The 72,089-nt window shown below is 41.0% G+C and overlaps 1 protein-coding gene across 2 annotated transcripts; it reads right to left on the reverse strand.

The window, feature by feature from the left end:
* Positions 1-25,827: 25,827 nt before the first annotated feature.
* On the reverse strand, positions 25,828-46,015 carry LOC144372455 (VPS10 domain-containing receptor SorCS1-like). Of its 2 annotated transcripts, XM_078035822.1 has the most exons (6): positions 45,942-46,015; positions 45,600-45,676; positions 43,342-43,459; positions 41,741-41,871; positions 38,311-38,424; positions 25,828-26,023 (listed from the first exon to the last, which is right to left on the reverse strand). In XM_078035822.1, exons 2-6 carry the CDS (start codon positions 45,620-45,622, stop codon positions 25,843-25,845), a joined length of 567 nt encoding a protein of 188 aa, XP_077891948.1. In that variant the 5' UTR covers positions 45,623-45,676; positions 45,942-46,015; the 3' UTR covers positions 25,828-25,842. The 2 variants fall into 2 exon arrangements, with proteins under 2 accessions (XP_077891948.1, XP_077891947.1); XM_078035821.1 differs by lacking the exon at positions 45,942-46,015 and having other exon boundaries at positions 45,600-45,760.
* Between the last annotated feature and the right edge of the window lie 26,074 nt (positions 46,016-72,089).

Raw genomic sequence — 72,089 nt, forward strand, 5'->3', positions numbered from 1 at the left:
ATGATTACTTTTACTATTTCTATGAGAAATGCCATTGGGATTTTGATCAGAATTGCATTAAATCTGTATAGTGCATTTGGAAGTATGCTCATTTTGATAATATTAATTCTGCCTATCCAAGAGCAAGGTAGATCTTTCCATCTTCTAAGGTATTCTTTGATTTCTTTGTTTAGGGTTCTGTAGTTTTCATTTTACAGATGTTTCACCTCTTTCATTAAGTTGATTACCAAGTATCTTTTTTTTTTGAGGTTACTGTAAATGGGGTAGTTTTCCTCATTTCCTTCTCAGAGGATTCATCACTGATACACAGAAATGCCTTTGATTTCTGGGTGTTGATTTTATAACCTGCCTCTTTTTTGAATTTGTTTATTAGTTCTAGAAGTACTCTGGTGGAGCGTTTTGGGTCTTCTAGGTATAGAATTATACTGTCAGCAAATAGTGCTAATTTAAGTTCATCTTTTCCTACATGTATCTCTTTAATTTATTTTGTCTAATTGCTCTGGCGAGTATTTCAAGGACTACATTGAATAGAAATGGTAAAAGAGGGCATTCCCAACTTGTTTCAGTTTTAAAAGGGAATGCCTTTAATTTTTCTCCATTTAGAATGGTGTTGGTTTCAGGCTTAATATAGATAGTCTTTAGGACGTTGACATATGTTCCTCTTATCCCTAGTTTATCTAGTGTTTTGAACATCAAGGAGTGCTATATTTTGACAAATGCTTTTTCATAAGATTCATATCTTTGAGTCTGTTGATGTGATGAATTACATTTATTGATTTCCATATGTTGAACCAACCTTGCATACCTGGGACTAATCCCACTTGATCATGGTACAGGATCTTTTTGATGTTTTTGTATTTGATTTGCCAGAATTTTATAGAGAATTTTGCATCTGTATTCATTAGAGATATTGATCTAAAATTTTCTTTCTTTGTTGTGTCTTTGCCTGGTTTTGGAAACAGGGTAATATTGGTCTAATAGAATGAATTTGGAAGTGGTGCCTCTCCCATTCCAAAAGGGAGAAATTGGTACATAGAAAGAAGAGATGGGACCAAATCAAGACTAAAACCCAGGTGTTCCTTCTTAACTCTCTGCTTTGTGGCTGCCATGAGGTGAGCAGCTGCCTTTCAAACTGTCCTTGTATCCTACTGTTCTGCTTCACCTCTGGCCCAGGGCCATGGAGCTGGCTGCCTATGAACTGACACCTCTGAGACATGAAATGTTCTGCATCACCTTAGCCCCAGAGCAATGCAGTCAGCCAAACATGGACTGAGATCTCTGGAAAATGCAACGCTAGGCAACAGGAAGAACACTGCACACCTTCAATGTGGTATAGAGAGAAGGATGTGTATGTGCTTTGGTCAGGATGAGAGGGAACTCCTCCCAAACAAAATATACATATTTTACCTGAAATAATACCAGAGTCAGGCACCATTACTGGCTCAAGGATCCTGTGGGACAGTTCCAGGGACCACTGTAATGGTTCTCTAAATTGATAGTATGGTGGAAAGTATAGAGGAGAAATTGACTAGAGCTATTTGGGGGCAACTGATGGTGGTTTGACTCTGGATGGCTACAGTCATGTCCAGTAGAACTGTGGAGATATTTTTGGAGCCAAGTAGAAGGACTTCCTAAGTAACCCAAAGGAAAGCAGCCTCAGAATGACCCTCTGGAGAGTGAGGATAACTGTATGCTGGGTGTGGGAGAAGAAGCAGCACAGAGTCGGGAGAAGCCTGAGCTCAGACCAATTGGGGGTGGGGGTCTCTTCACACTGGAGCTCAGGGCTCAGGAACAGCTCGAAGAAGGCAAGATCCACCAGGAGGAGGAGGAGGGGGAGGAGGAGAAGGAGGAGGAGGGGGAGGAGGAGAAGCTGGAGAAGGAGGAGGAGGGGGAGGAGGAGAAGCTAGAGGAGGAGGAGGAGGAGGAGGAGTACGACACTCAGGGAGACCTCAGTGCCCTAGAGCCCAGTTCTTGGCCCACAGAGAGAAACAGTATTCCAGAGAGGGCCCAGGTGTCTCCCAAGAACTTGACATATGGGAGCCCTGTCACCTGCAGCTCCCACTGCCCTGCTCAAGGAGTGCTTGTCCTGCTTAAAGCTGAGGGCTGCTTAACACTGGACAAGTGGGCCCAGGAGCTTGTAGGTGAACTGGATCCGCCCACCTCTCCAGCCTCCCAAGCATCCATCCAGGGAGAGCAGGGCCTAAAGCCAACCTGTGTTCTATCCCAGAGTTGGCCCTCACTAACTGCTGCTTCCAGGAGGCCAAATAAAAGAAAACAGCTTATGCCAGTGGCCCTGCCATCACTGATTGCCTGGCATCAGGATGGGCTGCCCCCACCTGCAAAGTGGCCACTTTTATGTACAAAAGGCACCCTGAGGAGGATTCAGAGTGCCAAAAGTAACAAAGTGGAGCCTGAGGCAGAAGTCTTACAGGGCAGAAGAGAGGATCTGGAGTACTGCACCACCACTGTCCATTCATCCTCCCCACCTGCAGGCCCTTCCTGGAATGAAGGCCCCCTCCCCCCACCCACTGACCCCTTTCCCATAGCAACCATCCTTGCTAGCAGGCAGTTGGAATTCCAGCCTGCTGGGCCCCTGAACCTACCCATTCCTCCACCTTCCCCCTCATGTAATAAAGATGAGGGAAAAATCCCAACTTCCATTCCTCTGCCTCTTCCCACTAAACCTCCTTCTCCCTTCAGCCCCAGTCCCCAAGTTGGAGTTACCCCTAATGTGTTTCACCCAACCACACAACTGTCATAACCATGGGGGCATTGGGAAGAGAGGCTCTTTGCTGTCCAGGAGGGTTCCCAGATGCAGGTTGAGGGGTGGATGGTGGGACAATAGAATGGGACATATTGGGGTTGGGTTGGGAGAACTGAAGGGTTGGGGGGCCGGGGAGGACTGGTCCCTTTGCTGGCTGCCTATGCTGCCTACGGCCATGGACACTGCATTGTGGGCCAGAGCTGTCACTGGACACAAAAGATTTGAAAATGACCACAATGGAAGGGGCGGTAGTGTCCATGGCCTTGTCTTCAGGCAGCACAGCGGGATTCTGGGAAAGGTGAGCCGATGACATGGCAATGAGGGTTGGAGGGGCGGAGTGTTGGCCCTGGGTATTGGGTGGGGGGCCACTCATGTCATGTTTCAACTGAGATGTTCTGAAAATTGCCCAGGTTCAGGCTCACACGCAAGTGCTATATCTCTGGGGTACCTGGAAGAAATAATCTCACTGCAGTTACAATTTCAAGCAATTCAGATTCCAAGATGGCTCAGATTCCCCTCGTGGATTTTCTTCTTACTTTATCTCTACTTTGCCCTCTGACTCATTTCCTTTCCCCCCTCTGCTAAAATGTAACTCCTGTGTTTCTTCTGGATAAGAAATGTGGGATCACATTTTAAAAGGACACAAATTTAAGCTATGTCATAAGCCAACAACAGTAATAACATACAAGTTACATGTAAGTACAGGACGGCGCTGTCAGACCCCAGACTATTGTCCATCTGCACGGTCACTCAGAAAATGCCCACGTTCTGATAGACGTGTTTGATCCCATCTTCCATGGAGCTGAGATTGACGTAAGACACTGCAATGCCATCACCAAAGTCCACTTGACTTCCGCTGGACATCACCCTGCAAAAGAGCCCAGAGTCAGTCAGCAGGAAGGGAGCCAGAGCTTGGCTGCACTTTCTAGGGGCCTGGGGCTTGTTTTGGTCTTGACTCCTCCAACAGCTGGGAACATCTGTCTGTTTTGATAGAATCCCTCTGACACTCCCTGGCAGACAGGAATTTGCTAAGATGGATACTCTCCAAATGTGAAGGGCACCAACTACCAGAAATTTCAAGGCTTTGGACATTAACAGTGTTTAATTATCAGGTTCAATTTGATATTCAATTACTCAAGAAGGCTTTGTTAACAGTCTTATAATCCACATCAATAAAATTGCACCCAGGTGGCTTCAAAAATTCAGCCTACCTGTTGTGGTCACCAGGTACCTTCTGCGTCTCCTGAGTCATCCACTTTGTTTCTGGTTCCGTAACCATGTTGGAGGAAGGGTAGAGGACACCTAGCCTGACATCAGATAGGACACTGCATTCTCTGAAAATTCAGTATTTTGTATTAGAAAATGGTCTCATTTTAGTCTTCACAGAATCTGAGTCTGAATAAAAGAACAGGGACAGTTCAAATGCCTTGACAGATGAAGATTCTGAAGTCTACAAAGGTTTCATCATTCACTCAGGTTAACACAGCTAGTAACTGGTGGACCAGGATTATGACCTGGTCCTCTGGATTTTGGTTCATCCATTTCAACATACCACTGTGAGTAAAGCATTGAAGCCCCTGAGGCTTGAATTCCACTGTGTTATTAACAAGCTAGATGACTTCATACATGGGGTCTATCATTCAGCCTGCTTTGGTCTCAGTTACCAAATCTTATGAAATGGACACAATACTACCATACCATCTTAACTCAAAAGATTCTTAAAAATATGTAGATATTTAGTAATCCATAAAATGTTACACAAAAATAAATGACTATAAAAACAACACAGCTGTAAAAGACCTATAATACTTCTGTAAAGCTGGAGTGGGATTATATGAATCTAAATTTCCCATGAGCAGACAGAAGATAAAGTCTCTATTCCAAAACCTCAGACCTCTTTAGTTTCTCAAGAAGCAAAATTACTTAGACCAAATTGGCAAAACAACAAAAACTAAAATCTTCTTTCACACAGTCCATCTTTATCAAACTATGTTTCATTCTTTTTGATAGTCTTTCCCATTTTCAGATAAAAAGAAAAAGAAAAAAATACCTTTAAATTAGAAATGTCTTTTTGATTAAGTAAGGTTTATATGGTATCATATTTTTTGAAAAGGCCAAATTTAAAAGCTGATGGTTAAAGGATTATTTCACAGCCAAAGGAAAAGCAGTTTAAATCCTATGAATCTGTGTGACCTACTCCTCTGATCTATGCCTAGTTGAGCACTGTCAAGAGGCACACAGCAGCTAACGCTCATTGAGAACCTAGTACAACTCTCAGGAAACACACAGGCCAAAGTCCTCCCCTGGGGTGGAAAAAGAAACCCGACTCAAAACTATAAAGCAAACATCCACAAGCTCAGGCATTGTGGAATTACTTGAATTCCCTTCATTAATAAATATAAATGTCAACTCTTCTTGCTAACTTGTCCTTCACTTGGGCAACCAGAGTGGACTGATGAATCCATCTTTCTGTTTCTGGTGAGTTTCCATTTCCAGGTCTTCTGGGTTTTTGACAGAGTGATTGGGAAGCCAACCCTACGTGTGTGCCGGGGGTGGGGGGGGAAGGACCACTTTTTTGAAACCAGGTTCTGGGGTAAATATCAGAGTAGACGGGGTTCTCCAGGGCATGTGACAAGCAGTGGAGTGGGAGAGGGAGAGAGATAAGCTTTGTGGGGACAAAGAAGGCATCAGAGAGAGGCCATCGCTTACAAGAGGACGGAGGGGAGATTCCCACCCATAGCCAACTCTGCTTCATTCTCCCCTGAGAGAGAGACAAAGGGATAGTGAAGGAGAGAGAAGCCACCCACAGAACCGGAAAGAGTAAAATGTCAGCCAACATCATTTCAGTCTACATTGCTATGAATTTCCTGTTTGGTATTCATTGTTTTCCTTTAGCTGGCCTTGACTTAGACATATTGTTAGTTACATAAAACCCCTCCACGTTCTATCTGTCTGGATTTCATGTGGTCCTTTGGCTTGATAACATTCTGACATCTCGATTTATGATAAAGTTCTCTGTACATACAGTTGGTGAAAGAAGGGAGTTACTCAATGTTTACATGAATGCAGCAATCAGCATCTCTAATGGAAAATGTTTTAAATATGCCATCCAAGACCACAGCAGAATCAGGTTTTTAGAAGATCCATTTACCTATCTAGATGTATGTACATGTATCTAGATAGACATATATCTAACCTTAATATACATATATATCACCTAAACACACATACATTTTGCAAGGAAGTAAATATTAACCAAATTCACAATACAAACATGGCCTGGGATTTCACGAGCTTCCACACATCATTAGTGAGATAAATGCATTTTAAATAATCACACTAGTAACAAAAAGGCATGGAGGAGTGTCCCGGGGCATGGTGAGCTCATACAGTAAGGAGAGCTGGGAGGCTCATGGACCGGGAACCTCAAGGAAGTCTTCCCAGAGAAAATGATAACTGAGCTGAGAAAACCTGAAGGAAGAAAATAAATTAACCAAATGAAAAACTGAGTGAGAGAGTGGGAGGTGAGGGAGGTGGTGAGAAAGAGAGAAACCGATGTGGAAGGCTCTGTGGCAAGGGGCGATGGTACAGTGGAAACAGGTGAAGGAGACTAAAGAAAGAGATGACAAGAATGTCTTGTAAAATGAGGCTGGAGAGGAGACAGAGGCCTTTGGGATTTGAGGGTCCAGTTTCTGAATTTGACCTTTCTTCTAAGAGCAATGGACAGCCATGAAAGTGTGCCAAGCAGGAGTTTGGGGTAAGATGCATGGTGATATATGATCTTGCCAGCTACCATGTGGAGGATGGAACGAAACGGGTCCATGTATGCTGGGAAGCTAATAAGCAGGTAATTTGGGGTAGATGATGGCAGACTGAAAAGAAAAGCTGCCTCATGAAGTTACATGCATCTCTGAAAACTAACTCAAATAGTTTATTGGTGTCGTAATCAGTTATTCCGAGCATTTAACAGCAGCATCTCTTATAGATTTTTTTTTGAATGCTGATGCCCAACTACTCCCAAGAACCATGTTTCATGGTTTCTGGGGAGGATGCTCAGTCTAGTTGCAGATCTAGAAGGTCCCCCATTGGCATGGGGCTGTACTCAGGGTTGAGGCCCTCTGGTTCAGACTGTTGAATGGCAGGCCTTCTTGTGATTGGATTCATCCAAAGATGAATATGGTATAGCACAAAATGATGCTATTCTTATTAGATTTTAACGTGATGATAAAGTTTCTTCAGGATGCTCTAGGATTTGAAGTGCTAAAGGTGCATTAATAAAGCCAGGAATGGAAGGGCTAAACTCCCTGTTGGTGGAATACAGCACAATCACTCACAGAAGTTCCGGGATATGTGCAGTCAAGATCAGCTGCCTTCTCTAGGAAAATGAGTCGCTGGCTGATACCACACTCATTTGCAAAATCCTAAGGGCTGGAATGTATTCTGCTAGTGTCTGGATTCTGATAATCATTTTTTAATGCAGTTTGATTATTGTGCCTTTATAATGTGTTTGTTTATCAAAATGGCATTTTTTAATATATTATCTCATTTAGCTGTTAAGATACCCGGGAGATTGAAAGGACAGATGGAATTTCTCTTTGATACAGTAGGAAACTGGGATGGAGACATGTTAAATAAGATTCCTAGAGTCACACAGCTATTAAGAGCATTCTGGAGGGGTTTTAGACTTTCCATTTAGCACAGTTCTCACTGAGTTTCTTCAGGTGAGAGTTCCTAATAATACCTTTCAGGGTGAGAGCAAGGTGATAACAAAGATGAGGCTTCACTTTTCTTCTCTTGTTTGACTCTGTTTACTGCTTTGACTGTTTTCCCCTCGGTCAACATTTTGACTTAGACACTTCTAACTAAAGAAGGGTTGGCATGAATTCCATACTCTTCCCTTCTCTCTGGCCCCAGTGAAGCAGTATCATGCTCAATCCATAGAGAAGATAGGGAATATAAGACTCAGTTTCTATAATCCATGGTTGGGGAAGCTTTATGTATAATTGAGAGTTACTTGAATTTAATGAATGAAAGCCATTGTTTCTGCACCTGAACCCAGGCCAGCAAACCCCTGGACTATCACAGAAAGTTCTTTACATCCACAGCCCTTTAGTCACCTGCCGTAAAATAGATGCAGAACTGAGAAGACTGGCTCAAATAAGTGCCAGGCAAAAGCAGAAAAGCCACAAGAAATCCAGATGGGGATTCTCCAAGGGCATCACTGACTTCTGTAATAGAAAAACAAATGTCTCAATCAGCTACAATAAAGCCCAGATTAACAGAAGCAGTGAAAGGTGTGTGAACCTATCAGATTCTGTGACATAGACTCAGAGAAGAACGGGAAAATAAATGCCACAGTAACTCCACACGGAGGACTCAGTCCAGAAGCAAGACTCAGAGTCACAAGGAAGTGTCAGAGACTCGCTGCATGAAACCAAGCTCATTGTCAGAGCATGACAGTGGGCCTAACTCAGGCTTCGGTAACATTTTGTCTCTGAAGGAGCTTAAAGATCATTCAACAAAAACTGCATTGTAGAGACCGAGTTAGTACATCCCATTTCATTAAAAATAAACAAAAAATGTCACAGTGTATATACCATAAGTCTAAGTGGGTGGGTATAAGAACAGAGCAGGGTGTTAACAAATGTAACCATGCTGATTACTCTGGCTTGGGTGGCATAAAGTGAGGGGCTGGAAGACAACAGGAGCTCTGAAAGACAGGGGAGAAATGTGGGGAAATGGTGATCCCATTAGATTTAAAAGGGGGATAGAAGCATTGCAAATCACAATATTATCTCCACTATTACTGTAAGTATTGAAATATTGATTAAATATATGGGACCTAAGCAGAATGTGACACCGATATTATATATGAAGATTAAATATAGTCAACATTAGTTTGGGTGTCTGTTGTTATTTAAGTACTCTTGTGACCACAAATTGGGCCAAAATAAGATGGTCAAATGAGACAGACATCATTACCCGAGGTATATGTGTATGATTGCATGAATGATGTGACTCTACTTAGTGTACCGCCAGACAAGTGAACAATTGGGCTCCATTGTGTACGATGAATTGAAGAGCATTCTGCTGTCATGGATAACTGATTAGAACAAATAAAAAATTTAAAAAAGGGGAAAAAAAGACCAAAATAAAAATCCTTATGCAGCATTGAGCATCCTAAAGAGAAATCATAGACCTCAGCCCTTTAGCCTACGGCAATCTTTAGGCAGGGGGCAAGTCACTCAGCATTACCTAGCCTACTACTCCAGGTAGGCAGACCCAGGTTAGCAAGATCTTGACAAGTGGGAAAGGAGAAAACTGTGGAGCAACATGCCCTGTGTAAAAGGTCCTTGCTTAGCATCTGGATGGCCATCTTAAGTGACAGCTGCTGTTTTAAGAAAAAATTCACTTTCCCAGCCAAGGGCATTTCTGAGAAAGGCTCACCACTCCCTCACAACAATCCCAAAACTTCACACACACACACACACACACACACACACACCCACACACACACACACACACACACACCATCAGGATCCACCTGGCTCTCTAATCCCTGAGACCGCCCCATAAATGTTCAGATCCCCAAGCCTGTTTTGCCTCTCTCTATGGAGAGATGTGCCTTTATTTGTTGGCTCTGACAAATAAAATCTCATGTTATCTCTGCCTGGTCTCCATCTTTCATTTCTCATTTACCTGTCTCCCCATTCCTTGCTTTCCTTTTACCTTGGACTTCAAATAAAATGTTTCATCAGCCAGTTGAAGGAGCACTGGATAGAAGTTTTATCTACATTCCACTTATTCAGTACGATTGAACTCATGTGACTCACACACAAAGTGGGGGTGCAAATTAGATTACTCTAGAACATACCTTGGTGGTCACTAGGAAGCAGAGAAAGGTTTCTTGAAAGTTTATTGTATAAGAAATAATAGAAACTCTTTCTGTGTATTATCTTATTTAATCTTCAAACTTGAAAGACTCAGGCCTGTTTAAATTTTCTTAGAATCATTAGACTGGTCCTTTTTAACTCCAAGTCTCACACTCCTACTCATTCACAGGACACTCATCCTGCTCTGCTGTGCTCATGTCTAGTTGGATGCTAGAGTGGGTATTCATTCATACATGAAATCAGAGGGCTGACTGCTGAAGGCGTCCTCCAAAGGTCAAGAGCTGGAAATTCATCCCCAGTGTAAGAGTGCTGAGAGGTGGGGCCTTCTTGATAAAATATGAATGTGGGCCCCTCTGTCTCATCAGTACACATGTTCTCTTGCCAACCTACCTACCACCATGGGATGATGCATGAGATGACCCTTGCCAGATGTCAGTACCTCGACTATGAACTTGCCAGCTTCCAGTCCTGTAACAAGTAAATCTCTGTTCTTTATAAATTACTCATCTCAGTCTATTAGACCAGTACAAAACAGAGTAAGACACTAATTAAATCCCTTTAGGGGCATGCAAACATGTAAAAAATTTTTCTGAAAATACTGATGTAAGAGGTTCCCAGTGAAATATGCCAGGCTCTAAAAAATACCATGGAAGCTACAAAATTCTGATTGTGAGGACCCCTGGTGATGTGAGTGTTTGACAATGAATGAGAAATTATAATCGGGAAGTAAAATAACTGCCATTTGGGCCTTCCCAGGGGATGTTTTATAATGGTGATCTGGGAACTTCCTATGCAGAACAAACCACTCTATGACAAAAGGCAGTTACACCTGTCCTATCTTTTGTCTCCAAGCAAGTTCCTGGGCCTCTTGTATTCCTTTTAAGAGGTGCTACCAATGCTGAAAGCTGAGGCTGCCACACCAGAACAGCTGGAAGAGGGTCTCTCCAGCACCTCTGGCTTGAATCATGCCCTATGGGCTTTTCTTCAGTTTCAGACCTGAGCTCTGAACCACATGAAGAGGTGCAGAACAGAGGCAGCCTCCTCCCCTTGCCTGTCCAGAGATGGTTTTCTAAAGCACAGGTGTCTCCCCAGGTACACAGGTCTCCTGGGCCTCTTTGCAAGGAATGGTAACATGAACTTGTATGGTCTGACCTGGAGGAGGAATGGCCACCGCACTGAAGAGTATGATACATAATGTTTCAAGGCATAAGTCACTCCTGTCAAGGCCAGGGATACCAGAGAGACTACAGTATTGACCAACACATCATTGGACTTGACTTATGACAATTTCACCTTTTATTAATCAGATAACAACTAGCTCGATTTTTAAGCCTTTCTCTGAGGACTCTGATCCTTGGGATTTGCCTAACTAAACTTCCAAGTACTTCTAGATGTAACATTCAGATCAAGAACTTTCAATAGGAACCTCATAAAATGATTTACTCCTTCACTTCCAAATGGATATAACACCATATATTTGAAGGAACTACAGACTTTCAAATTTTGTTTTTATGTCTTCTGTACTTGGTGCCTGGCTTAGGGTAGAACAGCGTGCATAGAAGAGGCACACTTGGCTTGTGTAAGTAGAGAGATGACTATAAATTGGGGCCTCTCTACTCCATGTAGATATTTTTAAATGATTAAGTGTCACGACCCCCTTGCCCGCAAGGAAGACGCGACTCAGGAATCTTCTTTCAGCAGTTTATTCAGGCCCTTGATATTCTTCTAATGATTCTTCTACTACCCGGAATAATAATTGGATGCCCCTCCCAGCCTTAATAAAGCACCTCAAACCCCAATGCAAAGCTGCCACGTGTACCCTTCTCACAGGGTGCCAGAAAATGACACGCCAACTTTCTCTGATAAGGAGCTGGGAACACGCCAACTCTCTTTGATATGGAGTTGTCCTTCACAGACCACAACGGAGCCAGCGCCATCATGTAATGGCGACCACAGTCCGCAGGAACGGCTCACCACAGCTCCCCCTTTTTGTTTCACTAAGACAATACAGGCGAGAGTAGAGGTCCTATCCCACTGTGCAAAAGTGGCTGCATAGTATGGGCCAGCCCCAGGGGGCGCCTTCCCCAGACCTGACACCATATCAGCCGACGCCTTTTTTCGTGGGGCGGGGCGGAGACACGTCAAACCCGCATGCAATAGGACATGCTCCCCTTGAGGTCCCTCTTCTCAATGGATCACTCAAGTGCAGTGCCTTGCCTCGCATCCTGTATCGTGACGATGGTGAGTAAGAGGGAATAGCTGAGGTTGAACTGTGGCCATGCAGAGGTACAACTACAAACAAGTTGGCAGCACCCTGAAAGAAAGGCACGGACTTTAAAGTGATAGATAAAGACCAGTGTGGAAACCCTTCTGCGTGCAATGGCAACAAGACCCGCAGAGTGCAAGGGCTTTCCAGCACTAAGAGAAAGACAAAAGAAGGACATGTCGTACCCAGTGCAATGTTATAATAACTTGGGGTGCAACGACCATGTCAAAGGCACTAGTGTAGAAACCCATCTGCGTGCAATGGTAGCAAGACCGGCAGAGTGCAAGGGCTTTCTGACACTAAGAGAATAACGAGGAAAGACATGTCAATCCCAGTGCAATGTTATAATAACTTGGGGTGCAATGACCATGTCAAAAGTTTAGTGCTTAAGATGCGCAAGCCAGACCTGTGGCGAGTTGCCAGTTTCTAAAGCAGCAAGAGCTTGTATGATCATAGCCTTATCTTGAGCACTACGAGCCTTAAGGCGACAGAGAAACCACAAACAGAGGAACATACCAAAACAACACAGTGCACCAAAAATGCCTACTCCCACCCACTCTTTAAAAAAGGAAAAAGCAGAAGATATCCAATTGGTGAATTGACCCAGAGTCACGGGATCGACACGGGTACTATTCAAGACAGCTATCTGGGTTAGTTGAGACTGGATCATGTCTTCCGCTTCCATGGACCAATTTCCGGCCAGATATCCACCAATGATGTGGGAAGCATTCCTGGAATCATTAAATCTGACAGAGGTTATACATAAATGTGCACGTTGGTCAATGCAGCCTAAAAGTACTAGGTCAGCCAATTCTTCTTCCTGAGCTTGAAGAAAATCTATTCTCTGGTTGGTAGCTAAAATCCCTGACAAAATATGTTGATTAATCGCATTTTGCGATTCAAGTATAGTGGACGTTTGTTGAACAACTTGATTAATAGTGGCAGCAGTTTGTACTTGACTGGCCATGGCTACTCCGGCCGTAACTGCTGCAGCAGCAGATGCCGCCACGGCTGTCACTATAGCTGCTGTGATTCCAAAATCTCTGCGGACTCTAAGTAGCTCTACAATAGGAAATTTATCTGGATCCGCAGTGACTGGGATTGGGACAAAAGTTGGAATTTTCATAATTACTGCTACAGTCCAAGAACCATTCCAACACTCAGATAAGAAACAGGTAATAATAGAACAATCCAGCATCCCCGACGAGGTGTGATTAGCTAAAAGGAACAAGAACGGGGATTGTATACAGACCATTGCAGGAGGCAATGTGGCATAATGTAACAGAGAGTTGAACGAAACAGATGTAAGCCTATTACCTCGTTCACTCTCCTTAGTAGTGTCAGAAACATTAGTCAGCCAACTTTTGGCTCCTAGTAATTGAGCCAATGCGGAAATATCGGCTGAAGCCCCCTTCTCATTGGAAATGAGCCATTGAAACCAGGACCAACCTGTTCCTGTAGAGGAGTTGGCATTGTTGTTAAAGTTATAAACATATCTCTTCAGAGGGGGGGAAAAGGAGAAACCTTTAGCAACTTGATGTTTCTCCCAAGAATGATCCTGACAAGGCGTAAATGTCGGGGGAAAACCAAAATTAGGGGTACAGTAGGGAGAGGCCTTGAAATGAGTGGCATAGCAAGTACTATTAGAAGAAGGAGGCATTGGGATTAATACCTCGGAGATAATAGCTAAAGTAGTTATGTTTAAAACAGAGCTAGTTGCGGGGGTCCCTGAGCCTGATTGCTTCCCTGAAACTACTTGGCTCAATACAGCACTGAGAATACTCCCTGAGACTCGACTGGACCGCAATGGGTCCTCCCAGTTAGTCAAATTTTTGGTCTTAAGGCTAATACAATTAGTGTTCCCATGACTGAAACAAAAAACTCCTGTGAGATTAACTTGAGACTGATTAAAAATATTTTCCATGTCCCCTCTAGGAGAGGTACAAGGAGCAGACATCTCACATGAGGTATAAAAAAGAGTGGGGAGGACACTAGAATTACTATGAACTGGCATTGGCATTGGCCATGCCCGTGCCACTGCCCACCACTGCATTGGTGTCATCTGTACCGTTGGCACCAGCATCAGAGCCAGAGCACTCATCAGAATGAAGCTTCTCATCATGGGACTGTTGTGGCACCTCCTGCTGCTGGTTAGTAGATCTCGAGACTCTTCTTGTCAGGCGTTCAGGGATCCACAGCGGCTCCATGCGATCCTGGGGAAAAACACATACAGATCCTCGTGCCCATGTCAGCACGGGGTCAGGGCCGTTCCATTGGCCCGTAAGAACATCCTTCCACTTAACATAGCCAGTCACAGAGGGCTGAGGGGACACATGTCTATCGGCCGCAGAGCGGCCATGAATATCCAAATTCAAAAAATTAATGGTAAAAAGAGCTAAGGACAGGCGTTCTTTAGGAGTGTGGTCAACTCCTATTCCCCCTTTTTGTTTTTCTAAGGTTTCTTTTAAGGTGCGGTGGGCACGTTCAACAATGCCTTGCCCTTGAGGATTGTAAGGCAACCCATGAGCAAGTTGTACTCCCATAGTAGAACAAAAAGATGTAAACTGTCTGCCAGTATAAGCAGGTCCATTATCAGTCTTAAGGGATGCAGGTGCACCCCATGCTGCCCATGCCTCTAAGCAATGAGTAATAACATTACGTGCCTTTTCTCCCGATAAAGCAGAAGCATGAATAATTCCAGAGTATGTGTCAATAGAAACATGGACATATTTGAGGTTACCAAAGTCAGGCACGTGAGTTACGTCCATTTGCCAGACGACCAATGGCTTCAATCCTCGTGGGTTTACACCATAAGTAGGAGGATGAAGAAATGTGACACAATGGGGACATTGTAATACTATCTGACGAGCATCTGCTCTGGAGATGGAAAAACGTCTACGCAGCGTCATAGCATTGACATGAAAGTTGTGGTGAAACAATTTAGCTTCTTTTAAGGAGGAGGCCAAGCATACCAACTGGCTTCTAGTTGCCGAGTCAGCACAGGCATTACCCTGTGACAACGGGCCAGGAAGAGAGGTGTGAGCCCGAATGTGCATTGGATAGAAGGGGGCAGTACGGCTACGGATAAGCTGTTGAAGCTGATTAAAGTAAGCAGACACAGCATGGGTGTCACTAATAGCTCCTACAGCCTCCAGAATTTGGAGCGCCTGCACCACATAGATGGAGTCCGAAATGAGATTGAACGGAAAAGAACACTGTTTAAAAACTTCAATGACAATTTGTAGTTCTACCCATTGTGGATTTCCAGGAGCAAATTGATGCTGGACAGGGGGAGAGTCATTAATCACATAAGCTCCCATTTCAGACTTAGAGCCATCAGTAAAAATGTTAACAGCCCCCGGAATTGGAGTGGGCGAAGTTACTTTAGGGAAAATAATAGGATGCTCTTTAACAAAATGGAGTAATGGATGAGAAGGGTAATGATTATCAATATCCCCTTGAAACGAGCAACATAGAATGGCCCAGTTGTCCAGAGTAGCACACAAAACATTAAGTTGAACTTTAGAATAGGGTATGATAAGAGAAGAAGGTGCTTGTCCGAAAAATTGAATGCTCTGTTGAATCCCTCTAAGTGCTAACGCTGCAACAGCATCAGGATAGTATTCTAAAGATTTTCCTGGGGATACATGTGGGTGGATCCATAGTAAAGGCCCATCTTGCCACAGTACTCCAGTAGGCTGCCGCATAGTGGCAAGCACACATAACTGGAAAGGTTTATCACTCTGGAGCCTGCATAGAGTGGCATGTTGTATAGCTTCTTCTACTTTTATAAGGGCCGCTCTGGCCTCTTTAGTGAGGGTACGAGGGGAAGTAAGATCTGGATCACCCTTAAGAATAGCATACAAAGGCTGGAGCACGATATTAGGAATATGTAAATAACCTCTTATCCAATTAATATCTCCCATTAGTTTTTGAAAGTCATTTAGAGTTTGGAGATCTTGAGTTCTTATAGTAACTTTTTGTGGTTTTAACATGTCATATCCAATCGTCGCTCCCAAATACTGAATAGAATCCCCTGTTTGAACCTTCTCAGGTGCAATATGTAATCCATACTGAGCTAACAACTTCACCAAGTCTTTATAGGCCTCATAAACTGACTGTTGTAATTTGGCTGCCAATAATACATCATCCATATAATGAATAATCTTAATGGAAGGATATTGTTGTCTGAGAGGTGCGAGTGCCTTCCCTACATACATCTGGCAAATCGTAGGACTGTTAGACATTCCCTGTGGTAAAACAACCCACTCAAACCTTTGATCTGGTTCCTCGTGATTACACGAGGGAAGGGTGAAGGCAAAACGCTGTGAGTCCTTAGGATGCAAAGGAATAGAAAAGAAACAGTCTTTAATGTCAATAGCAATGATATGCCAGCCCTGAGGAACAGAAGAAAGCAGCGGCAGCCTGAAACACCCCCGCCATACGGAGGCGGATCGGGAGGCCGCCCGTTCTTGAGCCCTTGCTTATCTCTGTTCCCTGTACCTAAACTCCCTAGCTGCCGAGACAGCGTCTCCAGCTCCTCCTCTTCATTATCTTCTACCTCTGACCCACTTTCACATGGGGGCGTGCGCAGCACACTGAGATCTGGATACAGTCTCCTCCTGTTCTCCACGCCCCGCACACTCCCCTCTTCCTGAGACACTTCACTCTCTGTTGTTTCTGATTTTTCCTCATGCAATTGTTCTAAAACCTCCTGCCCTTTAACAAGCGCTTCTTGGCATCGGCCATCCGTAAGACAACTACTGACCATCTTCCAGAGGGGTATCACCCCGCCCTCTAGCATGCCCTGCTCACGAGCAAAGTCAAGGTCTTTGCCTAATTTATCCCAGCTGGGTGTAGTGAGGCTGCCTGAAAATGCAAACCACGGTGCAGCTGTATCTACCCTCTGTAAAAATTTCTCTAAGGTACTGCGTTTCACCTCCAGTCCCTTGGAACTTAAAAGGCCATCGAGGGCTAGAAGGAGTGGACTTGAAGTCACAGCACCCATAACGCAACACAAGAAAACACAGAAATCGAAAGTGAAAGTACACAAAACAAAACGAACATACACAGAAAACAAAAACGAAAATACAGAGTGCAATTGCTATGAGATGTAACGCCCTCTCTTTTTACAGAGGAGCAGGTACCTTTTAATGCTCCCTCTTTATGTATAGAGGAGCCTCCGCTTTTTAACAGCGGGTCCCACCTTACCTGGGACTTACCGGCGCGCCTCCCTGACTGCTGAAAGTTCTGGTTCCTGGGTGTTTCTTTGTTTCTTTTCTCCCGGGTCTCGGCACCACTTGTCACGACCCCCTTGCCCGCAAGGAAGACGCGACTCAGGAATCTTCTTTCAGCAGTTTATTCAGGCCCTTGATATTCTTCTAATGATTCTTCTACTACCCGGAATAATAATTGGATGCCCCTCCCAGCCTTAATAAAGCACCTCAAACCCCAATGCAAAGCTGCCACGTGTACCCTTCTCACAGGGTGCCAGAAAATGACACGCCAACTTTCTCTGATAAGGAGCTGGGAACACGCCAACTCTCTTTGATATGGAGTTGTCCTTCACAGACCACAACGGAGCCAGCGCCATCATGTAATGGCGACCACAGTCCGCAGGAACGGCTCACCACAATTAAGCATTTTCTCTATATTACTACTACATGGTGGCTTAAGGAATTACCTCAGTAGACTTGGTCAGGAAAACTATGGAGTTACCAAGGGACATAAATCTTATAAATGTTTCTGAATGACTTTTAAAATCACTCATAAAGTAAAACATTCAACTATGTAATAAGAACAGAATTACATTTTTAAATGAGTAGTAGGAAGATTCCTTTAGGAATCAACCAGGGCAACCAGATTTTCCTAGTAGTAAAAGATGTAATAGAAATATGTATGCTTTATGAAAAGAAACAGAGAAGTCATGGTGTATTCATTGGGGAAATGTCAAAAAATGATGAAAAAGAAAATTAAAATTGCACACAATTTTGCCATCTAGAAAGCAGATTGTCAACAGATTGGTGAATATCATCTTAATCAAGGAGAATTCCTGAACACATACACATAACCAAGACTACCATAACAGCTGTGGAATCACTATTTGAAGATTTTGCTGTAGACATTTTCACATACCTTTCAGTTTTTATGCCTGTCATCACTTTGTGGACTTCACCAAGTGACACAACCCCTTCTATGAAATGGACACACTATTTCTTACCCTTAAAGTTGCTTCATCCCCTTTCCAAATTATTAGGCTGTTGTGGAATCAAAGTGAGTTTACAGAGGTCTAGCGGGGTGCTACATGTGGAAGAGGTGCCTTGCAGAGGTCAGCTAGAAGTGATAGTTGCATATCCTTTGAAATACTTTAAAAATTTGGATCTCAATTTCTTTGTCTGTAAATTAAAGATGGGCAGACCCGAGGATCCTCATGGCTACTTCTAGTTCAGATAGGCAGTCACTTTTATAATTCCATTATTCTTGTCATTGGTGGTATTGAACACCCACACATACATATCCTAATACATCTTTGGGCTGCTGGGATCATCTCAGCTCTGGTGAAGGTGCAGCATTTACTAAGAGCTCCTGTGACATGGTAGAAATTTTCCATTGCACATCAGTTATGGATTAGGTTGAACACTGAGCTCCTGAGGCTGAGACATAGAATAATGAATGGAAAACTGAAAAGCCTGAGCTGGAGGAAGTTATCCACAGTCAAGGATTGGCAGGTGTGGTGAAGTCCTTACTGGAGGGTGGTTGCCACCCTGTGAATGATGTGGGATGTTAGAGCCTCAATCAAGCAGGCTAGGAGGATAAAATTCCAAACTGAAGACTATTTCAGGACTTGAGGCCCTAGGATGTTCATTGACCTGAAATCCTCAGTAATCAGCCAGGTATCTCCCTTTGATGGTCAAGGCAGAGCAAAACTCTTAGCAAACATCTCTCCTCTGAGACCCCAAGGAACAGTAATACCCCAACTTATGTGTACTGTTTTTGAGAGGAGAGAAAACGGGAGCCCAACCAATGCAACTTGAACTTTAGACACTAGGCCTCTGGCTGAAGACAACCCACACTTCCGGCCCCATTTCCTTCTTTCCTTTGTAACCTCAGGCAACACGGGAAGAGAAATGAAGTGGCTCAATTGCCTCATTAGAGTCAAAGAGAGTAAAGCTGAATGGAGTAAGCAATAAGACACGAGAAAAGTCTCAAATCTCATGGCTTATTGAAATCACCTTTTGCTTCTTTGTGTAGAGGAGAAAACAACTGAGGCTTGTATGTCAGAACTGAGCTGGCCTTGAACCTGATATCTGCTCCAACTTAACACTGTCTGCCAACCCTTTTGTGCTACTTCTAAAGGCTCCAAATAGTCTTTCTTCTAGATGAAAAAGTAGGTCAATTTCTGTCATGAATTCAAACAAAGGAGCATCTCACAGCACATTTTATTAAGGCCATATTCTCTACCATCTGATGGTGGCCAGCACTCTGCAATATTTATGAAGTGTTATTACACTGTGGACATGTCCATGCCCCCTCAGTCTTTCAATGTACGTGAAAGTGAAATTATGGCTCATAGGAATCCATCTAATGAGGACACAGCCCTCAGGTTTCACTTAAATCTCACTGAAATTGTGACCATGAATTTTCCTTTTTAAGTTTCAGTGTTTGTATGTAAATGGAAGTATTGAAACAATGAGACACCAATCAAAGTTTTAATTTTAGTCTCTTGCCTCAGATTTAATTTTAAAGTCTTAAAGTATGCACAAATGGCATCTCTTTATTCTTACAGTGGTATAAAACAGATGTGATTTATTTTCTGTAACATGCAGACACTATTCCCAAATTGGTTGTGTTGAGTTCTGGAGATGGATTTGGTCCTTCACCAACCACCCTGTGCCTTGCACTGGATTTCTCTGTGCCGTTGAGTTATGTTGAAAGTCTGTAGGCTCATCAGGTGCTTGTTAGTGCTCCAGAGACCATCCACCTTGAGTCAGTCTCCAAATGCTGAGATGCCACCTCTCACTGCATGATTAGGTATCAGTGCAAAAACATCTTTGATCAACTTGGTAAGACTCAGGCATAGTTGAAAAGGTTTGGCTTCTTAGACACAACCTCATAGATTCTTCCACTTCCTTCTTGGTTGGTTCCTGGATCAACTGTTCTTTGTTCTTACAGAGACAACAATGAACAAATATAATGTGTGTGTGTGCATGCGTGTGCACACATGTCCACATGTGTGTGTGTGTGTGCATGTGAGTATTCTCCTCAGTTGTGCTACAATGAGTTTGAGAAGCAAGACCACTCCTTTGCCTTTCTGATCTGAATGAAGCTCTCCCGCCCTTTAGCATACATATGGAGAGAACTCTAAAAGCAGAAGGGATGGATGCTGACACTGGAATTTTTCATCAACCTCAACAGTTATGTTGACCTCTGAGTAATATTTCAGGTAAGGCAGACTGTGGGATGTTAGAGAAACTGTGTTAGGAAGTCACTTATGTCACCTAAATTTTGAGGATGACTTCATATGCTATTTGCAGAAGGGATTTAATTTCTTACACAGGTAAAATCTGCAGTACTCTAGCTTAGGTACTTATTGTCATATGTGAAATTATAAGCTAGCCTCCGTAACCTTACCTCCGAGTTTCTATTGTCAATAAGAGAAAGTTCTCTGCTTTGCTCTGGTTTTAGCAATGTTATAAAGTTTAATCAAGGTCATCTTCTCTACCATTTCTCCTTCTTTCTCCTCCTCCCTCCTCCTCCTTCTCTCTCCTCTACCATTGCTCATTCCTCCTCCTCCCCCATCCTCCTCCCCCATCCTCCTCCCCCTCCTCCTCCTCCCATCCTCCTCCCCCTCCTCCTCCTCCCTCCTCCTCCTCCTCCTCCTCTTCTTCTTCTTCTTCTTCTTCTTCTTCTTCTTCTTCTTCTTCTTCTTCTCTCTCTCTCTCTCTCTCTCTCTCTCTCTCTCTCTCTCTCTCTTTTTCTTTCTCTCTCCCTCTCTGAACTGGGGAGTGAATTCAGGACCTCACTCATGTTAGGCAAGTGTTCTACATCTGAAGGCCATCCAAAGCCCTTTTCACTTTTGAGATGGAGTCTTGATAAATTTCCCAGGCTGTTCTTGAACTTGTGGTCCTTCTGTGTTAGCTTCCTGAGAAGCAAGAATTACAGGCATGGGTCACTGGCCCTGGCTTCATGTATTCCTGTGTTTCAATTAGGACATGCACAATTAGAGGATAAAGGAAGAGACTTAGATTTCAGATGGAGATTTTAACCTGTTTTGTAAGGTATTCAAACTTCAACAGTCTTTTCCTTCCAAGTTTGGGCTTTATCTCTGTTCTTCCTGGAGAAGCTTATTTAAATCCACACATATTTATTGTGTTATTTTTTCTCTATAAATGTGCTCTATCAATATGCAACTAGAAGTGACATGATTCTTACCTTAATGATATTCATAGTTTATTTGAGAATGTCAAAAATATTATTATAATGTGATGCAATAAATTTGTTTTTTTTTGTTCTGCACTTTTTAGTCATTTATGCTTCATATGGATGGATTTTTACATAGTGTTCAATATAGCAGAGGTCCTCGTTAACTCAAAAACATTATTCCCACTTACATCTAAAGTAAGTCTACTTGTGAATGAAAAGTATGACATAAAATTGGTGCTTAGAAATATATATATTGAAGAACAAATAAATAGATATACATCTAACTATTGTTTCCCTAGCCTTATGGTGCTTCAGTTAATAGGCAGAGGAGATGGAAACTATGTGGAGGGGTTTGGATGTAAGTAAATGAGAACAAACAAAGAGGGCTTCATCAGCCCGTAACCCTCCAAGCCCAAGAGGGACCACAAGACTATAGGAGAAAGTTGAACAATGAAACAGAGACACAGGCTTCAGTGCACAAATGAAAAAAAATATCCCTCTAGGGAAGGGGAGTCTTTCATTCACTTCTGCATTAATCACAACCATTATGTCACATCAGAAGGTAGCAGGGACCTCTGGATCTCTTTGGCACTGGAAAGACTTGCTATTTTTCAGGTATCAGAGGAATGACATTAAATATTCCTATTGTTATAACACTTGGCCCTAGATATTGGGCATGAGTGAGACACTATTTCCGAAGTAAATTAGGTGCATCAAGTTCAAGTGAGAAGTGAATGCTCAAGAGATTTCTGAGGAGGATTTAGAAACAACATGTGCTGTCAGTTATGGGGGGAATTTTAAAATTGTTTTAGTGGGATTTAATTTTTATTAAATAATTACATTTTAATTCATACCTAAGCTACAGGAGAAATGTGATTTACTATACATGGATTCTAAACTCCTTCGGTACTGCATTCATAGCCTATGATTTTCAATACTCTTTAGAATAAATTCAACAATGTCAGATATAAGTAGGCATTCATGAAAGGCATAGTTTTGCAAAGAGGGAGAAACCCAAGAGAGGATTTAGTATCTCTCTTTGCTGAAATGTTTTTCAATAAACTGATCTGAAAGTATAAATCATCTGAGAAAAGGAGAAATATATTGGTAGATTTGCCAACTAGTGTCTGACAATACAGGACCACCTGTAGGCCAAACTGGCTTGGGCAGAGATGGTGTTGGTTTTCCTTTCTACTTCTTTATCTTTGTTACTATCTGCCCCCAGCCAAGGGTTTCTATGGAGGCACAGAAACTATAGGAAGTTCTTGCCCAGAAAATGTTTCTTTCTATCATAAAGAAGCTATAGAAAGATAAGATGCTACAAGCTTGAACTCGACTCCTGAGTCTACTACTTAGTATGTGTATGATCTCAGCTAAGTTACTTTGCTTTTTTGTGCCTCAGCTACATCATCTATAAATGGCAAATATGACACCACCTATTAACATAGAGCATTGTGAGATCTAAATGAGATAATCCAAGTGATGCACTTGCAAACTAGAACTGATAGTGCTCAATAAATGTACATCCAAATTGTCATTTAATTGTGCCAAAGTTCAGTGCTCCCTGGATACACAGAGACCTTTACTCTTCCTTGTTCATTACTTTTATCACACATGCCTATGTGCATAATCAAGAGAGCAACAAACTGTTGAGTCAGTTGTTTCTGCAAGAGTCTGTGAAGAATAAGCACAGAATCACATATTCAAATGTGTGATCTCCAGGGCCTCCTGATGGGAGTCAGTTTTCTTGGCTTCCATGTCTGCACAGGAGATAAGAGCATCCAGGGGCCATGTCTGACAGCAGAAGGCAGCAGACTTCATCCCTGCCAATGTAGCTTTACCCACTCAAGTGGAATGAATTGACTTAATATTTTTTTCCCTTCCTAAGAGCAGAAGGCATGAATTCACACATCTTAGTACCAGGTCACCCAGTCTGTTCCCATTTTCCCATGTTAGGCAGCCCAATGTGAAATGCCTGATGATCATTGTTATTTGGAAAGCCAGATGGAACTGAGACAAGGCCATGCCCCTCAAGTGTGTTCTCATTTGTGCAAAGGTCTGAGCTGACCAGGAGCAAAAGGACTTACTTTAGAGAGTGCTTTACTATGTTCTAAGAAACGGAGCAACAGAATAAGCATCTACTACTTCAAAAGAGATACCTTTTGGGGAATCATAATCAGGTTCTATGTGTCTCTGGGAAATATACAATGCAGGTAAACAGTGTAAAAGGTTGGTCTAGGAAATGAATTCTTCCCTAAGAATCAAACAGAGATTTTTTTCCCCACAAAGATCTAAAGACGAAGTACTATATTTTGTTTGATTTTATATAGTATTTGTTAATGTGCTCTAAACCGTAGATTCTTTATGCCCAGCGGGTTGTTTCCTTTAAAAAAAAATCTTTGTCAAACTCAAGGTTATGAAGATACTCTTGTTTCCTTTTAGAAAGTTAGGTTTTATCTTTCAAAATTAGATTGACAGTCCAGTGAGAATTATTTCTCGTATTATGGGAAAACATAGTCAATGGCCTCAATATCCCATGTAGATATTCAATGTTGCAGCACCATTATTGAAAAGATTATGATTTGTTTATTGATATTTATGCATTTGTTACTGAAAAAAATATATATATGCATACTCTGTAAGTATAAATACTCATATATATTCATTTCATTAGATTATACATAAACATATATTTTTATATACCTCTGTTTCTTGATTCTGTTCCATTTCTTGACTCTAAGAACATTCTTAGCCACTGTTTCTTCAGAAGTGATGCTTGATCCTTATGTCCCTCTTTGCTAGGCCTATAATTCCATCTGTGTTAGACCTACCTATCATTTCATCATTTTCTACCATTTTTTTTAGTTGTATATGGACATAGTACTTTATTTTATCTATTTATTTATGTGGTGCTGAGCATCAAATCCAGTGCCTCACACAGGCTAACCAAGTGCTCTACTACTCATTTCCTTTATTTCTTATCTTTTTATTATTATTATTATTATTATTATACTATTCCTTTTTAGCCAACACTTTCTGTATGGTCTTATTTAGGAATCTGAAATCCAAGCCTATTATACAGTATAATATATCAATTGACAAAGTTCTTGAAGAGAAATATAAGATAAAATATTGTACTAATCCCTTCGAATCCCTCATCTCTCGAGAAGAGAACTTAGCTTCCCAGTCTTCTTGATTTGGTTTGCTGCAAGCTAATCTGTCATAGCCTGAGGCAGAAATCCCCACAGAATTTATTTATGTGAAATACAAGCAATTCCAATTGACCTAAATTAACTTGTATAATTCTAGTTCCAACTACAGGATTTGGGGGAAATCTCAGTATTTAGAATATTGGTCTTGAAAGGCACTCATTTAGGAGTATTAGGAAAAGAGTATTAGATTAAAGCACTGGTTTTTAAGTAGCCCTTGGACCAGAAGGAAAGCATTATCTAAGCCACAGTTTCAAACTCAATATTCATTTATCCGATAGGAACAAAAATACAAATAATTTTGATGTAACCTGACAAAGCAATCCTAATTACTTCACCTTTTTCTTTCAAGTCATGCCGCAGAGCCTATGATTTTGTTCTCTCCTTATTTGTCCTCTCCCAAAAACATTGACATTGTTTTTGTTTGTTTTCCTCCAAGCACAAGGTATAACCTGTGAACTTGCTCCAAAAAGGAATTCTTAGGCTCCATCAACTCTCCAAATGAAAATCTTTGGGGATGTGGCCAAAACACAGCATTTGAACATGCTCTCCAGGGGAGTCCATGCATGTCAAAGACCTGAAGCCAAGAGCTGTCAGAAGAGGAAACTGGAAGGCAATGGTATATATTTAATATTGACTTTTAAAATCCCTTTTTATTTGCTTGGCCCAGTACAGTGCTTGGCACATTTCAGCTTCCCCTAAAATATGGTAGGACTGCCTGGTGTAATAACTGAAATAATGTAATGAAAGTACTTGTCCTGGGAGGCCTTCTTCTTCATTTACAAGATGACAAAAATCCTGTGTGCATTCTAAACCTCATAGGAGAACCTTCATCTTATCTGCCGTCTATGTAGTCAGAAATTTCAGACAACCATAGTTTGGCAAACAATAACTGATGCTCATAATGATAGCCCTCAGGTGTTACCAAAATACAAGCTCTCAACTGTCAAAGATATTAGACTTGGTGATGTTTAGATTGGCCTTCGTGATGTATGTTTGGCCAGCTTGTTCCCTTTGAAAAAAAAATTAAAAAGCCAAGAAGTGAGGCTGAGAGGGCAAAAGCATTAGCATCTGTTAGGTCAGTGAGTATATGTGTGGGTTAAATTACTCTGGGAATACTGTTAATGTATCCTGAGAATATATTTTGCTGAAAGTACCAATAAAGCAAAGTTAAAAGACCAAAAAACCACTGCATCAAAAATGAGAAGGTTAAAAAAGATACGCAAAGGGAACTATGCTTTGTTAGAACAAAATCACCAGCTCTAGAAGGTGAGAGGGAGACAGGAATCAGCCTACCTCTTCCAGCTGCACCATGAGAGTGACATTGTGCCCCTGTTCTGCAGTCAGCTTTCCATCTGCAGTGACGATCCGGAGGCCACGAGGGGCCTTCCCCGGACACTTCTGTGGTTTGGCTGTGTACTGTTCTCGCACGCCATCAGTGCAGTTATTGGAAACCACCTTTCTATACCTAAAAGGAGAAAAGCTCAAATTGTCAACTAGCTCTTTACAAAGAAGATCACTCCCACGAATTTACTACACTGAGCTGCTTGGCCCTGAGGACCATCAGGGACATCATCCACCTACCTTCCTTGTTACTCTGAGCATTAGGGCTGATTCATATCTAGCTTCCAATAGAGATAAATAGAGAGAAATAATTGGAGCAACAAATTGTTACCTATTATTTGCATCTTAATCGACTTCTTTGATTCATCGAATTAACTGATGAATCACTTCTTCATTTCAGAACTGTAGGAAATGCACACAGTGGAAGACATTGTCCCTACACTAAGTCAAAAATCAGGATGAAGAGACATAAGTCGATAATTAAGGAGATCATTTAAAGAACATATAATTAAGGACCAGAATGAATAATACAGTCCTGGGCATATGTTCTAAGATCCCCTTGATGCCTGAACTATGAATAGTAACAAACCTGATAAATACAAGCTTTTCCCTATACACATATGTCTATTAGAAAGTGTGATTTACAAATTAGATACAATAAGAGATTAACAACAATAACAATAAAAGAGAACAATTTCAATAATAGACTATAATAACATTGGTGTGAATGTGGTCTCTCTCTGTCTCCCTCTCTCTCTCCCAATATCTTACTGAACTCCCAGTATCTTCCTATGATGATGGGAGGTGAACAATGGCTACATGATGAGACGCTGTTAACTGAACGACAAAGGCATTGTGATGTAGAGTTAGGCATGGATTCACCTCACTGCTCAGAATGAGACACAGTTGAAAACTAATAAAACGTATTTCTGGAATTTTCCATTTAATATTTTTTGGCTGCAGTTGACCATGGGTACCTGAAACTGTGGATAAAGGGGGACTACTGCATAGATGGCAAGGGAACTTACAATTCAGAGAAAGGATGCTACAATAATGACATAGTACAGAAAAAGCTGGCTAAATTTGGTAATTTCTAATCATTTCTTGAGAAGGTATACTAATTGAACTATTGAAACCTTACACCAAGGAGGCTTCAGTTTTTGCATTCTGAGTAAATCCTTCAAACTTTTGCTTATTTTCATTTTAGCTCTAATAAAAGAATAAATGAATTATCTTACAAATATGTCCCTTTCAATTTATTAGAAATTTATCAGCTTCATGGTAAATAAGAATCTGTATATTCAGGATGACCAATCTTTAAGAACTTTGAGATTCAGTATTACCAATTCATCGTTTTTCCCCCCTGAGGTGCTCGGCAACCCCTGTAGTTATAGTTGATCTCTCAAATTCACTTTTCCAGAGTTAGTAGTAGAACATAAATTGGAAGAAATCAAAATATACTAGACCAAGGTTGGTAAACTTTTAAGAGGCCAGCTAATAAACCTTTTGCTTTGTAGGCTATATAGTCTTTGTCACTACTACTCAGCTTGGTGACTATACCATGAAAAGTTCACACAGTACATAAAAGAATGGGTAAAACTAGGTTCCAGGAAAACTTGACAACACTGGCAATAGATTGGATCTATCTGAGCTGCAGGCAGTTTTCCAATTCATCTACATCTAGCCAATGTCCTTCCCTCTGTTCCTGAATCTCAGAATTGAAAAGCTAAAAGCAGGGTTAAATAATCAATGAGAAACTTGAAAAAGCACTTTGGACATTATGGATCAGCACAAGGTCAACCATTAATACTTAACTCATGTCATGGGGTCGGTGCAAGAATTCCATGAATTTATGTACCCAGATTGCTGAAAACTGCCCTATCACTTAGCAAGTACTTGTGAAATGTTTTCAACTATTTTCAGTTATTATTGTTATTTCTATTCCCTGTTCACAAGCTTCATGGTTTCCAAATGCCCTCCAGATAAACTGCGAATCCTCTAATTCTTCACATAAGCCCCCTACAAGATGATTTTATTCTACTTTTTCTGAAGTTTCTCCCCAGCCAGCTCACTCTGCTCCATCCAAATCTCTTTCTAATCTTCTTGAAACCACTTATTTTCTTCTGCTCCTTCTGCTTCTGTGTTCTCTTGCATGGCCAATTTGGATTATTTATCCCTATAATACATCCTTTCTTTACTATTACCCTGTACTGCCTCTTTACAGTAGTAAGATTGAGCCACATCTATACTCCTAAAGAGGTCTTCATGATTCATATAATAGAAATTATTTGAATTGCATGATTTCACAAGATTCCTGAGAAATGTATAAACTTTAAACCTCCTTGAGGGTCTCCTTGCGCTCAAATAAGCAGAGCTCAGAATCTAGCTCACTGGCATGACTGTATCAGTTTACATGTTGACATACCAGCATAGCATCAGTTATTACTGCTGCCCCAAACACTCACCCCTCACCCACCAAATGAGCCGTGCTGATCTCTAGCCTGGGAGTCCTTGCTTCTCCTCATAATCCATCAACTAAGGAGTTAACACCTAGCTGAATGGGCAGCCTCCAAATTCCAGCTCCAGCACTTAGATCACCGCCCATTCTGCTGGGTCACTGTCATGCCTGAGCCATTTGAACATCAGCCTAGAAAAGAAATTCCCTTTTATGATTTTATGAGTGTAAACTGATTAAGAGAGAAAATAGGGCAGGTGGGAGAGGAAAGAGGGGGAAAAAAACTCCCATGGTGCATACGTTGGAGAATGAAAACATTTTGGTAACAGCAATAGTAGCAAGAAAATGACCAGCAAAACCCTCCGTAATAATCATGGCATCTCAGGGAGTTTAACTGTGCATTAGAAACTGCCTGCTGGTTTCAGAGGGGTGGCAGTGTGCAAACTAAAGGCAGGTTATGTTTTTTAATTGCATAGCATCAAACACACCTGTGGCTCCATCTTGGCGAGCAGTTGGCATCATGAGGTGCAGAGTATTTCTTTTGTTTGTCACCCATTCTGACCTGAGGTTCTTCTAAATCCTGCAGCAACATGAGTTCTGCTTCAACCCAAAGCATGAATCTATCCTCCTGGGATTCTGCCACAGAGAAGGCTGTTGGTGATTTTTTTTGAATGCTCATTAAAAAAAACCATTCTGAAACCATTTTATTTCTTGGATGAAAATGGCATCACATTAGCCCTACCAGACCTGTCCCTGAAATTTAGAAGAAAATTGTGCAGAAATACAGAGTTAATTTACTCAAGTAAGCACACACCTGCTTTTTGCATTACAGAATGGTTCTATTTTCATCCCAGCAGCTGTCCCTGGGTCTGAGTTACATAAATGAATAATGCATTTAATATGTTATTAAATGGGGCTGCTACCTCCATAATAACAAGGCAACTTGTGATTATGTTGGACCTGAGCTCTGGATATTACTGAGATGCATTTAGTTGGTAAAACATTCTTCAATCTGCCAAGGAGAAAAGTGCTTAGTAGAAAAGTGCAAGGGAGTCTGTACAATTACTGAAAAGGAAATATTCTGCAAATGTGCCTTTGATATTTCCTACAGCTCATCAGTGGAGACTGGTTTATTACTCCAACACCCCCAGTTTCAGCCATTCTCCTCCTTCCTATCTTGATATGACTCTGTCACCTCTTCCTTTTTACCCATACTTTCTTTCATTTTGCTTCTGTGCTGCCTGGACAATTTTTTTAAAAAAAGATGAAGGCCATATTTTCTTCTTTGTGAGGCTAAACCTGGAAAGAAGAATTGTGAGTCTTTATACTCCAGATTTTTCTATTCAGCCTTTTTTTTCCCCTCTTGTGAATTTGAGGTGGTGTGGTCAGACTATATGTATTTATAACTATTCACTTATTAAGGTAAGAGTATTGTGTAAGCTCAGCAGATCTCAAATCTAATAATAACTGCATATTTATGGACTACAATGTAATCAATATAGACATTGTAGAAAGATTCAATCAAGGTAACAAATATATACATCAAGTTATTTTTTTGTGGTGCAAACATTAAAAATCTATCTTTTTGGAAAATCTTAAATGAACAATATGTTGTTATTAACTGTGGTCCCGTGCAGATTACTAAAACTCATTTCTCCAGTCTAACTACAACTTGTATGCTTTAAAGGACATCTCCCTTTTCACTATCATCTACCCACTATGGTAAACACCTTTCTCTTCTGATTCTATGGCAGCAAATTTTTAATATTCCACATGTAATTGAGATCCTGTGGTGTTTGTCTTCCTGTGCCTGGATTATTTCACTTGGCAGCATGTCCGCTAGTTCCATCCATGTTGTTGGAAATGACTGAGGGTCATTCTGTTTAAAGACTTCTTAGTAGTCCACTGTGTATACCACATTTCCCTTATTCATTCATCTACTAATGGACACCTATTTGGCTTCCATGTTTTGCCCACTGGAGTAACGTTGCAATGAATATGAGAGTACACTTATCTCTTTGACATTCCATAAGATGCAGAAATCTCACTTCTATCTGACCCTTTGAATCACTTGAGGGCATTTTATACATTTATGATGCCTAGGACCTTCCCCTAGGAATTTGAATTTAATTGGGAACTTTGGATATCAGTTTGTTTTGTTTTCACTTTAAATCCCCTGTTGATTCTAGCTTACAGCCAGGATTAAATGCCAGTACCCTGGAGGTTAAAACTAGTGTTGTGGAACCAAATTGTCAATTGTTTTTCATTCTATGTGGGATACTCTTTCCTCCTCTTACACTTTGACTCATGCTTTAAAAAATAACCCAAGAAATCAGGCTTTGATGTAAAGATGCATCTTCCTTTTTTGTCATAGGAATTATAACATATAATGACTGAGGTAAACTGGAACTCTAGTTCTTGCTGTACCCAGTTGAATATTATTGCCACTGAGTGATGGTTTCCCATATTAGCACTCACAATGAGAAAAAAATAAAATAGTTTCATTTTTTGGATTGGACTATGTGCTTTGGTTTCAAGGGAAAACTCTGCTTTGTTCTAATGATACTGGACTTAATGAAGTAGGAAATACAGCAAGCATTAGGGACACAGAAGGGGGTTGGGTCTGGGTACAGTGTGTGGCTAAGACTTAAAATATTCCTAGACCTACTACCCTTAACAATGCATGTAATGAGGAAACAGCAACATGTGTATGTTCATGTGCATAAATTTAAAGAGCTATATACCTACAGACCTCTGATGGCAGTAGTAGGGATTAACAAAGGAATAGAGATAGGTTCTTCCATAACTTTACTGAGAGAAACTGCCCCCAGGAAAGCAGTGGTGGAGGAGTCCAGGTCTCCTTATCTTCAGTGACTGTGCCAGACATCCAAGCTGACAGGCCTTACTGGTGGCTGGCTATATGTATCCATTGTGTGTAGGTATATGCAGCTCAAAGATGCTTTAATTGGAATCCAGGTGATAAAGCATGCTCATTGATAAGAATGTGCCCATGAATCAACAATCATCCTATGCAACAACCCTAATAGCAACATTTAGAATGTCCATGGCTGACTAGGGAGGTCTTCCAAATTCTTTACCTGAAGGCAAAACCACTCTGTGAACTTTTCCCTTAAACCAAGTAGGCAGACCTAGGGATAAGGGCCTGGAATGAGACAGAAAACCAAGTGAATGGAATAAAGTGGCTCTTGCATTAAGCAAGATGAAGCACAAGTTATTTAATTTTGAATAGTAAATGGAATGGGACTTCCTTTTGAACACAAGCATGATAAAATGGGGCATGCGGCCACACTTGACTAAATGGCTTAATATAAAGAATCATGAGAACTGGCTCATAGGATCCACAATCTGAGTCAATTCATTGTCAAACCGAATTATAGAAACATGTTTCCTTTTTTAGAATACCTGCAGTCCAAAGAATCCTACCATTGAATCATTTCAGTTGATCAAGTAAATTTTAGAGTTTGAAGGCATCTCAAAGATCATCTAATCCCCTTGTTTTGCACATCAGGAAAAGGAGTTAGCTTAGAGAATTGCACAAGGTCAGACAGAAAATGTTTAGGAGTCCAGGGACTCTGGGCTAATTTGCTGTTCTTTTGCCGCTTTGCCAGAGCACCTGGGTGAGAAACACTAATGCCAATGCTATCGATACGGGTAGGAACAACCATAAGAGGAAGTGGGTGTCCATGACTGTAATACGCATCTTCCCAATCCCTGTGACTTCCATGAAAAGATGGGAAACCTCAGCTAAGAAGCATACTCTGAGGAGTCAACTTCACATCAACAAGCAATAATTGTGTGTTCAAATTGAGACTGCAGAGTTCTTGGCTAGAAAACAACTACACAGTCCCCTGCAGTGATCAGTCTGTAAATAATGCAAGTGATTTCCTTTCTGTGGACTTTAAACACATGCACCACTTTTAGGGCCAATTATTCTCCTTGATGCACACTGACAAATTTCATTGAACAGAGATCAGACAGAACATCAAAATCCCCACAGGGCACCTGGAATAGAGTCACATGGGAAAAGATCACAGCTCACGATGTCCCTGGAAATAGCAAATTCAAGGGAATGGTATGTTAGATAGGGGTTCAGTGTTTCTATGGCTGCTGCAGAGAGGAATATGTTTATAAAAGCCTATTTTAAAACATCCAAAATGTATGTTAATAGTATGGAAATTGTTATTTTTCATAGAACTTAAGTCTGTATTTTTTTTTCTTGGACTCACTAAATATTTTATATAGCGACAGAAATTAAACTATCATTTTAAAATTGTGCTTCATGAGTAAATATCCCCATCATATATTGATAAACTAACCCTGAGAAATAGTAAGAGTTGTCTTTGAACATTCTTCCATGAGGTATTAATGGCTCCTATAAAGAAATTCCACAGACAGAAATTTCTACATGCACTTTAAAAAAATACATCTAGAAATAACTGCAACTTAATAGCAAGAAGAAATCTGTCCCTTGAGAAGATTATCTTGTTTTCTTAGAGCAAACCAACCCAGTGCCACTTTATTTGATATTTACAGAATCTTTTTACTACTGGCATGAAACAAGCAATGTCCTAGTTAATTTAGCAACTTAAATTTGCAGTGTGTTCCTTGGTTCCAACACACTATAAACAAAATTTAACCATATATAGGTATAACTCAGTGAGGCTGTGCTTGTGTATGTGCAAACTGAGATAATTATAGATACTGGTGGAGAAAAAAAGGGAATGAATTTCAAGTTATTTCAGCATTTACATGCAACAGAATATGAAATTAATATGGTTGTCATTTTGTTTGAGCAAAAGAAACATGTTTAGCAGTCAGGTAAATGAGTTTCTGGTCAAAATGGCATGAAAGATAGACATGTGTTTTGGTGTACCACAGTTCTATCACTTTCTAATTATGTGACTTTAGGCGCTTATGTGGGTACTTCTTTTTGTTTTATAGACAGCACAGCAGAGGTTTAGATGAAAAATGTCCCAGATATCAGCATTGCAGTGACAACCAGGCATCAAATACATGTCTGGGCTACAGATTCACAATAAAAGAAAGTTCCCTACCTCTCTCTTTTTCTCTAGAGAAACCCTTAGATGATAGAAATTGATGGTATTTGTATTTTGTAATACATGTACCCAGCATTATGCTACATGCTTTCTATATGGTATCACAGTTATTCACACTTGAAGGCAAATAGCAAAATGTAATAGGTTAAGAAACTAAGGCTCAAAGAAACTAAATCACTCACGAAAGATAACAGTCAATGGTAGCTTTGGATGGAAAACCCTCCATCATTTCATTCAAAAATCTTTCTATTTTACACCATATGAAATATCCTTAATTATATTTCACTTTCCATCCAAGCAGGCAAAGCCCTTACTTTTCATCTGGATGTGAAATGGTTTGTGAATGTTTTAAGGGGCCAGAGGTGAACCAGGCAGGTCGGTGACAGTGGAAGACAGCAGGGCTTTGCTGACTCACTGCTCCAGGTGTGGACATTAGAAACCCTGATACCTGTGGACCAGGAGTCAGGATGGCGGCCCCCTGGAGGCACATTCTGCGCTTACTCACTTCTTTTTTAAACCATCTTTTCTAGTTTTAGACAAGAACTGAAACAGAAATTGTCCAAACGTTCACTTCTATACAATGAAGCTGATTAACATTTTGACATCTCCTAAAAAACTGCCTTTCTAGCCAGGTGTGGTGGTGCATACCTGATATCCCAGCAGCCTGGGATGCTGAGGCAGGAGGATCAAGTGCTCAAAGCCAGTCTCAGCAAAAGCAAGGTGTTAAGCAATTCAGTGAGACCCTGTCTCTAACTAAAATGCAAAATAACCTATTACATTTTGCTATTTGGGATGTGGCTCAGTGGCTGAGAGCCCCTGCGTTCAATCACTGGTACCCCTTTCCCCTGGCAAAAACAAAAAACAAAAAAACAAAAAAACAAAAAACAGCCTTTCTGTTGGCATATTAATAACATATGCAGGAATTTTTCCACCTTGGTGAAACCTGAGAACACTGCTCTATACACACAGTAGTAAGCTGATTCTGAAATCAACCATAACCATTTATACATTGAATCATTCAAAACTAAATAAAAAGTAGGAAGGTCTTCCTGCTTGCTTCCAACTAAGCTTTCAAAATGGTGGTGCTGGAAGGTCTGCTTTCTGCCCTGGACTGACAAGGTGACCTTTAGACCCACTCAGTTCAAGTTTTGACTACATTTCTGCTCCAGAAGCAATTCTGGGAGGTTCAGCCCTGGAGTAACCTGCAGGTAGGCACTAACTGCAGGCCAAGCCACAGCTGGGATTCTTCTGCACTTCACCCCAGTCCTGAGGTTATCCTACACTGACTGAGTACAAGCTTCTCAAGGACAGGTTAAAACAGTCATTGGACAGACTCAGGGGGCACAGTGGCTCCTTACTTCTATAGCTTCCAGGCACTGGTGTCAGAGCCTTGAGAAGATTACCAGTGTGGCCCTGTCACCAGTCATGTCTTGTTCTTTGTGCCAGAAATGACCCTGTTTACCTGATTCATCTAGGAAAAGCTTACTTGAGCTTCCCCTCATCTTACCCTTATTGAATCCACTGGCATTTGCCTTCTAAAGAGGGAGGCAGTTAATTCAAATTCCTACCTTGTGGGACTCACAGGCAACAGGTGGGCAGGAAGCTCCTGTTTAAAACCCTGTGAGGGAACTATTTGGCACCGCCTGATACTCAGGTCCAGTTGGCTGAGTGGAATTTGCTTTATAATCTAGCAGAAACACCTCCATTGCCAAGAGATTTAATTAGCTTTGTCTGTTTTTAATAACAAGTAATATGGTATTGGAATGTTAATTGTAGCCTTATTTATAGTGACAAAAAAACCCAAAACAACCAACCCAAATGTTCAATGAAGGGAAAAATTAAATAATTCTATAACACTTAATACCATGGAATAAAAAGAAATGAGATGGAAAGTAGCCTTCTATATTCTGACTTGGAAAGATGTTTAAAATATGTTTTTAACTTAAAAAGGGAAATAGAATATCTATCACATAAAAACAGCAAATCACACAAAAACAGCCCTCCAAATCGATTTTATGTACTTTCTCTTGGCATAGTTATTCACTGGTGAATGCTAAAAAAAGTGTTTGGAAGCATGAATACCAAATAAATAGTTGTGGGAATGGGGCTAGGATTGGGTAATGATCCAAGCAGATTTTAACACCTAAAACATATCTATCTATACAATTCTTTTGTAATTAAATGTTTTTAATAGAAAGGTAGCAGCATTGTAGTGACTACAATATTATATGCTGAATCTGTGCTTATGAAATATTGCTGAATCAACATACAGCCAAGGGACATCTGAGGCGATATGCTGCACTGACATTAGGAAAGACAGAGAGTTATTTTTTAGTTTCACCTACCTTTTTCCACTTCACAACTCTAGAGCTGGCTACAAACACTGCACATGGGAATTTGATGTTGTGAGGTCTTTTAAGATGACTCAGGCCCTTGTACCAACTGAAGGTCTCCCAGTTCCCCATGCAAAATGAGTGACTCACTCAATACACTGATCAGTGAGTTTACTACTGACACCTCTCCCTCCGACTGTCCCCTACAAGACCCTAATCCAGTGGTTACTCTTCCACCTATGAGCACCATTCTTAGAAGTGCAGGTCATACCTATTGATGCCTAGAACTTACCACATGTTCTTTTTAACATAAGCTCTTAGGCTGATGCTGATGCTTTTGTGCAAAATGTTTGAATGGAATGTACAAACTCAGTGGATAGCAACCTAATAAAAATCACCTGGGGTCAGAAGCTATCATTAATGCTCATTGATTTGAACATCACCCTGAGGGTGCAGGTTGTACTGTAGGAGACTGTGCTCTGATTTTGACTATTGAACATAAACAATTGCATTGATACACATTTATGTAACCCGGACACTTATCACCAAATCAACTGAAACTGTAATTTTTCAAGGGCACAGGCAATAAATGCTTCTGAATAGGAAATTGTAACTTAATAATTTGATGTTTCATTTTATATAAGTCAGTATATTCAGGACTTATACAATCTCAATAAACTGAAAAGTAAGAGGTCACTCCATCTTATTCCTGTGATTGCATCAGATCTGGAACAACTGTGACCTATTATGCTTCAGATTCCTCTCATTAACACCAAAGAGAGAATAATACAATTATTTGGATTGATTTGAGTTAGTGGTGGAAATAAACAATTCTTAAATTACCTTTAGAGATTCCCAGTGCCCTTTACAATGTCCAAATATGCTGGTACATGCAAATAATCAAATATTTTTGTCTTTGCCTTCCTTCTCCATTAAGTTGAATTAAATAATCAGCCCTTTTTATTTTGTTCTCCAAGGTACTAGATGCTATAGACCTCCCTGACCTATTACATTTTCCTCATATTTTGTGCTTTTATTTAAATGAATCATAGTTTATTCCTTCATCCAAAGGTATTCCTTCATCCAAAGGAATCCCTAACATCAGACATAGGAATAGTCAAAGTCCATTTCTGCATCTTTTACTCCTTTAGAATAATGATTTATAAAATTTGGTTTATATTATTAAAATTATTTAATATTTAAAATATTAAAAAATTTTAATAAAGAAGTACATAAATGAAAATTTCACTTCCTGCAGTGGATTCTGTATCCTACAGCTGGCATTAGAAATGAGAAGAAACTTGGACAAACAGACCTAGATTATTGTTAAGATCTTAATTCCCCTTCTTTCTCTTTTCTTTCCCTCCCATCTCCTTCCCTTCCCTTTTCTTCCTATCATTTTAACCTTTTAATATGAGAATTTGGAAATAGGCACAAAAGAGAGAAAATAGTACAATGATCAATACTGTACTCATTACTCATCTTCAAAAGTTTTCAATAAGTATACTTCTTATCCAAGCACAAAACACAGGCATTATACATCTTTAAAAGAAAAGACTTATTTTCCTTATCCTAACCAAAATGCCTTTATCACAGCTAAATATAGAACTCCTTTAAATCACTGGTGATAGTTAATTCAATATCAATCTGACTGGGCTACAGGTGCCCAGATATTTAGTTCAACATTTTTTTGGGTGTTTCCGTGAGGATGTCTTTAGATGAGATTAACATTTATATAGGCAGAAAAGCAGACTGCCCTCCTGATGTGAGTAGACCTAAATTAATCATGTGAAGGTCTGAATAGAACAGAAAGTCTGACAGTTTGATAGTCTCCCCCACGCTCACCCCAGGTAAGAGAGAATTCTTATGACTGATGTCCCACAATGTGGGACATTGGCTTATTTCCTAGTCTATGGATTCCAGCCTAAATGTTGTTTCTTTCTGGGTCTCAAGCTTCTTGGCCTTTGGACAGGAACTCTACCACTGGCTTTCTGAGTCAGACTGGAACTAAGCCATCAGCGTTTCTGAGTCTCCAGATTGATGATTCATCCTGCAGATCCTGAAACTGTCCTGTTTCCAATTCACATGAGGCAATTCCTTACTACAGACAGAAAGTGAAGCACACTCCTGTTAAAACTTGTAAGTTGAAAAGTTAATGAGCTCCCATTTTGACTCAGGCTTCCACATCTACAAAACAAAAAGCACATAAAAAATCATCTATTTGGCCTTCCTCATGCAGATTGAGTGAGTGTAAGAGGTAACCTCACATGAGTAAAGAACTGATAAAGTATCAAAGAGTAAAGAAATGTCTATGTCAATAGCATCATCATCTTCTTCCTCCAAGGAAACCTTCCTCCTTTGTGTATTTGAAACCAGAGTTTTAGTCCCAGATACAAAGTGCACTATCAATGCCAAGCTGTGCTGTCTTATTAAAATGAAGCACATGAATTACATAGTCTTGGATCAGAAGTAATTCTGTCAGTTGAACACATGCTCAAAAGCCTAAAAGATTGATCCTCTCGAGGTCACTGCCTCCGAAACTCACCCAGTACTATTGAGGTAGCTCTGTCCAATGCTGCAGTCCTTTGAGAGAGAGGATGGATTGAACCAAAATGCTGGCAGGCACTGCCCATTGCTGTGTCGCTCATAGCCATAGTCACTGTGGGGGAAAGAGCCAAGATAAACCTTTCAGTAGGTGGAAAATGACTCAGAACAATTTCATGTTAGTCCACAGCCACCTTCTACCCCAGTCAGTCAAAAGGATGTATTCCCTAAATCAATAACTTAAAAATGGAACTTGCCTCTCATAGACTATCTATCAACAATCCATGAAAACCTCCTGCAGAATTGATAATTCCATTTAAGCACCTTTAAGTTAAAATAGTGGATTATGTTCTCATTAGAAAGAAACACTGAATGTAATTAGAAACCAGGCAGTGGTGGAAGCTGGAGCTCTAGACATGACTCCTCCATAGAGTTTAATACAGCCACATGTGGCACAGGCCTCATTACAGGTGATGTCTTTGGGATGTTCTTCCAAGACATCTGGATTTACCGACTGGAGCAGAGCCAGGTTTCCCTGTGCACAAACCATATGTTTTAAAGTCACGGCCAAAAAAATGTCCTTCAGAAGTGTCTAGAGCATCCCCTTAGGAAAAGTTTTGTCCCAGGTAGTAATTGCTGTCAGTTGGGACTAACAGCTCTATAACTTCTCTCTGGTTTGGAAACTGTCTGTCTTCTCTCCCAGTCCTCTGTCTTTGCTTCCAGGGGCCTCTGAGTGGCCTGATATTCTTGGCTTCTGGGAGATGAAACCAGGCACAGAGGATGACAACAAATTGCACCTCTGCATGCACAGACAAATTACAGGCAGCAATCAGCAAGCATTAGTAGGAATTGGCCCATCTGTGTAATGGAGGTGAGATGCTGGCACATGAGGGGTGGGAAGGAAGACATCGGCTGAGCTCAGGGGCCTGTCTCCAGGCAGCTGGTACTTAGAATTCTGCACATACCAGCTAGATTTGGTTCTGGTTCAACACAGCATGAATAGTAAGACTTCAGAATCACTGCCTCCAGGACACCCAGTGCTCACTTCAGGGAATTACATTAAAAATGCTGGAGCATGCCTGGCAAGGTCACCTGGGGCAATGGCCAGGGAACCAAGCTAAAAGGGAACATTTAGTAACAACACTTTTCATTACATTGCAGTCAGGTGGAATCACTGAAACCCCAGCCACCAGTAAAAGCCCAACAACGTCATGGTGAGCCTTCCAAAATATTTTCACAAATCATGCAGTTCCCCCAAATCCCATCTGACCAGAAAAACCTTACAATGGCCTTGTTCATGATTAATTTTCTTCTTGTCTAAATGCAGTTCACCTGGTGAGATGATGACAGATCCCCTTCACAAATGAATGCAAGGATGGGGCCAAGGGATAGGGAAGGAGAGAAGCCTGGTTGCTTTCCTTATCCTGGGTTTCCCCCACTCTGGAGTAGCTTTCAACTGAACATGAAGAACAGGAACAACATGCTGGTTTATTTTGGAACCTTGCAGAAAATAAACCTAAGAAGTGTCTCCAGGAGAAACTAGGGGATTGGGGTCTCTCTTCTTACTTATCCTCTTAAATTTTCTACCAGAGAATAAATTTGCTCTCTGAAAACAAATGACTGTTACATAAGGCCAAAGCTAAGCTGGTAGTGTAACATGCTGACTTCCTCTGCAAATCCTCCTTGAATAAAGTGCATGATGGGAAAGAGGGTTGTGATGACTGACTTAAAAACCCATGGTAAGATTTCTTATAAATGTATTTCAGGATGTCAGTGCCAAAGTGCAGGACAGGTATAAAATTATAAAATTTTTGTCACTTTATTAGTGTAATGTTACACTGACTACAACAGAAGTCACTGTTGGGGAGGCTCCTGTGGAAGTCCTTATGAGCTAAAGTCATTGCAGCTCTATTGCCTTGGCTGACCCCAAAGAGATACGGCACTAGTTCTTTTTTAATTATTTATTTTTTGGTTCCAGAGATTGAACTCAGAAAGCCTAACCACTGAGCCACATCCTCAGCCCCTTTATATATATATATATATATAGATAGATAGATAGATAGATAGATAGATAGATAGATAGATAGATAGATAGATATAGATATAGATATAAAATTAGAGACAGGGTCTCACTGAGTTACTTAGGGCTTCACTAAGTTTCTGAGGCTGGCTTTGAACTCACAATCCCCTTGCCTCGGCCTCCTGAGTCACTGGGATCACAGGTGTGCACCACTGTGCCCAGATGACTTGCCTTATCCATCAATAAAGGGGATAGCTATGGGTAGTTGTCAGACCACTGGAGCACAGTTTTGCCAGGCCTTCCCAGTACTACTCATTCAGAGAACATCTCCTACTGTTAGAGAAGGCAAAATTCTTCTAAAATATGATTATACACACACACACACACACACACACACACACACACACAATGTCTCAGTTTGATCACTGATATTTTGATGATCAGGTATTTGACCTGTGATGGTTACACAGTTAGAAATAAATTGTTAAATACCTGGATAAAGCTCTTATCCAGGTCACATTTCAATTGTTCAACATCTACATACCTATTTAGTGATTGTTTTCTCTAAAGTAAAAAATACACACACACACACAAATGCATAACTATATACAACAGAAATACAGAAGAAGAGGAAAATAAATAACATAAAATGTGATAGAGATAATTACAAATGGAATAATTATTTACCATTAATAATTTGTCAACCTTACCTGACCACTAAACACTGACTAAGAATAAAGTGAAGGTACTCATCCTTGGTCCCTTAAGCAAAGTTTCTGCTTAGCAAATGTACCAGCAAGAATTCTACAGCACTCTGAGTTTTGTTTAAACCTCTCAAAGTCTCAGTACTTCTCCAGTTTTAACTAGCTTCTTTACCAGTTCAAAGATTCATAATGCCATCAAAGCCATCCTGACAGTGAGCTCACAAATGTCTTCCACATCTCTATTAGCTGTATTCAGCTGACCACTGATTGAAAATTTTCAGAGATAGAGAATTTACTGCTTTATAAGACTATCATTTCCTACTGAAAACCCTGGATTCCAGAAAGAATTTATCTAGACTTTATCTTTGTACCCTGCAAAGTCCAATTATTGTTTTCAGATTTGCTGTCCAAAGTAACATAGGATAGATCTAGCTTCTCTTTTTGACCAAAGTATCCATCAACTCTATGAAGATAATTACCAACTATCTTCTTAATCCTTTTTAAATCTAAAGAAATGCCTGATTTTGTCATCACGTAGGCACATAGCTAGTAACCATGATGTCCCCAAGAGATAATCTTATAAGAATCTGAGGTTTGCCATGAGCCCTACATAGGTCACTCACTACTATTTCCAATCTAAACTCTCTTCAAGGGCCATATGTATTTGAAATATAGAATGACTCCATGGAATAATGGTGCCAGCTCACCAGTCAAAATCAGCTTCTGTGCAAACACAGGGTTCAGATTCCATAGCTCCTGCATATTTTCCTTGCATACAGTTCCGCTCGGATTTTCGCTTCTTGTATATCCTCTTGGCTCCCATGATGCATGCTTCCCCCTGTGAGCAGACAACCATCACACACAGCTGGGCACATAGCTTGTATGTTTTCTGTTCCATTTTAGAGAAGGTTAGGGAGATATTCACAAACCTTAGTGTAATACAGATTCTGGTGTGGTACTTTGTGCTAACAGCATTTTGTTTTTGATGTCTATCATAATATGTGACTATAAAGATAATCCTAAGAAGTACTGGAATTTGTCTAATAAATTCCTAACTCTTCATGTGTTTAACAAACTGGTACTGGGGGAGGGTTACATCTTAGTGCTACAGAGGACACACAGATAATTAAGACAGATTATAACTAGTTGGCAAACCAGTAGTAATTAAGTTCAATTCTCTTCTAACAAAAGATTTATACAATTGGTCATTTATGAGCATACGAAATACGAGTGTTGCTAAGAAATGTAAAGAACCATTTTGTCCCGATTTATTATGCTTCTGCCCACACATCTTTATAGCACTGATTTTATGTTCATCTACTAGACAAACAAGAGAACTAAATTCAGTGTTTTCCATGAAATAAATAAAAGCTTTGAATATCACAATGCTTATGCATCCCAAAGGGGAAAATAGCAGCAATGTAAGTGAGCGATAATTTTATTGTTGAGCCTCTGAATAGGGAGGGTGTTTCTAGCTAATGCAGCACCCACTGTCAAACATAGCTTCTTTTGTGCTTCTGAACAACGAGGGCAGAATTGTGTTTAATTGGTTCTAGGCTGTCTTTCCTGAGGCTCCATTACACATCTTCATGCAAATGCAATCCTTAGTCCAGGTTTGGAACCTACCATGTTTCACTGCCTGAACAAAGTGATGGCTTTGTAATAAGAGCTTCCACTAGATCCTCAGAGAGGCCTGTAGAAATGGCTCCCACCATAGAAAATTAAAGGGACATTTTCATCCAACCCTTTTGATGTGAACTGAATAACTAAGAGGCCAGGATGTAGTAAAGTTTTCTATTCATAATTCTGTATTTTTATACTTTGAGTACCTTAGAAGGAGGCAAGAAGTACTATGTATTCCCAGGGAACCCAGGAAATGGACAGGAAGGGTTTTTCTGGAATTGCTTAGGGAGCATTACTTTGTTATTTTATGCATTGCCTCTGTCTGAAACGGTAGATAAAATGGAAGATCTTTTCCTTACCCTGCCCCCACTGTATGACATGCTCAGATAAATTATGTTTGAATCTCAGTGCTGAGTTGGTATTTTGAGTTGTAAGTCTAAGCCAAGCACATTTGAATTTTATCTCATTATATTCTAGCATAATACAACAGAAATAACTTCACAACAAGATATAAATGTTGAGTTTGTTCAATGCTGTGTCATGCAAAATATGTAAGAACGAACGAAAGGAAGAAATGGGCATTTTGGCCTAGAGATCTCCAGTTTCTAAGCCTGAAGGACGGGCTTTCCTTGATCACCTCTCATGCCCCCTGCCCAGGGCTCAGTCTCAGCTGTCTTCCCCTTACCTGGCTGTGTAGCTGCCAAGGCCTGTAGTCCTCCTCGGCACACCATCTGTCGAAAATGGACTTGTAGTCCACTTTAACCAGCTGCCATTCAGAGCGGTGGCTGAAGTATCCAAACACTCTTCAGGGTTCATGATGATAAAAGTAAACACGATAATCACAAGGGCAACAGTATTGACAAGAGCTTGCATTTGTTGTGTTAACTCTGAACCTGGTGTTCACAGGGGTGTCATGTGTCATGCCAGGCACATTACATGGGTCAAAGCTTTTAATTGTCCAAATACATTTATGAAGAGGATACCATTATGGGCTCCTCATTGAAGATAGATAACTTGAGGCTCAAAGAGGTTCATCCGAACCAAATTCAAGCCACTAATCATGGGTACAGATGGATCTCAGTGTATTTAACTTAAGAGTCCACTTGTATATGTTGTACCACAACAATAATTGACAAAAATGACAGAGAAAACAGTCACAAGAAGTGCAATCTAGGTGATCCAAGATTATACTTGAAAATTTTAGAGCTAATATACCCTTTTTTTGTTGTTTGTTTGTTTTCTTTGTTTGTTTCCATGCTATTTGGTGTTTCCACCAGTCCCTAGGGAAGTAGACACCACAGCCAAATGGTAATGGCGTGCTCCTACATTGAACATTCTACTCTCCCTACTCAGAGACTCAGGTGTTTAATGCAGTGATTGAATCAACAATCATATGTGTAGATAAAAGCCACAAAGTGGCAAATATAAAAACTGAATAAAAGCAAATTATGGAATAAATTGCTAATCTAGCTATGTTTCCCATGAGCAAAAGCATAGCTATTAGGCATATTAAATTTTTCTTGATGTTTTCTATCATTGAAAAAAAGTGCAGTATGGGGTTAGAAAACAAGCCAATTATTTACTTTGATTTTGAAATTTTCAATGATGATAGGATCAACTACTTTGAAACCTTCCTTTTCTGTTTTCCCATGGCCAATTTTCTAGGGGAAGGAAATATCACAGTTTCGTATTCCAAGTTCAAAGCCCATATTTTTAAACCCATAGGCAGCCGAGTCATTAATCAAGTCTTTCACAAATTAATGATCATCACTTTTCAGACAAGAATGAATGTAAATGCAATTTCACAAGAACAGATTGTTCTCATGGTTTTCCTAATATACCTCACAATTGGGTTAGGTAAAGAGCCATAGAAAATAAAATCCCTCATGGGGTTTTGATCAAATGCTGTGTTCTGACTGAAATAGAAATTATACTTAGATGCCTGAGACTTTCTGCATATACACTCTGCTTATATTAAAATTTTAAATGCATAGTTTTATTTGCTCCTGAAATAATTCCTTCTAATTTCCCTAACTCATTGAATATAGAAAGAAAAGAGCTTTTCTCTTCTGCTACCACCCCCAGTCTGAGTCTCCTCAAACCTATCAGAGCCAAGAAAATGATTGCCCACATTTTTTTTCGCCTTTTTGCTAGGGACTCCTGTAGCAGGGGGCACTGACTGTGATAACAACCTCAAACCTAACAGCAGCAAATCAAAGCAGACTCAGATATAAAACATCTTTCTGGATTTACTCTCCTGTATTAAGGCTGAACCGTACCATAGCTTTCCACTTACATTATGATTAGTGTTTCTTTTCCCAGTTCACCCAGAACCCCATCCACAAAAAGTGGAATAGAAGTGAAACTGTAATTGCTCCAAGATCTCCCTTTGTCAAAACTCAACCTAGTGATAGAGGAAAACAACAGTGAAGGATCTCAAGAGAACCCTTCAAGTTCCAAGTTCCTATTTGATAAATCCACAGGTATTTTGTTTTTCCTTTTTTGGGAAAAATTCCATCAGTTCTAATTTGAAAAAAATGTTCACTTATAAATGTCTTTACCTCCAGGTCCTAATTAAGAATTATCTTTATTAAATAACAAAAGAAATAAAACTGCACAAGAATTTGCTAAACTCAAAAGATTTGTTTGAGACTTTTTTAAAATTTATTTTTTAGTTGTAGTTGGACAAAACACCTTTATTTCACTTATTTATTTTTATGTGGTACTGAGGATCAAACCCAGGGTCTCACACATGCAAGGTGAGCGCTCTACTGCTGAACCATAACCCCAGCCTGAGACTTTTATTTAAAAAAAACCACGTAGTATGTTTTAGGATTCCTGTGTAGCATGTACCACTGCTAAATAAGTTCCTATACTTGAACCAAATTGAACAATTTTTATGCTATTTAAACTTCTGCAATACAACCCAGGGCCTTTTCTTACCTGCCTCCAAGTGTTCCCTGCATCTGAAGAGACAAACATACTGATGTCGCTGTCTGACAGTTCTCAACCTATATTACCTAGAAAGAGCACATCACCATTAGTGAAAAGAACTTTCCACAAAAACTAACAATGGCCTAGATCAGCAGTCTGCATGGCCTGAGAAGGATTTTGACTGCAAGCATTTTGTCCAAGCAGGGGTTTTCAACATACTTGCTTCAGGGTTAATGGTTTAGGTGCCTTTGAAAATATTTCTAGCCTGCTCATTAAATTCCAACCACGGATATCTAGCTTCTTAAAATCAGCACCATCTACAACAGCAAGCAAAGGAGACAAGCTTCTTACCTGAAGCAACTATGATGCTTGGAGCTGTGTCTCTGCTGGCAATGATTCCTGATGTGTAGGGATTCTCAGAGACTTTCAGGTGAAGGTGTAGTGAGCAATAGGGCTACACAGGGAAGAAATGAGAGTCATAACAGCACAAAAGCTAATGGTCACTTAAAGCCCCAATTCAGAGCATTCATGCATCCATCTATCTGTCCATCCCATCAGCCCATCTATCTTTCCCCATACCTGTGTCCTCTTACCACCCATTCGTCCACCCAACTACCACCTTGCATTCCACAAATATCTAGTGTCTTCTAAGTGTAAGACAATTGCCAAGTTTGCAAGAATAGAAAGCTCCTTCACTGTAGGTGTAATTTGCTGATATAAGTGCCAATTTGGTAGTTTGATGAGTATTTAAGTATTATATACATAAAACTCTAGAGGAAGTTTATTACAGGGTTGCAAAGCCTCAAATTTGGACATTTGAGAGGTTACAATTCAAGTAGAAAACATGAGATCTTTCTATTTATTACTATAAAGAGAGAGTATTTTAACAGCCATAAGATAAATACAGACAACACATTATATGAGATTCTAGAAAGTGAGGAGGCACAGTCCAACTTTGGATTGGGCAGGGGGAGTTCCTAGGAGAAAATGGTGGATGAGTAGGCTTTGAACTGTGGGCAAGATGTTCAGACATGGGGAACATCAATAACAAAGCAGAAGAGTTGCAGGGTATAGCCAGGTACGATTAAGAGGAGAAATGGAATCTGAAGCCAGAAAAGGTTGAGTCAGGCCAGGAGAACTTTGAAAAATTCAGCTGGCATCTTTTAGTCATTCTTCAGTTGAGATCCCAATCTTAGTTGGGAAAAGACTGTGTGACATGTACCCATGTCCTAACATTCGCCAAGCAACAGACACAATGTCTCTATTAAAATTCCAAAGTTGGCCTGCACCTCCTTACCTTCTAGAATCCGTTTTATTCAATACAGTAGTCATACTTGTAGACAAAATGCACTAGTAACAAAAATTTAAATGAAAATATGAGGGGTTTGTTTATCTATGTCTGAAAACCTTGATCAAGTTCCCTGATTAAGATATCAACAGCTTTCCAAAAAAAAAAAAAAAGAAAAGAAAAAAGAGGATAATAAATCTACGAATTTTGTTTAAAATAATCCTTGTACTGAGTTGTCAAAAAATACAAGTTTGTGTTTGATCCTATATATTTTTTTCATCTCCCAGGAAGATTACTTTTATCGACTTGAGTCTTTGGAATCACCAATGTATCTCTGTTATTACTTTTATTCTGCTCTGTAAGTCTCAGGCAACAGATATTCAGAGAACTACAGAGATACAATGATTAAATTTATATAGGATGGAGTAAATGGTGAGCTAAAAATGAAACTCAGGAATAAAAGTAACCAAAATACTGGCAAAATAAAACTGCAGATAGTATGAGAGTGTTTTCCTCACTGTCAACACAGAAAGTAAAGCTCCCAAGAAACAATCGATTGGTTTTGTATGAAAATTACACGTAAAACTTTCAAACAACATTTTACTTTATAATGCTATGTAAAAATAAGAAAGATAGCCCCTCTAAAAAGAAACACCAGAGTCATGTATCTGGCATCCTTTTGTCCAAGAGGAAGACTAGAATAGATACTGCTAAATGCTGTAGATGTCCCAGGTCAGTATTGCCCAATGCTCAGCCAACATTAAGACAGAATAGAGTGGGTGCATTCATCATATTCTCCGTGAACATTTTCCTGACAACTGCAGCTTATCAGAAAAGCCTCCCCTTCTCTGATAAACTACAATTTATTTTATGATGCACAATCCTGAGTAACCTATTTCAGGTATGGTTCAGTTTTATCTCCTAAAGAGACACTCTACAAATGAAGAAAGCACGTCAACTGCTTCTTTGCATCTTCTGTGGAATTGTGCATAGAATCCAATAAAAAGATGAATCAATAAAAGGATGTAATATCAAGTACTGCATTTTTTTAAATTGGGGCATGAAAGACATTGATTAACTATTCTACTCAGAACAATGCCAGAGGTACATGGAATTGATCACAAATCATACAATCTGAGTAATGTGACCATTTCCATGGCATCCCAAGAAGCATACTGGAGTTGGGCATCATAAATAGACATCTAGGCTTAATGCAAAGCCGCCTGCACTTTCTAAGAGTGTAGAAAATTCCTGCATTGGGGAATACCAAGCTTGCAATCTTGAGCCAGCTGCTGCCACAGCTGGAAGACTGTGAAACTCAGTTGCCACTTGAGCCAAGGATTATTTGGTGTGGGAAACTTGCCATTACAAAGGAAACAGGACGTTTTCAATTGGCTGCTCTGTTGCTATGGTGTTCAGCGGACCAAGACATATTGATTGGAGAGGAAAAGACACCAGTTTGCACAGTAGCAGCAACATTAGAAATGATCTTTTTGGTGCATATTTTCTCCACTCTCACATTTGTAGTACTGGATTGCCCCCAGCTGGTACATGGAGAATATTCTGTGGTTTTCTTTTCCCCCTTTCTTTCATATTATTTTTCAAAGCATTTACATAGTCTACCCAAATATGTGAAGAAAAACAATGTTAAGTGATTCATTGTCACTTTTTAATTTAAACTTCTGTACTTGCTTTGGACATCTGTCAAAAAGTTAAAAGTCACCAAAGTTAAAACTAATTGAGAGATTTTATTATAATGACGATCAAGTGACTCCAAGTTCCTGCAGGACACAAGACCAGGCTCTGGGATTCGCATGAACAGTTTACGATTCAGAGACACTTTTCCCAACAGCAACCCACCACCCCCACCCCCAGTCCTAAAGATTAAACCTAGGCTTTCACAGAAGATAGACAAGGTCTCTGCCACTGAGCTACATCCCCAGATATTTTTACATTTCATTTTGAGACAATAGTCTCACTATATTGCCCAGGATGGTCTTGAACTTGCAATCATCCTGCCACAGACTGCAGGGTAGATGGGATTACATGTGCAGGCCACCATGTCCTGCTCTTTCCTGCCTTCTTTTATCAAGTTAGCAAGCAGGCCCTGTACACCTACCTACCCTATGTTAATGGTCACAGATGTTGCTATACTTCCAGGGTTGTCTCAAATGCAACAAAGTCAAAGCATAGCTTGCTCCAAGAGCAGTTCTCTGCATCTCTTCTATTTCCATATTTAAAAAAATAAAATGAAAGAGAAATCAATAGAGCAGAGAAAAGGGATGAGAGAGGGGGTATAGAGGAGGAAATTCCAGAAGTAGTGGGAAATAATATTGTCCAAATTATGTTGTTATATCTTGTGCACGTACAAAGAGTAACAACAAATCCCACCACTATGTACAACTGTAATGCACCAATAAAAAGTGTGAAAAAAAGAAAAAATGCAAAAACTTTGAAAAAAAATACAGGAATGCATACTGAAACCACCAATGACCTGGCAGCTGATTTACAGAGGGTGGAGGGACCAGTCACAAGCCTGACTTGCACATATGCATGAGCCATGGCACATCATCAATTGGTCAATTCTAGGAACAATTGGATCCTTAGTCTTTAATCTTTTCAGGGTCAGGTATAATGTTTGAAAATCTAATACAAATTAAGGATCACATAAAAGCACAAGGACAAGCACACAGCTTCCATTCAATTCCAGGGAGCTCACAAACCCTGAAAGCCCATTGGTGGACTTCTAGGTTCTAACGACCTTTCTTCTTTTATGTTTTATTTTAACTGACGAGATATTTTGGCCATGGCAAGTATTCCATAAATGTCTGCTAGATTTAATTGAACCACAACTAGTTTTTCACCTCAAATACTGATCATTTACTTCTCCTGTCTAATGGAAGCATTGTGCCCTTTGATGGACAGCTCCCCATTCATCCACCATCTGTCCTCTGCTCCTCAGAGTCTGAGTGTTTCAGCTTCTACATATAAATGAGAACATGTGGTAATTGTCTTTTTGTACCTGGATTATTTCACTTAGCATAATGTTTTCCAGGTGAATCATTAATTATCTACCCTGTTTTAGGCACTCTCATGGCCAATGGGGAATTACCAAATGACAGAAGACATTTCTACACTATGAAATAAACGAACTTAACAAATGGTTAGAGAGTATTTGAGAGTCAACCAGCTTAAAATTCTTTTTCCTTCCAACCTCTATAACAGCCTTTAGATACTATCTTCACAGTGCCTTTTCCCCAAAACTACTGATCTGAATATTGTACTGAAAGGATTGATCAGAATTTCATAAATAACAAGGCAGCAAGCAAATCTCCAAATACCTATAACCACCTCACCCCAATACACCCATTTATGTGTAGTTTCTGACTCTGAATTGGAGCTAGGACTCATTAGCTCTTCAGTAAAGGTTTAATAGCAAAGATGAGGGAGGCCCTCAGACAATGGGCTGGGTGTGGGGTGTTCGGTTCTATTCCAAACCAGCACCACAAGTGGTGTCACACCCAGCGCAGTGAGGTGGAAAGCAGAGTCATGAATCTCTTGGGGCAACTGCCTGCTCAGTTCCAGTAAAATGCTGCCAAAGGAATCCATAAAGAAGTCAGGGCCCCTCTGCATGAAACACTGCACCTTCCCCAGGGGACCAAGGATTTGTCACAGGCTCAGTTCAGCTCACATCTTGCCTCTTGGGAGCCCGGGGCTTCGAGGCCAGTGGACCATGACCTGTAATACCCTACCTAATTGTACAATGCAGTCTTCAGAGGAAAGAAATCCCAGCTGAGTCCTTTAAGCAACCCATCTGAATGTCCTAAAAATACAGCCCGAAATTACCCTGGATGTCTTATTTCTATAGAATGCATTTTCCCAGGAACATTCCATTTGGGGCTGTAATTCTGAACTTGTTCCACATTTGTAACAGCCCTGCTGGAAAAAATCTCCGTTCTAATCACTAGGCTGTGCTTTCGGTGACACTGTCACTTTCCAAGTTCTCACAATCTAAAATCACTTTTTAACTCCTCTGCCAACCAGCTCCTGAGCCTAAAGAAGGTTTTTAACAGTCTGGGTCTCCTGTAGCTCAAAGATTTTCCTTCCTATTTTGTGGCCTTTGGCAGATTTTTAAAAAATGATTTTGGTCTCTCCTTCCCACCCCTTTGACATTTTACCTTCCTCAGTCAAGCTACCTGTTTTTTAAGCGTCCATGTTGAAAATGCGGGAAGCAACAGGGTTAATGAAGGAGGAAGGATAAAGGACTCCTGCATACCACACATCTCCATCACAGTAATTTATCTCTCCTCAATCTTAATGAAGATTGTGATTTTGTTGACTTTGAAGCCAACTTGAGCCCAAGAGCTTCAGGAGACGGATGTTACAACAAATCCTTCTTTGTCATCATCCAAGGGAACACATGGCTTCCACTGGAGTCCAAATGTGAAACTCAAACAACACTCTCAAGTATACTCCAAGCATAACTCCCAAACACGGTATGGATGTTGAGCACCTGCCCTGTGGCAGATATGATTCTTGGAGCTGATCTTTTAATGGCCAGAAAGACAGGCACAGTCCCATATTCATGAAACTCACAGTTAACAGGGGGATGTGGATGAGAAAGTCAATGAATATATGTGCTGATTTCAGATAGAGTAGAGGTCATGAGAAAAAAAGAATTAAGATGAATATAACTTTACTGGATTCTCAAGAAAGCTGTTTGAGAAGTAAGAACCTGAATGCCAAGAAAAAACATAATTAATGGAAGGACATTTTTAAAAAAATAATAAGAAATTCAAATACCCCAAGACATAAATGAATACATTATATTTATTCATGGTGTGAAAAGAACTCACGCCTCTGAACCAGAGCTTCTGTGTAAGGAAGGTTGAGCTAGAGGTTAGAGATCAGAGAGAAATAGACAGAGGCCAGATCATATGGGACCTGTCAGGCATGATAAGGAATTTGAACTAGAAAACCATTTGAATGCTGAAGTTAATGAGAGATATGATGTGGATTTTCAAAAATTTAAGTTGATAACATTTTATGAAATTTGAGAAAAGGTAAATCTATTTTAATATAAGGAAGAAGAGTTGGTTTTCTAGGGGTGGGAGTGTGATTCTAATTGCAAAAGAGCCCAGATAGATTTTTAGGGTGATGGAAATATCCCACCTTGATTGTGATAGTAGGTATATACATTTGTCAAACTTCATCAAAGTATTCCGTTAAAGTAGTTGTTTTTATCTCTCTGTTTTACTTCAATAAAGTTGATTTTAAAACAAAAAGTTTGCTTTGTCTATTGTGTGGAGAATGGATTGCCAGATAGAAATGGGGATAGAAAGTTACTGTGGGTCACTGTGGGTCTGGTGACACATGCTTGTGGCTTGGATTAGGATGGTCCCAGCAGGGGTAGGAACTAATAGTGTAAGTTTATTTTGGAGGCACAGCAATATGACTTCATGATTCTGGGTTGGGGTGAAGCAGGGAACACTTTGCTGTTAGGTTTTGAATCACTTTTGTTATTTTATTATTACTAGTATTAATTAATTTCTTTTTTTAGTGCTGAAAATAAAACCCAGAGGTGCTTTGTACATACCAGGAAAGTGTTCTACCACTGAGCTAAAAACCTAAGAGCCATTCTATTTTTTAATATGTTTTTAGTTGTAGATGAACACACAGTATCTTTATTTATTTTATATAGTGCTGAGGATCAAACCCAGTACCTCACACATGCTAGGCAAGCACTTTACCACTGAGCTACAGCCCCAGCCTTCTAAGAGCCATTTTTAATGACTCATTTATGAGGCTGAAGAGCCTATAAACCATGTCACATGGTTTATTCTCTCTCATAGGCTCATCTCATTCTCTGCAAAGTACCTGGTGGGAATTGAAGACCGTATTAAGATACTGGAACATTCAATGCATCTTCGACTAAATATCACAATATTCCAACTTAGAATAGCTTAGCTAGGAAGATGGACTTGTTTGGGGGTTTTGTTGCTGTTGTTTGTTTGTTTGTTTTCATGCCACGTGACTGTGCCTTGCATAGTATAGGCATTCAATAAATTGCTATTATATTTACTTAGTCTGTCAACAGCTTTGTGCATTCACTATAACAAATGGCTCTTTTTCTCCCAGTTGCCAGTAATAAGGATGGAAGCTGAATGGGAGGCTGAATTTTAAACTGCTTCCCTGATGCACAGTGACAACTGTGATATCCTCTGCAACTAATAAGGTCAAGCTCTAGCTGCTGGCGTCTTCTTGAGTAGGAGGGTGACCCACCTACTGCTGTTCAGGATGAACCTGCTAAGTGACCATCCAGGCTTTGTAGGATGGAAGAAGCAAGCCAAGGGAGGATAACATCAAAGTCAGGTTTGTGCAGAGTGTGAACAAGGATAGACGGGCAGGAAGATGACAGGCTGAATATACACGCACCATGCACCAAGCCCTTCCTGCTAAAACTAAGTGGTCTTCTTATATAAACCTAGAGGTTTATATACTGCCTTTCCTTTTCCTTCACTTAAACATAACTTCTGAACTATTTTACAGAAACAAATCATATTAATTTCATGAGACTTTAATCCGCAATTCATCTCTTTCTTCCTCCTACATTCACTGAGTATCTCTTGGTGCGTCAAGTATGGAGCAGGCCTCAGAGCTACTAAGAGTGATAAGATGTGACCCTACGATCTTTCATTTATTAACTTAACCTCACTCAAATAGAGAAATATTGACTGAACACTCCTTGAAGGCAAGAACCATCTTTGATCCTTCTCTTGGATACCATAATATCATTAAATATATAAAAAATTTACACTGTGCCCAAAGGTAAGATAATTAAAAGAAAAGCATAGTTCAAGCAGGGGTCAGAAATTGTTTTTCAGTGGGCTATAAAGTAAATATCTTAGGCTTTGTTGGCCATATTCTGTCAGGACGACTTGATTCTACCTTTGTAGAGTGAAAGCAGCCATAGACAACACAGACAAGAAAAATCATGATTGTGTTTTTTCAACAGTGAAATATTGTTTAGAAAAACACAATGGGTTATATTTCTCCACAGGCCATCGACTCTCTCAGCCCAAGCTTTATAGACTAAGACAAATGAGTGGAACATAATATAAAGAAAATAAATGGGTTTAAATTGGTAATATTTAACCCTTTTTTTGAGGCATAAACTTATCTCAAAATGCAAGCAAACCTTACCACGGGAATCTGTCACACAATTCTGTATTCAATTCATCAGTTTTGCAGCTAAATGTATTCCTCATTAGAACTGTAATGGGATTTTTTACAAGAAAGTAAGAATATTTATGGGATACCCTCATGAAAGATGAATATGATCATATTCTGCCTGAAACTACCAGTTGAGGTCCTGGTCAGGACTCTGCTTATAGGGCAGTAAATGTTCATTAGAAGAAGGGTGCACTTTAGCATGCATGAGACTCTAGGTTCAATTCAAAAAGAAAGAAACAAACAAAAATCCCCCAAACAAACAAACAAACAAAAAAACTGGGGGAAATAAAGATCCTGGTCATGAGCACAAGACTGATCATATGCTCTTATCTCCTTGGCCCATCACAAAGGCAGCCCTGAGATTCTTTTCTGCAAACTCTGCCTTTACGCCCTTTCCTGCCCATTTTGTTCATCAACTGAACAAACATCCCAGAACTAGCCTCATCCTCTTATTAAAGGCACTTCGAGGCCTTCTCTGTGGGGGTGCTCTACTCCACCAAGAAGACTCACCAGCAAGCAATGTACAGGGTCCCCTCTGAGATCTGTGTCTGGTGCCTGCAGCAAACGCCAGTCTCTGCCTTTGTTGTATGTGATGAAGGTCTTCACTTGGTTGTCAATCTTCTTGTTAGCCAAGAACATTCCCTTTATCCCTGCTACCTGGGAAAAATGGACATGGCTGAAAAATACATCAATTTGAGAAGAAGAGACATCTTTGTTTACGTTTTTTTTTTTTAAGCAAGCTGTCAAATTTCAGCCAAGAGCATTTGTCTTGGAAGAAACACAGGGTGAGAATGGAGGTGGGCAGATGATGCTTAGGTATGACTCCCTAGATAGTTGGACAGAAAGCAGCAGATCAGCCCCTTGTTGTATAGGAATCATAGTACAAGTTTGACAGAAGCTTATTATTACTCTAAGGTAGGTAGGCAGCAGCCTTTAGTTGCCAGGAGATAAACTCTGGTTGCCCTCAGTTCTGTTACTTTCCAAGTGCTCAATAAAGAAACACTACTTTTATTGTAATCTAGACTAGCACCCAGAGTCTTAAATATTTTGTATCTCATTTAATCCTGTTAACAGTCCTCCTGGGGGAAAAATCACTCTATTCTTTATTCCACATATGAGATCTCAGGCTTATCCAGAGTTACACTTTCCCAAGTTACACTAAGGACACACAGTATGTACCTAGAATTTTTACCCAGAACTCAATGGCTTTAGAGCTTGTGCTCTTAATGACCAAATTACTGAGCCATCTGCAGCCTTGGGCAACTGAGAAGAGTCAAAGATTCTATTATAATAACTGTTGTGATTTTTTTTTGGTATAAGATCTCTTTTAATTCACCAAATGCAGTGTACATTTGAGAAAAACCTTAAAACTTAAGAAAACATTGTTTTTCTAAATCACTAATTGATCCCTGTCCATTATAATGTTTTTTTTCTCACCATTAGCAGTTCTTATCAATTGTTTAACTCTGAGAAGATAACTATTTTCTTTCTTCTATATGTTAAGAAAGAGGTAATAATTGACCAATTGTCAAAATTGTGCAATAACAAGTTATCCACTGTGCACTGAATTTTCAGGTGGTCTGGACTGATCAAACATAGATTTCACCCTGCAGAAAATAATCCCAATCCAGAAATAATGGAGAGCAGTGAAGAAAAGAACTAAAATGTGTTGAGTTGTGCTTTTCATCTCTGCATGTGCAGCATCTCACTTAATGCTCTCAATAACCGAGAGAGAGAGTTCTCATGAGCCACATTTGGAGGATGAGGGAGGGGAGACTTAGATTAAAAGCTACCTGAGACAGGTGCACGGGACATAAATGGATAAGTAAGCATCTCTGAACCTACTTAACTTGGAACCATTGTATTACCAAGTGAATATTTTGAATCAGATGAGTGAAACAATACTATCAAGCACTATCCCAGTCCTTCATAGACAAACTTCAACACTTGCTGTCAACCTGTCTTAGGAACTTTTATGGATGAGAAAACTAAGGTGCGGACAAAATGAATGGTTTATGATTACAGAGCGTTGGGTTTCCTACTCAAATCTGTATGACTCTCAAAATTCTTTCAGTAACTACAGCTCCAAATGTGGCAAATCAAAGAGGTTGGGCTTCGATCAATAGAAGACACACGCTTTGCCTTTGCTTTGGACACAGTCAGACTTCATTAGTTTGTACCTGCTGATTTGGCATCTGGGATAATTCGGAGTTGGGCTAAATTTGGAACTACAAGTTTGTTAAACAAATAAATGGTTTAAACGAGTTGCTGAGAGGAATACTTTGAACTATTTAGGAAAAGGAGTACATTCTGGGCAATCAACAGCAGCTAGGACAATTTCTTGTGCACTGTCAATCCTCAAAAAAAGAGTTAGGCAGGAGCTATTGGGGCACTCAAACTCCCAATGACACTATGTTAGTTCCAAATTATATCTAGTTATTTGCTATAGCAGCTCATTAAGGGCTGCTCACCAGGAAACTCCATATTACTTTTGCATATGTTCAAGCAGCTGTTAGAAACTTAAATATGACCAAACTGCCTGTTCTTTAAAAATAAAATTTCATATATCAGAATTTTCAACAAAGTCATGCTGGTCTTCTCTCTATACCATAACCAGAAATGAGAAACGACTCTGTCTTAGTTAGTCACTCAGTACTCTAGAGGGTTACGATAAGAAATAAAAATGTTACCTAGTCTCATATTTTCATTGCCCAGTTTCCTTCCTGCTCTCTCCTCCTTTTGCCAAGGGCAGCAGAGCAGGGTTATGCATGTGTAGATCTGGTTCACCTGATTTCAAAAGTGGTGATTTTATTGGGCCCCCACTGCTTGGCATTATCAAATGCTACTTGAGCAGAGAGCTGGGCTTTGTAATTCATCTCTGGCAGCTTGGCCTTCACGTTTATCTTGAGGAATAAAAACTTGGCAAAGTAGAGGGAATGTGTATCAACAGAGGCTAGATTTGGAGAGAGTCTGTTTATTTCCCCTCTTACAGACAAGACACTTTTCCATTTGAAGTGTCTTTTATTGTCTTGCTCTCTAGCCTGGTATGCAAAGATGGTCAGCCCTGCACCTAGGTTCTGTTCCACTCACTCTGCTCTGCCTCTGGGCTTGATCAATCCATCTGTGTTTCCCACTGCAACCTTATTTATGCAGGAGGTACTTTCTTCTAATGCTTTTTAAATAAAATCTCATAATGCCTTTTGTGTTCCTTCTCATTGCAGGCCTATGGATCTCAAAAGGGTCCCAAATGTGAAATTGTGTGGGTATGCATGGGTGTTTATGGGTGTATGTAAGGTGGGGGGGTCCCACTGAGGATGAAGAAACATATTTATATTGCCAGATGACCTCCTTCTGTGCCCACATTACATGCATGTTTAAGAACTGAGTAAGGGGATGGGGCTGTAGCTCAGTGGCAGAGCGCTTGCCTAGCATGCATGAGGCACTGGGTTCGATCCTCAGCACCACATAAAAATAAGCAATGAAATAAAGGCATTCTGTCCATCTACAACTAAAAGAATTGAGTAAAACTGAAGGACGGCAAGGGTGGGGAAATGTAGTATTCCCAGCAGAAGTTCTGCCTTCACATGGACACGGCATTTCCAGCAAAGACACTCCTTTGAAAAAGGTGCAGCACATTGGTGGAAGCTCATCTTCCCTTGGGGAAAGAACTGTTAACTTTTATGCTACTGAATTCTGCAGAAAGACTTCCAAGAGGGCTTGGTGTCTTGAGAAGCTACTGTTCTCTCTTCACTTCTCATATGGATGAATTGGATAAGAGAAATCTCAAAGGTCATGAAAAATTATTTCTTGTTTTTAATATTATAGAAGGCAGGTTATCATTTTTACTAGGTTCTTAATATGAATATGCAATAGCTCAAACCTCAACCTAGTAGAGAGCATTTCAAACATTTACTGTACCTGAGCATGAGCATCTTACAGTGCTGTTTCTTCTTTTCTCTTGCTCTCTTCATGCTTATAGGCCAACCCCAAATTTCTCAGACAACTTCTCAATGTGTCTCTACCTCTACCTCAAGATCCAGCTCTGTAACCCTTTCCCAGAAATAAGAACCTCTTTTCATCTTGATTGTCTCTAACGTTTCTCTGTTCTTCCACTTGTTTTGCATAGATATGGCTATATCTTGGTCTCAACAACTGTAGAATCTTCTTATGGATGACAATCTTCCCGTAGACTTCTCTTGTACTCTTTATACTTCTTATCACAAGTTAATTCAACTTTATCTTCTTTTATGAACTCTTACATTACAGTCTCCAACCTTAAGATAATCTTTGGATTGCTGTTCACTTCACCATATTGCTTCTTTAAAATTATTAAAGGTAAAGTCACTTTGTACAATGAGCCCCGATTTTGTTTTCATAAGATAGGTAGTAAGAGTTCTGCATTAGAAGATGTAACAACTACAAAAATAACATAAATTTACTGAATGCTAATAAATAACGAGACATTTCATGAAAAGCTCCTGCAAACATGAGCTCCTGGGTCTCTTGGCGCACTCTGAGTGGAAGAGTCACTTATTCTCATTGTGCTGATGATTGAACTAAGGCTCAGATGTGGACAATCACTTGCCTAATGTCATTCAGCTAGAGAAGCTGAGATCTGGACTCCATTTTTAGTCTAACTCTAGAGTTCATAACACTGTGGCTATATTATTTTTTCAAACTTTTCTCTTACCTGAGTATCCTGAGAGAAATACCATATTGGGATATCATGACAATAGGAAAATACCCTTTAGTCATCCTTCAGTAATGTACTCAACAGTCATTCAGTAAATATTTTCTGAGCATCTTCTATGTATCATGTACTTTTTTAAGCACTGAGGATAAAACACCTAGATTTTCTAAGCCACTGTACCTTTATTCAACAGATTTTCTTTTTCTTTTCTTTTTTTTTTTTTTGAGAATGAGAATGTGCTAGATGTTGGGATTTCTTTGATTTAAAGGAAGAACCTCACATACCTTCCTCATTTTTTTGATTCACTCTCTAGATGGTTGTCCCCTGCACCAATGGTTCATGTAGAGGTAATGTTGAGAGCAGCCTTCGGCTGGTATTTTCTTTATTTCTATTCTGATGGTGATTGAGAGATGATTTATTTCCACTCTCTCAACTTAAATCAAAAATCCTAAGTGTCAAAATTTGAGGAGAATTAAAAACAGATGAAAAAGTATGGCAAGAAAGAGAGCATTTTCATAACTGTCATTTCTTTGGGCTTTGTGATGGGATATTTTTATCTTCTAAAGACAAGATCTCAGCCAGAAGAGACACGTACTCAGAAGCAGTCAGGGTTGCCTCTGCAACCAGCAAACTTACTTGATTAAAAAAAAAAAAGATCTAAATGTTCTTTCTTCCCCTATTCCCCTGATCAAAAGACACTCTCCTCCTGGAGAGACAGGAACCTATTCTACATCCTGTAATAAGGATGTCTTGAGTTGGACAGCATTCTTTCCCATCTTGTAAGAGGTAGTTTTTCTTCAAGAAGTCACATCAGCAGTACTGGGACTGTTGAATTTTCTCTTTTAAAGACAGGACATGCATAATGTGCTAAAGATGCCACGGCATCCTGCTCACTGGTTATGGCTTTCCTGATGCATGTCATGGCCCATCCATTCGCCCACATTCTTGTGCATTCTGAATCTGTCAGCCAGGTGGCTTCACTCCCAACACAACCTTTCCCACTCAGCTTGGGTGAACTGTCATTGCCCATTAAGCCAAAGGGCTCTTCATCATCATTAATTAATATTCCCTTCCCAAAGGAGGGAGGATATTGTCCAAAGCTGCCACATTCCCTTTCATCATCCACACCACCCAAATACACTGGAATCACATGTCTCAGACACACTTATCACATCCCTTTCGCTCTGGCCACCATCAAGCATGCCGTCTTCTGTTATTTAACTAATACAATGCTATTGGAACTTTTGAGCTATTCAGGAATAGCAATGTCTTAGGACAATTTGCTTCCAGGCTTTTCTTACACACATGCATCAACCACACAAAAATTTGGAATCGTGTGTAAGTACTGCCTTATAAGTCACGAACTTGCTTCTGAAGGTGATGTATAGGTCCGGAGTCATCAACTGCTGATTCTCTTCATATTAAATATTCCCTCAGATAGTTTTCTTCTTCCTGTATGGTTTCTTCCACTGCTAGGCAAAGTCTAATGCAATTTTCCTGCCCTGTAATATCTTTCAATCTTGATGCCATTACTCATCTGCAATCAGAAACAAGTGTAGATACTAATCTTTCAGGGAAGAAACAATATTTCATAGTGAGGAGTTTACAGATGCTTGGATTTAGGTCCTAATTCTGTCACAAACTAGCTTTGAATCCTTGTAAAAATGGTTATATTATCTCAACCTCTATTTACTTAATGAGAGGAGAGTGATTATAGTCCTTCTATATTCCAAAGTTCAAATGTGGATTGAATGGTATAGTTATGGAAGATTATTTCCACAGTGCTTTGTACAAAATTTCCACCCCAAAATATTTGCTATTATCATTATATCTCATATACAACAACCAAAAATATTTCTAATATGTTTACTCTGTAGCCAACTTTTCGGGCTCACATTTCTTCACCATCTTAAACAAGAGACATGTTCAATGTCAAATTCACACTCAGAGAAAATTCTGGAATTTTAATAATTAAACCACAGGAGATTGTTCCCCAACACTTTATCCTCAACATTTTCCCATTTCATTCCCTATACACATGTAGCAGCTAGAGTAAAGAATGGAGTATTTGTAACTAGGTTCTAATGTATGTGCAAACAAAATGGTTTTAATGAGACTTTTGCTTCCTTCTGCATTTCCCATAAGGACCCATCAACAATGTAATTCCTAAGATATGGACCCATCTACATGCTCATAGCTGAAACAGTTCACCTCTGTTAAAATAGCTTCAAGAGATCGCAGGTACAGAAACAGCAAGTGACTGGCATGCAGAAGCATATAAACAATGAATGGCATCCTCTTTAGTCACCCCCAAATGTGAGCAGATGTGCACTCCGTATATTCCATCCCTGTCTCCCCCATCTCTTATGATGCTCATCTCTGTTCCTTATTAACTCATGTATGGATTTTCTTACTTTTCATTTATCTCTAAGCTCTCATCATTCATTGCAACTTTTCTGGGAAATTCATGCTGGATGGCTTTCAGCTTCCTCCTAGCCAGAACAATCAGATTTAAGGGAACATTTGTGCCAGGCTCCGTGTCCACCAATATTCTTTGTATCTAGGTAATCAGCAGATATGGCACTGTCATTCTGATCACATCAATTTCAATTCAAGTTGCTGTGAACTATCAAGCTAATAAAACAAAGATGCTTCGCTCCCGGCCCCAGGATGCAGAACACCTTTACATAATACAGTCACACTACTGCTCAAAGTGATGATAATCAGAGGCAGCAGTTTCCCTACAGAGAGTCAACTGCAAGAGAGACACAAAGGGGAACTGCAGGATTAACAAAGGAATGTTTGCCATGTCCAGAGGTCACCCTGCTTCCTATTCTAATTCCATACCCATGCCAACATTTGAATTCAGAAAACAATCCATGAAAACAATCGCAAATAACAAGACATTGCAAAGTCATTCCTGCTCAGATCTGTCATCTTTCCCATTATCAAGGGACCAATTAAAATGGTCTTTACTTCTGGCAGAAAACAAAATGTATCAGGAACCTCTATTTTGAATGGATTTGATAAAAGAGGAGAGAATAATCAGGAAGCTACCTGATAAATCAGAAAATGTACTCCAGAGACCAAATACAGAACCAGACCCAAGAAAGCACTCTGGACGATTAGGCTGGGGCAGCTGGTGTGATATCACAACAGCTGGACACCTGAAGACACTTCCATTGTAAATGCTGGATCCAGGGAAGAGAATGTATGGCATTTCAACAAAACACACTTCAAATTTAAATGTCCACAGGGCATTTACAAAGGAGGAAAGCAATGTGACAATTTATACTTGCTTATAAGAAGTCAACTAGTTTGTGTCAAAAAAAAAGGACATATGGTCATAATGCTAATTGCAATATGAGAAGAAGTAGAAATCCAAAATAATGGAAATGTATTGAACATTTAAACAATGAGAGCATATTTGAGGACTACAAGAGTACAAGATTATATTGATGTTTAGACTCTTTGGAACATATTAATTATGTCATCTACATTTTGTTGAGCATTACTGTATTCCAGGTATTGCACTCAACACGTACAAGGATTAACTCATTTCATTCTCAGAGAGATTCCATCCTGGAGGTCCTGTGTTTATCTCCATATTTTAAACAAGAACACTGTGGCTGAGAGAGTATAGATTTGGCTCAAAACTACAAACAAATGGTATAGCAAGGGTTTTCACCCAGGCAACCTGAATCTAAAATCTATCCTCTAAATTAAATTTCATCTGAAGGGAATTTGAAACTAAATCACCAGAGTATGTAAATGTTTTATGTCTCTTGATCAATAAGACTTGAAGACAAAGTATAGGATCTTTTTTGTTTGTTTTTTTGTTTTTATTTTTGATTTTGTTTCTTTCCTAAAGCAAGAAAGAAAATGAAATTGACAGGAGAAAAGGAGTGGGATTTTATTTGTCTGTTTTTTGTTTTGCTTTGTTTCATTTGGGCTGGAGGGGAGGACACCAAGGAAGCAGATTGTGCCAGGAATACTAAAAGGATGAGTGAGGAAAAATAAAACCAAGGCATGTCTCTCAGAAAGTACCTTAGGAGACAGTAGTAGTCGAGAATCAACAGCAAATTTTCTGTCTGATTTCTTGTACTTTCTGTGTGCAATGAACCTCAAGGTGTTGATTTTAGTAAATTCCATGGATCTGGTTAAGTTTCAGGTTGTTAACTTCAATTTGATATTTAACTATTTAAAAAATGTTAGGCATTTTGATTATAATGTATATTTGAGTAAATCTGTTGTTATTTTTTTATATTTGGAGTTGTATATGTCTCCTGTTAATTTACATTTCATTTTTCAGGTTTAAAAATTTTCCTGATATTATTACATTGAAAAGATTGTGCATTCCTTTAGTTTCTGTCTTAGAGACTTCCTCTATTCCAAATGAATCTTAAGTTTCTTGGCTTTTAATATTATCCCAGATTTCTTGAATATTCTGTTCATGATTCCTTAAGCTCTTTTCTCTATGTTCAATGTTATTTTCAAGATTGTATACTTTGTCTCAAGGTCTGAAAAATCTGTCCTCAAAGTGATCTAATCTAGTGGTGATACTTTTCATTTAATTTTTAGTTTGATTTATTGATTCCTTCATGTTGAAGATTTCCATTAGATTCTTTTTTAGAATCTCTATCTCTTTATGATAAGATGAGATGGACATCATTACTCTAGGTACATGTATGACTGCATGTATGGTATGATGCTACATCGTGTACAAACACTGAAATGAAAAGTTGTGCTGTAATTATGTACAATAAATCCAAATGCATTCTGCTGTCATATATACCAATTAAAATAAATAAATTGATTTTAAAAAGAAAAACAAAAATAAAAAAAATAAAAAAATCTACTTCTATGTAGGTTAACCTGCATGGCAAATTTGAACATTAGTGCTGGAAGGATTGAAGAACCTGGGTGAGGGAGATAATGTCGTTTCAATCTCTTTCAAAATGTCAAATTATATTTATTGTGCTTCTGAGTTTCTGTGATTCATTCTGGTCTCTCACTCTCCTCCTCCATGCGTCCACCCCTGGATCATATTCACTACCCTCCTCACGTTCCTCTCCCTCTCCACTCAGACGAGAGCAGAGCAAGTCTGCTTCCCAGCCAAGTGACAGAACGGCCATAAACAAAGTGGCCAGCGAACCTTAGGGTACCCTGGGACCAGGGAACTGCCACTCAAGTCTAGGCCCACTGGAGTAACAAAGAGAAACCATCTAGGAGGCTCTATTTCCACCAGGACCACTCCTGGAAATGTCAGGGACTTGACTCTGGCTGGGAAGTGACAGAGTGGGAGAGTATTGTCACATCTGGAGGAAGCCATACCAAAATGAAAAGTGAGAGGTCAAAATGTCCAGAGCAGAGATGATGGGTGAGGAAAAGGTGGGGTTCATGGTGGGCACCAGCAAAAGAACTGAAAGTCACTTTGGAGAAAAGAAGAGAATTCTGATGAAAGCTTCTGGTGCAGACCAGGGAGGTCTTGTCTAGAGAAGATGGGTGGATGGATAAAGGAGGAAGGTTCCTCCTCATGAGGTGGACAGGAGTGCTGTTACAGGCTGCCCCAGACTGTTCCAGCTCTCTGGGTCTATTATTTCAGGAGTAATTACTATCTTTGTTTATAGGGCAAGGTGGCAGACAACTGATTTACCAGACAGAAGTTTAGATGCCTTTGGTCAACATTAGCAGGATTCTGCTTCTTGAGCTCAAGTGGGCTGGCTGATAACCAGGGAGTGCATGCAGCCCTCAAGGGGGAGACTCCAGTATGATCCGTCAGCTCAGGTGCTGGACAGTCACAGCATGGTAGAGGGGGAAGAACTCTGGGCCAAGAATCTGTAGCCCTGGGAGCCAGATCTGGTTCTGCTACTAACTCACTGCAAGATATACCTCAAGACTCTTCCTGTCTATCTGGGGAGTGGGGAGTTGGACCAGGTGGTCTCCTGTGTTGCTTCCCACTTTGTGGGAACTCCGCTTTGTAGTTCTGAGATTTAAAACTGCACCTGAACAACCTAAGGCAAGCCAATTTCCAGGTCCATGACAGATAATGAAAGCCCTTTCCTCTGTCCTAGGGAGTTCCATGTTGTTTCAATTCTTTGATGTTTGGACACTCTGTGGTAGGAAGTTATAATATCCGGGTGACTTTGGTTTCTGTTACAAGGATACTGGTATCCGGGCAAGAATGGTGGGCTTATGGATTACCTATGACATAGAGTTAATATAAGTAGAGTGCTGACTGGCTGGCAGTAAGCCAGTGTAAGCATTAACCATCATTATTATTATCATTACTATTATGGGCTGGGTCACATAGACTTTTTCCTCCTGCCCAGGAAGGGTGGGTTCCTCTGCTTCATTTTCACAGGGCTTCCAGGCCAAGCTAAGAACCCCATTGAACACTGGGTTGGAGCCTTGGTCTCTGTGGACCACACAAGAAGATCTTTCTCTCTTTAGCTCCATCTCAGAATACAAAACCTACCTGGGAGCTGGGACAGAGTGGGAGGGCTCAGGATAAGGTGTGTCAGAAGGCGGCTGTGAGAGCAAAGTTCTGTAATGTTCGTGAAGGTGCTCGCTGACAGACTGCAGGCAAACATAGGAGGTTGTGAACAATGCTTCAGCTTCCTCTTAGATGAACAATAGTCGGAGCTCATTTTAGAGTCATGGCTATGAAGTCATGGTGTTTACAGCATTTCAGAGCTGGGGGTCAGCTGGTTGACCTGTACACCACACTCCCTAACTAATGGAGGGAAGAAATCCACAGAGAAGTGCAGGTGGTTTGTTACCAGTGTGACAGTGGCTGGAGGAGGCTGCCTGGGCAGAGGATCAGCACTGCTGGTGCTCCGGCAGCTGACCTGCTGTTGTCATGGGTCCATAGTCAGAGAGCAGGAGTGACTCTGTAGCCTGGCCTTCTGTGCTCGATGTGATAGAGAAAGCCAAACAGCTTCCTTTACAAACTGAACGTGTTACTTGAGGTGACTGTGTGACAATCTTTGCGACACACTCCTCAGTTCTATAATGTCCAGCAGATCCCTTTGCACCTTCTTCACTGGACAGAGCCACTTTCAATTTTCCACAACATGCCACTAGAGGGAGCCAACATCACCCAGTTTCCCCAAAGCCCCCAGAGCCTGCCTACCCTGGGGTTTATCATGGCCCTCTGTTGGAAGGACCAACCAAAGGTGTTGTGAAAATCTGTTCTGGGCTGACAGTCTGTACTGCCCTTCCTCTAGGCCTATTGGTTGCTCTCCCTGGCAGAGAGGAGCAGCCAGCCATGCTGTGGTGGATGTCTAGAGATAACGTGGACAATGAGCTGCCCCTGGAAGGATTATTCCTGTGCAGATGTTACAGGCTCTCTGATCCCTGGCTTGTGAAAGCAGGTGGGCAATCTCAAGAGCCTTTGTGGGGTAGACCCTGTGGGGTGTCTCCAATCTCCTGGAAGGGGCAATAGAGCAGCCGGAAACTGAAGGACACTGCCTTGGAAACTCCACACGGAGAATTGATGTCCTGGGGACTTTGGCCCAGTTCACTCTGTGGAAGGGTATTTTCTATAGGGACCAGGAGATGACACAGCAAAGAGATCAGGTGTCTTTTAGAAAAATGATTTTTCCAGTTCAAATACCAGTTGGTCACAGAGATTTTCTGGACTCCCACCAGGCTAAGAATCAGGTGGAATGATTTAGAACTGTTACCTGGTAACTGGACCTGGAATCAGTTGAAAGTACCTGGAGACAGACTGAAAAGTGACCCTGTGCACAACTTTGTCCCCACCAGTGCACATCTACTCTGGGACTCAGTTTCCCCCTTGTGAAGCAGGGAGTTGATTCAAAATCCTTTCTGTGACAGTGGTATGTTCAGTTTGTTCTTCTGTATTGAGGCCATTGGGTCACTAGTTTTCTGGAAATTGGAATCTATTAAACGTGCCCTGCTCCCTACATAAATATCTTTTAAAAATAAAATTACCCTCTTGGAACCAGTCAACTGATCCTGAGCCTTGCCTTGCTTAACAGTGTTGAAAGCAATCAATGCATTTCATAGCAATAAACTGGAAAAGTCTGAAAACAGAGCCAAAGTTTAGGCTTTCTGATTCAACCTGCCTGCTCTCTAGTTTCTTTGGGGGCCTCTGGTTTCTTCAGTGGGCTGGTGCCAAGTGATGGGGATTCTTTGAAGTGGCCTCCCAGGCTGGGTTCTCACTTTTAATTTCCAAGCTTTTCCTTCCAAAGATGCCTGAATAACCCAGACTCCATTTAATGACATGAGGGATCCAGAGACCAACCTGGAAGGTCTTTTGGGCTCCTGGAAGGTCTTTAATGCATTATTGCTTGTTACTGATTGGAATAAGGAAGCAGTGTCTTTGACAATCTTTTTGTGCAGCTCTTTAATAATAAAATGAGGTTTCTGGAGATTAATAGGAACAAAATACCATGGATGCTTGGTCTAGACCAGTTCTTTCCATTCTTCATTGTGGATCAGAATCCTCTAGAGAACTATTAAGATGCAGATTCCTGGGCTCCAACCCCAAGAGGTAACAATTGAGTAGGGATGAGAAGGGGACCAAGAATGAAAATTCTATCAACCTCCCAGGCAGGGCTGGCACTATAGGTCAGGGGAACACACAGGTTGTCATCTACCGCACTGTATAGGGCAGTGGCCTCTAAAATAATAACCTGGAACTTTTTTTTCATTTTGAGCTTATAGGCAACAGTCAATGCAATAGATGAGAGTATAATTAAGTCTCCAAAGAAACAGAGGAGAGTGTGGCTGCAACTGAACTAGTGGCTAATTACCACGACAATGGGAAACATCCCAGATCAGCGCCATGAGCTTCTGGCCGCTAGGGGGAGCCAGAGCCATTTCTTTCCAGGCAGAATGGTACGAGAAGAAGATAAGTACTGGGGTACCTGTGAGCAAAGCCTCGAGAAAATACTGCAACTCTGCGTGCTGGGACCCAGCTCACTGCCGCAATCTGGTGCGGAGACACCATCCAGAGCCACAGGCTTGGCGGGGAGGGGTTTGTTTATTTCCCAAGTCATCTGGTTTCAAAGTGCTGCACATTAGTCTCATTATGCAATACATGACGGGTGGCATGAGAAGAGAGACCATCGCTATGCCCACCTTGCGGATGGAGTAAGTGAAGGAGGGGGAGAAAGGAGGTGGCACAGGAAGACAGTGGGGAGGGCTGGGCCGGCTGGACCAGAATGTTTCCTGCCCATGTGTGTTGTGGAAGGGTAAAGCCCCAGGGTCTCCTGTCAACCCCGCGTGTCGTGCTGCTGATTATCATGTTCTCCCCTGGGGGTGAGGGTGGGGGGGAAGGTCCAGGAATTCTTTTGGAAGCAGAGGACCCACCGAGTAAGGCTGACCTCGAGGCTAAGAAGACAAAATACCAAGAGGGTATTTTACCTGCTCCGAACTTGATAAGATGTGCAGTCTATGGGCCATCTCATGTCCTCACTGTACACCTTCTGAGCACCACGGTGGATGGAGAAGCTGATGCAGTGCCCGCTGACCAGGAACTCGCCTCCTAATGTTCTATGACAGCCCTCTTGCTCACACATGAGGCTCTGTCTTCCCCAGAGTATGCATGGGCTTTGTAAATAACTTCAACCTTTCCCAGATTATTTGAAAGGGATTTGCAATTCATTCATTGAGAATCCCTTTCCCCCTTTCTTGGCATGTGTCTAGTGGTTTTAGAGAGAAGATATGAATGAGTCCAGGTAACACATATGGGATCCTTGGTGAGCTTGATGTGTATTTAGAATGCTAATTCACTTGAAAAAAACATTTCCACAACATGAGTGTGTGTGTGTGTGTGTGTGTGTGTGTGTGTGTATGTGTGGCGCTCGCCTCTGTGTGCATGGGGTGAATGACCTCTGTGGCAAATAATGGCAGCAAAACACCAGCTGTGAAAATTTAGTTTGGAGACTTGGTGCACACAGAACACTCATGCCTCTCTCAGGGAGCTGCCCTTTGACCTCTAGTGCATTCTCGACTTGAGTATTAGCATTCTCTTGGCCCTGTGACCAATGCAAGCAAAGCTCTTGCTCAGAGCCCCTTCACACCTCAAAAGAGGGACAGAGTTTTCTGCTCCAGCTGCAGCCTGTGTTTCTCCCATTCACTGTTACTTTCACCTGAGCAAGTGAGCAGCCTGCTTCTTTTATGACTGTAAATGAAAAGTATGTATGGGTGTGTATCTGTGCATGTATATAAGCATGTAGTATGTGTAGGTGTGCAGTATGTATGTGAGCAAGTGTGTAAATATGTATGTATGTGCATCTGTATCTGAGTGTGCGTGTGCGTGTGTGTGTATAAATGTATTTTTGTCTGTATGCATTGCATGTGTATATGTGTCTGTGCTTGGAATCTCTCAGGTGCCATCCCAAACATTCCTAGAGCTTTTTTAATAAACAAAACCAGGTCTTCATGCTGTTCTTATCTCCCAGACAGCCCACCTCACTGTTGGCCTCGGAAAGGATCTTATGCAAAAGACCATGGGGTGCCCCTTCCCTGTATTCTCCCCTCCCCTGCACTCCAGCCCTAGCTGTAATTTCAGACCAGCCTAGAGTCCAGTTCTCAGAGGCTTCTTTGCTCTGCTGAGTGCAGAAGCAGCAGCTCTTTGGTGCACAGTGTCTCCCTCGCCCCTTGGCAGTCCACTGCTGTCTGGATGGTAGGTACTTCCAGCATCAGATCTGGGCTGCCCTAAAGCTCCCCCTGCATGCACATGTTTAGGGACCCTGCAGGAGGCCCACCCTTCCCTGGAAGCCCTGCACCCCATCGCCACCCCGAGGGCCCCTCCATCCTCTCCATCACAGACCCAGGCACATGCTGCTCTCTGCTGTTGTTACATGCTGCCTGGCTGCATCATGGACCTAGAAAGATCCAATGACCAAAATCCAGGGAATAGAGAGAAGTACTTGCCGCAGATTGCAATTGTGATCCCTCCCTTATCCTTGAAGGACCCTCCTCCCCACCCTCCCGCTCAGCCTTCTCCAAGCTGTAACTGACCCGGAACATCAGAGATAGGAAAGTCACTGCTCCAGTTGAATTTTGCTGCAGTTTCTTTTTTTTTTCTCCCCTAGATGCTGAGAGCTATTTTTAGCCAGGGACATTTTTTTTCAGGGGATCCACAGTTTATTTTTAAAGCCCTTATGGAGGCCAAATCATCCAGCGCTGTTCATAGGGACTTTGAAGAGAGTTAAGTGGGAGAGGCTGGGGCACGGAGGGTGGGCCTGCCTGCAGATCACAGGGTGGTCAGGAAAGGCCTAAGCAAAGCAAGGAGAGGATAGATGCCCAGGTGGGGGAGGTCAGGAGCTCTGTCATGCTGGGAGCACAGGAAGAACCCACCATGCCCCTCCCTCAAATCACCCAAGGCTTTGGGTTCAGAGCAGCTGGGCTGTCACCCAGAACCTGCAATGACATTGCCTTTGAATGTGGCCATTGGTTTAATTTGCCACATTTTCTTTTCTTTGCCCTGAATTTCTGCGCTCAGATCTCTTCCCCATCTCTTCTGTTCATGGCAGGTTTGCACAGAAGCACATTGGGTTGTGGACAGTATTGGACGATATGATGGTCATGAAGCTGACCCTTAGTGGGCCCAGGTGGCCAGGGCTGGATGAGGTCTGTGTATGGCTGGAGGAAGGTCTCAGGCTCCAGAAAAGCTGGAGAAGAGGGAAAATGAGGACTCAAGGAAATAAAAAGGAAGTCCCCTCAGAGGGACTTGAGCAGAGACGGTCCTGGGTGGGGACACTGTCATCCCCAGAGCCTCCCCTTGCCCTTTCTTCTCCCACTCCCATACCTGGCTCTTAACTAGTTACTCAAAGGCCTATGGGATTTGGGGGGGGGGTCAAGGTTTACAAGACCTTCATGGAGCAAGTGGGAAGGAGCCTGGGTAGAAAATTCCAGAGTTGTGGAACCAAAGTCCTGTCTTATCTCTGCCTGCCATGTTGTGAACAGACAGAGGGCTCCTCCTGGAAGGAAGTCTGGCAGCACCCAAACAAGTTAGACTCCTGTGCCCCTTGTTCCTCTCTCTCTTAGAACCTAGTTCCTGGGGCCACAGCCTGGTTCTGCCCTGATAATGACTGGGGTTGTTGGTGTGCTGTCCCTCCAGTTCCTCTGCTGAGCTCCAGTGACCAGCGAGGAAGAGGTGAGGGAGGGAGTCTTGAACACCAGCCACGAGCAGACTATCACACCCCTTCAGACCAGTGCAGCTCGGGGTGCTACTGTGTGTGAGCAGTGGGGTTGGCAGGACCCTGGGCAAGGCTGTCCTCCTTGGGTAGGAGCTGACGTGGCAACCCGCACTTGGCACTGGGGACAGGCCAAGAGAGTGGGGAAGACCTCTGTGCACTCCTAGAAGCACTAACAGCCCCGCTCTCATGCCCCCTACAATGATCTGCCCAGACCACAGCGATCTGCCATTCACACCTTACCTTCTTTTCCTGTTTCCTTCAGTTTCCCAGGACTCCCCCGTTTCTGAGCTCCCACTTCTAGAACACTCTGACCCGACTATCATAGTAAGTAAAATAAGCCAGTCCCCCCAAACCAAAGGTCAAATGTTTTCTCTGATATACAGAAATTAACCCACAATAAAGGTGGGGGAGGGAGGAGAATAGAAGTTCATGGGATTAGACGAAGGGGAATAAAGGGAAGGAAGGGGGTGGGAAAGGAAGGATGGGAAATGAATCTGACATACACAGTGAATCTCACCATCGCGTACATCCATAAGAAATTAATTAAAAACAAAACTATGGGTAAATGGCAAAAAGATCAATAGCAGGAAGGGAGCAGGGAGTAGGGAGAGGGGAGGGGAAGGAGAGGTGCTGGAGTCTGAATTAGAACAAGATATACTCCATGCTTTTGTAATTATGTCAGAAAGGATTCCACTGTCATGTATAACTGAAAAGAACCAATTGGGGGAGGGGACAATATGCAGTGCAACAAGAAAGTCAGGGGGACTCTGTATGTTTATGATGAAGGAAATGGAAGTCTGGACACGTCGAGTCCCAGGTGGGTCTGAAGTTGCTCTGCAGGTGAGTGGTGGAGTTGGAACCAGAAACCAACCTCCTGGCTGCAAAGGCCCATTCTTGGCCAGGTGGGCTAACCAGGGCCAGCTTCAAGGAGGGAGCTCTGAGCCCAAGTCTATGGGAGGAAAGAAACATGTGCCAGCAGGGCTGGGGCCAGGCTTGGGGCTGGAGCTCCCTCAAGGGCCCAGTCAGTTTGGAGGAAGGGGCCACTTAAGGCCTGCTCCAGGGGCTCTCCTGGCTAGAACGGGTCCAGGGCCAAGTCCAACATGAGGCAA

This window comes from Ictidomys tridecemlineatus, unplaced genomic scaffold (genome assembly GCF_052094955.1).
Source record: "Ictidomys tridecemlineatus isolate mIctTri1 unplaced genomic scaffold, mIctTri1.hap1 Scaffold_106, whole genome shotgun sequence".
In the NCBI taxonomy this organism is placed as follows: domain Eukaryota; kingdom Metazoa; phylum Chordata; class Mammalia; order Rodentia; family Sciuridae; genus Ictidomys; species Ictidomys tridecemlineatus.

Bases quoted from the DNA above. Each gene is read 5' to 3' on its own strand.
- LOC144372455 (XM_078035822.1), bottom strand. From the start codon at position 45,622: ATGCAGGGAACACTTGGAGGCAG. The intron at 43,460-45,599 runs GTAAGAAAAGGC...TGAACCCTGAAG, and splicing joins CAGGGAACACTTGGAGGCAG to AGTGTTTGGATACTTCAGCC. The intron at 41,872-43,341 runs GTAAGGGGAAGA...GTCTGCTCACAG, and splicing joins CTTGGCAGCTACACAGCCAG to GGGGAAGCATGCATCATGGG.